The 58920-nt window shown below is 49.0% G+C and overlaps 2 protein-coding genes and 1 non-coding gene across 3 annotated transcripts; 1 reads left to right on the top strand and 2 right to left on the bottom strand.

Moving 5' to 3' along the window:
- Positions 1–4090: 4090 nt before the first annotated feature.
- Positions 4091–19635, bottom strand: LOC115184932 (FERM, ARHGEF and pleckstrin domain-containing protein 1-like). The gene is made up of 5 exons (XM_029745511.1): positions 18658–19635; positions 9337–9552; positions 8414–8518; positions 5816–5855; positions 4091–4301 (listed from the first exon to the last, which is right to left on the bottom strand). Exons 2-5 carry the CDS (start codon positions 9505–9507, stop codon positions 4222–4224), a joined length of 396 nt encoding a protein of 131 aa, XP_029601371.1. The 5' UTR covers positions 9508–9552; positions 18658–19635; the 3' UTR covers positions 4091–4221.
- On the bottom strand, positions 19478–19551 carry trnai-aau (transfer RNA isoleucine (anticodon AAU)). The gene has a single exon. It is a non-coding gene; the product is annotated as a tRNA-Ile (tRNA).
- A 182-nt stretch (positions 19636–19817) lies between the features above and the next one.
- On the top strand, positions 19818–49865 carry LOC115184931 (serine/threonine-protein kinase 24-like). The gene is made up of 10 exons (XM_029745510.1): positions 19818–20859; positions 28362–28592; positions 29717–29773; positions 32094–32202; positions 36633–36790; positions 37378–37563; positions 37901–38052; positions 39381–39567; positions 42351–42487; positions 48677–49865. Exons 1-10 carry the CDS (start codon positions 20818–20820, stop codon positions 48714–48716), a joined length of 1299 nt encoding a protein of 432 aa, XP_029601370.1. The 5' UTR covers positions 19818–20817; the 3' UTR covers positions 48717–49865.
- The last annotated feature ends 9055 nt before the right edge of the window (positions 49866–58920 follow it).

Raw genomic sequence — 58920 nt, forward strand, 5'->3', positions numbered from 1 at the left:
GGAGCGAGAGAGGAGAGAGAGAGGGGAGAGGAGAGAGAGAGGGAGGAAAAGAGAGAGAGGGAGGAGAAGAGGGAGAGGGAGGAGGAGCGAGAGGGAGGAGAAGCGAGAGGGAGGAGAAGCGAGAGGGAGGAGAAGCGAGAGGGAGGAGAGACGAGAGGGAAGAGAGAGGGAGAAGAGAGACGAGAGGGAGGAGAAGAGAGAGGGAGGAGGAGAGAGAGGGGAGAAGAGAGAGGGAGGAGAAGAGAGAGGGAGGAGAAGAGAGAGGGAGGAGGAGAGAGAGGGAGGAGAAGAGACGAGAGGGAGGAGAGAGGGAGAGGAGTGTTACTGAATAACCAAGAGAAGAGTTTAATTCACACAGGGCGTTCCCCACTAGAGCCTGAACTTGGCCAGTTATTCCCTCTGTATCAGGTATTCAGCAACAGTCCTCTCCAGATTACCCAAAGGGGGTGATTTTTTCTGACAGGTATTTTTATGTATCCAGAGAAATGGTTCAGCCTGAATGACAATGCTCCTCTACGCATATTAACCGCCTCATCAACTCAGTTGGAAGGAGCCGGTACCCACTGGAGCCGGCCGGTACCCACTGGAGCCGGCCGGTACCCACTGGAGCCGGTACGTACCCACTGGAGCCGGTACGTACCCACTGGAGCCGGTACGTACCCACTGGAGCCGGTACGTTACCCACTGGAGCCGGCCGGTACCCACTGGAGCCGGCCGGTACCCACTGGAGCCGGTACCCTCTGAGCCGGTACCCTCTGGAGCCGGTACGTACCCACTGGAGCCGGTACGTACCCACTGGAGCCGGTACGTACCCACTGGAGCCGGTACGTACCCACTGGAGCCGGTACGTACCCACTGGAGCCGGTACGTACCCACTGGAGCCGGTACGTACCCACTGGAGCCGGTACGTACCCACTGGAGCCGGTACGTACCCACTGGAGCCGGCCGGTACCCACTGGAGCCGGCCGGTACCCACTGGAGCCGGCCGGTACCCACTGGTGCCGGCCGGTACCCACTGGAGCCGGCCGGTACCCATGGAGCCGGCCGGTACCCACTGGAGCCGGCCGGTACCACACTGGAGCCGGCCGGTACCCACTGGAGCCGGCCGTTACCCACTGGGAGCCGGCCGTACCCACACTGGAGCCGGCCGGTACCCTCTGGAGCCGGCCGGTACGCCATCTGGAGCCGGCCGGTTACCCCCCCAACTGGACCGGCCGGTACCCTCTGGGAGCCGTCCGGTACCCTCTGGAGCCGGTACCTCTGAGCCGTACCTCTGGAGCCGTGTAAAACCCTCTGGAGCCGGTACCCTTCGGAGCCGGTACCCTCTGGAGCCGGTACCCCTCTGGAGCCGGTACCCTCGGAGCCGGTACCCTCGTAGAGAGCCGGTACCTCCTCTGGAGCCGGTACCCTCTGGAGCCGGTACCCCTGGACCGGACCCTCTTGAGGCCGGTACCACCCTCTGGAGCCGGTAACTAAAAATAAATCAGGAAGCTCTAACCTATATTATAGATATAAGTATGCTCACACCTGGACGACTATGTGAGACTCGCAGAGCACACTTGGTGTCGTTACAGGTCAAGACGTCACATCACGCCAAATCATGCTTTATCTGGAGAGTCAAACAGGTACCTGAGAGAGAGAGAGGAGGAGAGAGAGAGAGAGAGAGAGGAAGAGAGAGAGAGGAGAGGAGAGAGAGAGAGAGAAGGAGAGAGAGAGAGAGAGAGAAGAGGAGAGAGAGAGAGAGAGAGAGGAGAAGGAGAGAGAGAGAGGGAGAGAGAGGAGAAGGAGAGAGAGAGAGAGGAGAAGGAGAGAGAGAGAGAGAGGAGAAGGAGAGAGAGAGAGGAGAAGGAGAGAGAGAGAGGAGACACATGGTAACTATTAGCCTGTGTTTCCAGCTTCAGCGAGTTCTGCCCAGTCAGAAACCTGCTTTGTAATGGCAGAGGCCTTGAAACCCCAACCCTCCTTACAGGGTCAGCTAACAGTCACATCAGATGCCTTGGCAGACAGTGAATCCACAATAGCATGAGAATGTTGCCAGCCATAAAACAGCTCTCCATCCATCTGATTGAATCCCCGAGCTGACAAGGTAAAAACCTGTTGTTCTGCCCTATATCTCTGATCACACATCAACACAGGCCAATATCTCTGATACCGATGACAAGCATACCCATAACATGATGCAGCCACCACCATGCTTGAATACCGATGACAAGCATACCCATAGACATGATGCAGCCACCACCATGCTTGAATACCGATGACAAGCATACCCATAACATGACGCAGCCACCACCATGCTTGAATACCGATGACAAGCATACCCATAACATGACGCAGCCACCACCATGCTTGAATACCGATGACAAGCATACCCATAACATGACGCAGCCACCACCATGCTTGAATACCGATGACAAGCATACCCATAACATGACGCAGCCACCACCATGCTTGAATACCGATGACAAGCATACCCATAACATGACGCAGCCACCACCATGCTTGAATACCGATGACAAGCATACCCATAACATGACGCAGCCACCACCATGCTTGAATACCGATGACAAGCATACCCATAACATGATATAGCCACCACCATGCTTGAACAGTTTCAAACCTCAAGTGTTATGTTGTGATTTGCCCCCCCCCCAAAAAAAAATAACACTTTGTATTCAGGATTTAAAGTTAATTTCTTTGCCACGTTTTGTTGCAGTATTACTTTAGTTGTCTTGTTGCCAACAGGATACATGTTATGGTACATTTTTAATGTATTTTTTAATGTATTTTATTCCCTCAACAGTAGGTTACACTGCGTCTGATCCCTCAACAGTAGGTTACACTGCGTCTGATCCCACAACAGTAGGTTACACTGCGTCTGATCCCTCAACAGTAGGTTACACTGCGTCTGATCCCTCAACAGTAGGTTACACTGCGTCTGATCCCTCAACAGTAGGTTACACTGCGTCTGATCCCTCAACAGTAGGTTACACTGCGTCTGATCCCTCAACAGTAGGTTACACTGCGTCTGATCCCTCAACAGTAAGGTTACACTGCGTCTGATCCCTCAACAGTAGGTTACACTGCGTCTGATCCCTCAACAGTAGGTTACACTGCGTCTGATCCCTCAACATTAGGTTACACTGCGTCTGATCCCTCAACAGTAGGTTACACTGGTCTGATCCCTCAACAGTAGGTTAAACTGTGTCTGATCTCCTCAACAGTAGGTTTACACTGTGTCTGATCCCTCAACATAGGTTACACTGCGTCTGATCCCTCAACAGTAGGTACACTGCGTCTGATCCCTCACAGTAGGTTACACTGCGTCTGATCCCTCAACAGTAGGTTACACTGCGTCTGATCCCTCAACAGTAGGGTTACCTGCGTCTGGTCCTCAACAGTAGGTTACACTGCGTCTGATCCACTCAACAGTAGGTTACACTGCGTCTGATCCCTCAACAGTAGGTTACACTGCGTCTGATCCCTCAACAGTAGGTTACACGCGTCTGATCCCTCACAGTAGGTTACACTGCGTCTGATCCTCAACAGTAGGTTACACTGCGTCTGATCCTCAACAGTAGGTTACACTGCGTCTGATCCCTCAACAGTAGGTTACACTGCGTCTGATCCCTCAACAGTAGGTTACACTGCGTCTGATCCCTACGTAGGTTACACTGCGTCTGATCCCTCAACAGTAGGGTACACTGCGGCCCCTCTTCTCTTTAGGACATTGACTCCTTAGAACTGCTGGAGATGCAAACACAGGAAGGAGGCTTCTGACCACTTCCTGTTACACTTCCTGTCCCTGTTTTGTTTTGGCCTCTGAGTTGTAGGATACGCTGGACTCATGAGACATTGACCTCTGTAAACATCAGGAAAGAAAAAGCACTGTAACTCTACAGAATGGTGAAGTTATTTTCCGTTGATGGTTCAGGGGTGTGTACAGAATGGTGATGGTTCAGGGTGTGTACAGAATGGTGATGGTTCAGGGTGTGTACAGAATGGTGATGGTTCAGGGTGTGTACAGAATGGTGATGGTTCAGGGTGTGTACAGAATGGTGATGGATCAGGGTTGTGTTCAGAAGGGTGATGGATCAGGGTGTGTTCAGAATGGTGATGGATCAGGGTGTGTTCAGAATGGTGATGGATCAGGGTGTGTTCAGAATGGTGATGGATCAGGGTGTGTTTGTTGAGAAGAAGAACAGGAAGACTCATCCACTCTCACCGTGTCAGCTCCTCCAGCAGCTGTGTGTCTGGAGGGAAGAACTTCACCACAAAACGAAGGATGGTGTTCTTAGGGCCTGTGGGGAGAGAGAGAGAGAGAGAGAGGAGAGAGAGACAGAGAGAGAGAGAGAGACAGAGAGAGAGAGAGAGACAGAGAGAGAGAGAGAGAGAGACAGAGCATAATGTAGTTAAAAAGGGTTGTCCTCTCAGTACTATATTCCATTAATACTATACAGGGTTGTCCTCTCAGTACTATATTCCATTAGTACTATACAGGGTTGTCCTCTCAGTACTATATTCCACTTGTACTATACAGGACTGTCCTTTCAGTACTATATTCCACTAGTACTATACAGGGTTGTCCTCTCAGTACTATATTCCATTAGTACTATACAGGGCTGTCCTCTCAGTACTATATTCCACTAGTACTATACAGGGCTGTCCTCTCAGTACTATATTCCATTAGTACTATACAGGGCTGTCCTCTCAGTACTATATTCCATTAGTACTATACAGGGCTGTCCTCTCAGTACTATATTCCATTAGTACTATACAGGGTTGTCCTCTCAGTACTATATTCCATTAGTATTATACAGGGTTGTCCTCTCAGTACTATATTCCATTAGTACTATACAGGGTTGCCCTCTCAGTACTATATTCCATTAGTACTATACAGGGTTGTCCTCTCAGTACTATATTCCATTAGTACTATACAGGGTTGTCCTCTCAGTACTATATTCCATTAGTACTATACAGGGTTGTCCTCTCAGTACTATATTCCATTAGTACTATACAGGGTCCTCTCAGTACTATATTCCACTAGTACTATACAGGGTTGTCCTCTCAGTACTATATTCCATTAGTACTATACAGGGTTGTCCTCTCAGTACTATATTCCATTAGTACTACACAGGGTCGTCCTCTCAGTACTATACAGGGTTGTCCTCTCAGTACTATATTCCATTAGTACTATACAGGGTTGTCCTCTCAGTACTATATTCCACTAGTACTATACAGGGTTGTCCTCTCAGTACTATATTCCACTAGTACTATACAGGGCTGTCCTCTGAGTACTATATTCCATTAGTACTATACAGGGTTGTCCTCTCAGTACTATATTCCATTAGTACTATACAGGGTTGTCCTCTCAGTGCTATATTCCACTAGTACTATACAGGGTTGTCCTCAGTACTATATTCCATTAGTACTATACAGGGCTGTCCTCTCAGTACTATATTCCATTAGTACTATACAGGGTTGTCCTCTCAGTACTATATTCCATTAGTACTATACAGGGTCCTCTCAGTACTATATACATTTTACATTTACATTTTAGTCATTTAGCAGACGCTCTTATCCAGAGCGACTTACAGTAGTAAATGCATACATTTCATTTCATGCATTTTTTTTTTTTTTTTTTTTTTTTTTTTTTGGTACTGGCACGGGGGGCCAGTACCAAAAAAAAAAAAAAAAAAAAACGAACCCACAACCTTGGCGTTGCACACACCACACGCTCTACCAACTGAGCTACAGGGTCCTCTCAGTACTATATTCCATTAGTACTATACAGGGCTGTCCTCTCAGTACTCACGTCTTATCTGTTTCAGGGGCTTCAGCAGGTCCAACCAGACCTACAGAAAAACCACAAACAACAAAACGCTTCAGAAACACTTCAGAAACCTTTATAAACGGGTTATAAGGCTGTGTGGAGTCTGGCTGCTTAACCCCTTTAACCCCAGGCTGTGTGGAGTCTGGCTGCTTTAAACCCCTTTAACCCCAGGCTGTGTGGAGTCTGGCTGCTTTAAACCCCAGGCTGTATGGAGTCTGGCTGCTTTAACCCCTTTAACCCCAGGCTGTGTGGAGTCTGGCTGCTTTAACCCCAGGCTGTGTGGAGTCTGGCTGCTTTAACCCCTTTAACCCCAGGCTGTGTGGAGTCTGGCTGCTTTAACCCCTTTAACCCCAGGCTGTATGGAGTCTGGCTGCTTTAACCCCAGGCTGTATGGAGTCTGGCTGCTTTAACCCCAGGCTGTATGGAGTCTGGCTGCTTTAACCCCTTTAACCCCAGGCTGTGTGGAGTCTGGCTGCTTTAACCCCAGGCTGTATGGAGTCTGGCTGCTTTAACCCCAGGCTGTGTGGAGTCTGGCTGCTTTAACCCCAGGCTGTATGGAGCCTGGCTGCTTTAACCCCAGGCTGTATGGAGTCTGGCTGCTTTAACCCCTTTAACCCCAGGCTGTATGGAGTCTGGCTGCTTTAACCCCTTTAACCCCAGGCTGTGTGGAGTCTGGCTGCTTTAACCCCAGGCTGTATGGAGTCTGGCTGCTTTAACCCCAGGCTGTGTGGAGTCTGGCTGCTTTAACCCCAGGCTGTATGGAGTCTGGCTGCTTTAACCCCCTTTAACCCCAGGCTGTATGGAGTCTGGCTGCTTTAACCCCAGGCTGTGTGGAGTCTGGCTGCTTTAACCCCTTTAACCCCAGGCTGTGTGGAGTCTGGCTGCTTTAACCCCTTTAACCCCAGGCTGTGTGGAGTCTGGCTGCTTTAACCCCAGGCTGTGTGGAGTCTGGCTGCTTTAACCCCTTTAACCCCAGGCTGTATGGAGTCTGGCTGCTTTAACCCCAGGCTGTGTGGAGTCTGGCTGCTTTAACCCCTTTAACCCCAGGCTGTATGGAGCCTGGCTGCTTTAACCCCAGGCTGTGTGGAGTCTGGCTGCTTTAACCCCTTTAACCCCAGGCTGTATGGAGTCTGGCTGCTTTAACCCCAGGCTGTGTGGAGTCTGGCTGCTTTAACCCCTTTAACCCCAGGCTGTATGGAGTCTGGCTGCTTTAACCCCAGGCTGTGTGGAGTCTGGCTGCTTTAACCCCTTTAACCCCAGGCTGTATGGAGTCTGGCTGCTTTTAACCCCAGGCTGTGTGGAGTCTGGCTGCTTTAACCCCTTTAACCCCAGGCTGTATGGAGCCTGGCTGCTTTAACCCCAGGCTGTGTGGAGTCTGGCTGCTTTAACCCCTTTAACCCCAGGCTGTATGGAGTCTGGCTGCTTTAACCCCAGGCTGTGTGGAGTCTGGCTGCTTTAACCCCTTTAACCCAGGCTGTATGGAGCCTGGCTGCTTTAACCCCAGGCTGTGTGGAGTCTGGCTGCTTTAACCCCTTTAACCCCAGGCTGTGTGGAGTCTGGCTGCTTTAACCCCAGGCTGTGTGGAGTCTGGCTGCTTTAACCCCAGGCTGTGTGGAGTCCGGCTGCTTTAACCCCTTTAACCCCAGGCTGTGTGGAGTCTGGCTGCTTTAACCCCTTTAACCCCAGGCTGTGTGGAGTCTGGCTGCTTTAACCCCCTTTAACCCCAGGCTGTATGGAGTCTGGCTGCTTTAACCCCAGGCTGTATGGAGTCTCGCTGCTTTAACCCTTTAACCCCAGGCTGTGTGGAGTCTGGCTGCTTTAACCCCAGGCTGTGTGGAGTCTGGCTGCTTTAACCCCTTTAACCCCAGGCTGTGTGGAGTCTGGCTGCTTTAACCCCTTTAACCCCAGGCTGAAGTCACCAGTAGCACTGTCCAGGGGCCAGTATTGAGAGTCACCAGGAACACTGTCCAGGGGCCAGTACTGAGAGTCACCAGTCAGTAACACTGTCCAGGGGCCAGTATTGAGAGTCACCAGTCAGTAACACTGTCCAGGGGCCAGTATTGAGAGTCACCAGGAACACTGTCCAGGGGCCAGTATTGAGAGTCCCCAGGAACACTGTCCAGGGGCCAGTATTGCGAGTCCCCAGGAACACTGTCCAGGGGCCAGTATTGAGAGTCACCAGGAACACTGTCCAGGGGCCAGTATTGAGAGTCACCAGTCAGTAGCACTGTCCAGGGGCCAGTATTGAGAGTCACCAGTCAGTAACACTGTCCAGGGGCCAGTATTGAGAGTCACCAGTCAGTAGCACTGTCCAGGGGCCAGTATTGAGAGTCACCAGTCAGTAACACTGTCCAGGGGCCAGTATTGAGAGTCACCAGTCAGTAACACTGTCCAGGGGCCAGTATTGAGAGTCACCAGTCAGTAACACTGTCCAGGGGCCAGTATTGAGAGAGTGCAACAGAAAAGTAGACAGACAGAAACGTAGGCATGGCATAAGGCTCTGGGCAGAGGTAGTGAGCTATATAGAATACAGGGATCCATTTGTGACACGTCATAGTGTATAAAGAACTTCAGTCTCACCATCAGCCTTCTGGAGTTCTGGTACTGTAGACCGAAGTAGTCTCTTTCAGCCAGGTTCAGATGCACACACACCAGGTCAAACAGAGCCTTGGCTGGGGCCCGTTGCTGTGGAGAGAGCAGAACACACCAGGTTACAGACAGAGCCTTGGCTGGGGCCCGTTTCTGTGGAGAGAGCAGAACACACCAGGTTACAAACAGAGCCTTGGCTGGGGCCCGTTGCTGTGGAGAGAGAGAGCAGAACACACCAGGTTACAGACAGAGCCTTGGCTGGGGCCCGTTGCTGTGGAGAGAGAGAGCAGAACACACCAGGTTACAGACAGAGCCTTGGATTCGATCTTGCAACCTTTCGGTTACAAGTCCAATGCTTTAACCACTAGGCTACCTGCCGCCCCGACAGCCAAAAGAATGTGAAGGATTGATCCTCCAGTGTTAAAGCATTGGTGCCAGAGCCTGGGAACTATGGACCTCATTGGTACCAGAGCCTGGGAACTATGGACCTCATTGGAACCAGAGCCTGGGAACTATATACCTCATTGGAACCAGAGCCTGGGAACTATGGACCTCATTGGAACCAGAGCCTGGGAACTATGGACCTCATCCAAAGCATTGGTGCCAGAGCCTGGGAACTATGGACCTCATTGGTACCAGAGCCTGGGAACTATGGACCTCATCTAAAGCATTGGTACCAGAGCCTGGGAACTATAGACCTCATCTAAAGCATTGGTACCAGAGCCTGGGAACTATGGACCTCATTGGTATCAGAGCCTGGGAACTATAGACCTCATTGGTATCAGAACCTGGGAACTATGGACCTCATCCAAAGCATTGGTACCAGAGCCTGGGAACTATGGACCTCATCCAAAGCATTGTGATTGCTCCAGCATGTCATTCCTCCCATAGAGCTAAATAGTTCCTGTACTCACTGATATGTCGAAGACCTCCGTGACGTCGTCCAGCAGCTGTACCCGGATGGAGACCTGTCGTCCTTGGGGCGTGGTTGGGAGTCTCTGGCCTGGTTCCAGGGTAGACACCCCTAAACTCTCTGGGATCCCCAGCCTCTGGCCAGCCACCGCCCTGTCCACCGGATCTACCATGGTGCCTCAGTCAGCAGAACCAGCCTCTCTACTACCCTCACACACCTGAGGACAGACAGGGAGACGTGTACAGGATACACTCTGAAAACAAGGACATGTCTGAAGACGGACGTTTTCCCCCATATAGAGCTATTAGCAGGGCTATTTAGAGTTGATTTAGTGTCTCAAACCAGGTGAGTTAATTAACATTCTATTAGCAGCACTATGTTGGTTGATTTAGTGTCTCAAACCAGGTGAGTTAATTAACATTCTATTAGCAGCACTATGTTGGTTGATTTAGTGTCTCAAACCAGGTGAGTTAATTAACATTCTATTAGCAGCACTATGTTGGTTGATTTAGTGTCTCAAACCAGGTGAGTTAATTAACATTCTATTAGCAGGGCTATGTTGGTTGATTTAGTGTCTCAAACCAGGTGAGTTAATTAACATTCTATTAGCAGGGCTATGTTGGTTGATTTAGTGTCTCAAACCAGGGAGTTAATTAACATTCTTCATCAAGAATATGGGCAAAATTCTATTATTGACAATGAAAGAAGTGGGAATGTTGTTCCCTTGTTATATAATTGCTACATTTAATATCAATATAGTATTTTTTTTTTTAAATAGTTTTCCAGATTGTATTTTGGCGACGCAAATATTGGGTCGCGACTGAGACAACCTGGTTGAATTTGGGTCCTGAGCTAAAACCAGCTGAGAACCACTGCTTTAGAGGACAGAGTGTCTGTTTTCATACTAACAGCCAGTTGTTTCAGGAAGCAAGCAGCCCTCCGAGCCTGAGAGGACAGAGACAGTGAGCAGAGACCGAGCCGGAGAGGACAGAGACAGTGAGCAGAGACCGACCCGGAGAGGACAGAGACAGTGAGCAGAGACCGACCCAGAGAGGACAGAGACAGTGAGCAGAGACCGACCCGGAGCAGCAAGGCCACGACCTATTCCCAGAACACACGCGGGTTGCCATGGGAATATAAGTATTCAGCCCAAAAAAAGGACAGACAATTACTGTGAGAACCAGGCCAGATACTGTCTGTCTGTAACAGTATGAACCAGGCCAGATACTGTCTGTCTGTAACAGTATGAACCAGGCCAGATACTGTCTGTCTGTAACAGTATGAACCAGGCAAGATACTGTCTGTCTGTCTGTAACAGTATGAACCAGGCCAGATACTGTCTGTCTGTCTGTAACAGTATGAACCAGGCCAGATACTGTCTGTCTGTCTGTAACAGTATGAACCAGGCCAGATACTCTCTGTCTGTAACAGTATGAACCAGGCCAGATGCAGCACTTCCCTGTCTAAACCATGCCAGATAGAGGACCTCCCTGTCTAAACCAGGCCAGATAGAGGACCTCCCTGTCTAAACCAGGCCAGATAGAGGACCTCCCTGTCTAAACCAGGCCAGATAGAGGACTTCCCTGTCTAAACCAGGCCAGATAGAGGACCTCCCTGTCTAAACCAGGCCAGATAGAGGACCTCCCTGTCTAAACCAGGCCAGATAGAGGACCTCCCTGTCTAAACCAGGCCAGATAGAGGACCTCCCTGTCTAAACCAGGCCAGATAGAGGACCCCATCGGTGGTCACACTTCAGCCAGCTTGCAGGTGAGTCACTAGACTCCTTCCCTCCATGACGATGACACAAGTCTAGAAAACCCAATGGTATTTTAGCTGTGGCTGACTAAACCAGACAGTAACGTCGATACAGACAGACACAGAGGAATTAAAGGAGGTTGAATGATGAGACAGAACATACCTCTGTCTCTCAGGCCCTCGGGGCTTATCCTCCTCAACGTGGAACGACAGCTCTCCTCCTCCTCTACCCCCCTACCCACTAACGGGGCCGACGTCGCCCTCTCCTCCTCCTCTACCCCCCTAGCCACTAACGGGGATCTCTCCTCCTCCTCTACCCCCCTACCCACTAACGGGGCCAACGGAGATCTCTCCTCCTCCTCCTCTACCCCCCCACCCACTAACGGGGCCAACGGAGATCTCTCCTCCTCCTCTACCCCCCTACCCACTAACGGAGCCAACGGAGATCTCTCCTCCTCCTCTACCCCCCCACCCACTAACGGAGCCGACGTCGCCCTCTCCTCCTCCTCTACCCCCCTAGCCACTAACGGAGCCAACGGAGATCTCTCCTCCTCCTCTACCCCCCTAGCCACTAACGGAGCCGACGTCGCCCTCTCCTCCTCCTCTCCCCCCCTAGCCACTAACGGAGCCGACGTCGCCCTCTCCTCCTCCTCTACCCCCCTACCCACTAACGGAGCCAACGGAGATCTCTCCTCCTCCTCTACCCCCCTAGCCCACTAACGGAGCCGACGTCGCCCTCTCCTCCTCCTCTACCCCCCCACCCACTAACGGAGCCGACGTCGCCCTCTCCTCCTCCTCTACCCCCCTAGCCACTAACGGAGCCGACGGAGATCTCTCCTCCTCCTCTACCCCCCTAGCCACTAACGGAGCCGACGTCGCCCTCTCCTCCTCCTCTACCCCCCTAGCCACTAACGAGCCGACGGAGATCTCTCCTCCTCCTCTACCCCCCTAGCCACTAACGGAGCCGACGTCGCCCTCTCCTCCTCCTCTACCCCCCTAGCCACTATACGGAGCCGACGGAGATCTCTCCTCCTCCTCTACCCCCCTAGCCACTACGGGGCCAACGGAGATCTCTCCTCCTCCTCTACCCCCCCTACCACTAACGGAGCCGACGTCGCCCTCTCCTCCTCCTCTACCCCCCTAGCCACTAACGGAGTCCGCGTCGCCCTCTCCTCCTCCTCTACCCCCCTAGCCACTAACGGAGCCGACGTCGCCCTCCGTCCTCCTCCTCTACCACCCCCTAGCCACTAACGGAGCCGACGTCGCCCTCTCCTCCTCCTCTACCCCCCTAGCCACTAACGGAGCCGACGTCGCCCTCTCCTCCTCCTCTACCCCCCTAGCCACTAACGGAGCCGACGTCGCCCTCTCCTCCTCCTCTACCCCCCTAGCCACTAACGGAGCCGACGTCGCCCTCTCCTCCTCCTCTACCCCCCCTAGCCACTAACGGAGCCGACGTCGCCCTCTCCTCCTCCTCTACCCCCCTAGCCACTAACGGAGCCGACGTCGCCCTCTCCTCCTCCTCTACCCCCCTAGCCACTAACGGAGCCGACGTCGCCCTCTCCTCCTCCTCTACCCCCCTAGCCACTAACGGAGCCAGCGGCTGAATGTCTGGAACACAAAACACAAACGGACCTCCGAAGGCTCCGGTTTCGGTAGAGCACTTTACCGTCTACAAAACGCAAACATTCCACTGCAGTGACGTCATCAATCTCAGACCAGATCAGACGTGGCCGGGCTGAATTCATCTCATCCTACACAAGTTCCTTCCAACATTCTCCTGTCGACTGATCTAAAGACTAAATAGGTGACAGCATCATAGGTTGAGGGATTTGACAGACGACAGAAAAGCACGCGACCTTCCTAGAAAAATAGAAGTATTTCAGCTACAGTAGATCCCCAGAGATAAATCAGTCTTTCAGCTACAGTAGATCCCCAGAGATAAAATCAGTCTTTCAGCTACAGTAGATCCCCAGAGATAAGTCAGTCTTTCAGCTACAGTAGATCCCCCAGAGATAAATCAGTCTTTCAGCTACAGTAGATCCCCAGAGATAAAATCAGTCTTTCAGCTACAGTAGATCCCCAGAGATAAGTCAGTCTTTCAGCTACAGTAGATCCCCAGAGATAAATCAGTCTTTCAGCTACAGTAGATCCCCAGAGATAAGTCAGTATTTCAGCTACAGTAGATCCCCAGAGATAAATCAGTCTTTCAGCTACAGTAGATCCCCAGAGATAAATCAGTCTTTCAGCTACAGTAGATCCCCAGAGATAAGTCAGTATTTCAGCTACAGTAGATCCCCAGAGATAAATCAGTCTTTCAGCTACAGTAGATCCCCAGAGATAAAATCAGTCTTTCAGCTACAGTAGATCCCCAGAGATAAGTCAGTCTTTCAGCTACAGTAGATCCCCAGAGATGAATCAGTCTTTCAGCTACAGTAGATCCCCAGAGATGAATCAGTCTTTCAGCTACAGTAGATCCCCAGAGATAAAATCAGTATTTCAGCTACAGTAGATCCCCAGAGATAAATCAGTCTTCCAGCTACAGTAGATCCCCAGAGATAAATCAATTTGCCATTAGATCAGATCACTTTAAGACTGCCAACCCTCCTGAGGCCGACAAGCTGCAATCAAAAGGTTGGAAATAATGGTTGGGACTTGTGGAACATTACCTGGCTGCCTCCAAAATGGCTCCCTATTCCCTATGGATTCTTTTGACCAGGGCCCATAGGGAATAGGGTGCCATTTTGGATGCTTTTGACCAGGGCCCATAGGAAAAAGGGTGCCATTTTGGATGCTTTTGACCAGGACCCATAGGGAATAGGGAGCCATTTTGGATGCTTTTGACCAGGGCCCATAGGGAATAGGGAGCCATTTTGGATGCTTTTGACCAGGGCCCATAGGGAATAGGGAGCCATTTTGGAGGCAGCCAGGTAATGTTCCACAAGTCCCAACCATTATTTCCAACCTTTTGATTGGCCCTGGTCAAAAGCATCCAAAATGGCTCCCTATTCCCTATGGGCCCTACCACTAAATCAGGCATTCAGAGCAGCAAACCCCCTAAATCAGCCATTCAAAGCAGCACACCCACTAAATCAGGCATTCAGAGCAGCACACCCACTAAATCAGGCATTCAGAGCAGCACACCCACTAAATCAGGCATTCAGAGCAGAATTCAGATGATACCCACTAATTACTAAAATCCAGAAAATAGACTCTTAATTCTACAACCACCTAAAAGGAAACTATTCCCAAACCTTCCATAACAAAAGCCATCACCTACAGAGAGATGAACCTGGAGAAGAGGCCCCTAAGCAAGCTGGTCCTGGGGCTCAGTTCACAAACACAAACAGACCCCACAGAGCCCCAGGACAGCAACACAATTATACTCAACCAAATCATGAGAAAACAAAGATAATTACTTGACACATTGGAAATGATTAACAAAAAAACAGAACAAACTGGACTGCTATTTGGCCCTATACAGAGAGGACACCGTGGCAGAATACCTGACCACTGTGACTGACCCAAACTTAAGGAAAGCTTTGACTATGTACAGACCCAGTGAGCATAGCCTTGCTATTGAGAAAGGCCGCCGTAGGCAGACCTGGCTCTCAAGAGAAGACAGGCTATGTGCAACACTCCCCACAAAATGAGGTGGAAACTGAGCTGCACTTCCTAACCTCCTGCCAAATGTATGACCATATTAGAGACACATATTTCCCTCAGATTACACAGATACACAAAGAATTTGAAAACAAACCCAATCTTGATAAACTCCCATATCTACTGGGTGAAATACCAGTGTCCCATCACAGCAGCAAGATGTGTGACCTGTTGCCACAAGAAAAGGTCAACCAGTGAAGAACAAACACCATTGTAAATACAACCCATATTTATGTTTATTTATTTTCCCTTCTGTACTTTATCCATTTGAACATAATATGATATTTGAAATGTCTTTAGTGTTTTGGTACTTTTGTGAGTGAAATGTTTATTTCACTTCTGTTCATTATCTATTACACTCGCTTTAGCAACATACACAATGTTTCCCCATGACAATAAAACCCTTTGAAGAGGAGAGAGAGAGAGGAGAGACAGAGAGAGAGAGCCAGAGAGAGAGAGCCAGAGAGAGAGAGAGCCAGAGAGAGAGAGCCAGAGAGAGAGAGAGCCAGAGAGAGAGAGAGAGCCAGAGAGAGAGAGAGAGCCAGAGAGAGAGAGAGAGAGAGAGAGAGCCAGAGAGAGAGAGAGAGAGAGAGAGAGAGCCAGAGGAGAGAGAGAGAGCCAGAGAGAGAGAGAGAGAGCCAGAGAGAGAGAGAGAGCCAGAGAGAGAGAGAGAGCCAGAGAGAGAGAGAGAGACAGAGAGAGAGAGAGAGCCAGAGAGAGAGAGAGAGAGAGCCAGAGAGAGAGGAGAGAGAGAGAGAGAGAGAGAGCCAGAGAGCGAGAGAGCGAGAGAGCGAGAGAGCAAGAGAGCGAGAGCGAGACACACACACAGAGAGAGAGCCAGGCACCAGGCCTAAGCCAGCACTCAGTTCAGAGGGGTTAAAGACTCTCAGCTAGAGTATAGCTTAATGAACACAGGTGTGCTGTGAAATCTGTTTCTAAAATTGTATAACTGCCTTAATTTTGTAAGACCCCAAGAAGAGTAGCTGCTGCCTTGGCAGGAACTAATGGGGATCCATAATAAACCCCAGGAAGAGTAGCTGCTGCCATGGCAGGAACTAATGGGGATCCATAATAAACCCCAGGAAGAGTAGCTGCTGCCTTGGCAGGAACTAATGGGGATCCATAATAAACCCCAGGAAGAGTAGCTGCTGCCATGGCAGGAACTAATGGGGATCCATAATAAACCCCAGGAAGAGTAGCTGCTGTCTTGGCAGGAACTAATGGGGATCCATAATAAACCCCAAGAAGAGTAGCTGCTGCCTTGGCAGGAACTAATGGGGATCCATAATAAACCCCAGGAAGAGTAGCTGCTGCCTTGGCAGGAACTAATGGGGATCCATAATAAACCCCAGGAAGAGTAGCTGCTGCCTTGGCAGGAACTAATGGGATCCATAATAAACCCCAGGAAGAGTAGCTGCTGCCTTGGCAGGAACTAATGGGGATCCATAATAAACCCCAGGAAGAGTAGCTGCTGCCTTGGCAGGAACTAATGGGGATCCATAATAAACCCCAGGAAGAGTAGCTGCTGCCTTGACAGGAACTAATGGGGATCCATAATAAACCCCAGGAAGAGTAGCTGCTGCCTTGGCAGGAACTAATGGGGATCCATAATAAACCACAGGAAGAGTAGCTGCTGCCTTGGCAGGAACTAATGGGGATCCATAATAAACCCCAGGAAGAGTAGCTGCTGCCTTGGCAGGAACTAATGGGGATCCATAATAAACCCCAGGAAGAGTAGCTGCTGTCTTGACAGGAACTAATGGGGATCCATAATAAACACCAGGAAGAGTAGCTGCTGCCTTACAGATTATCACTACAGAAACATTTAATGTAGAAGAAACTATCTCAAACTAGGTGTCATTCTGCCTTCTCCCTTCAGCTCTCAGTCATTCTGCCTTCAGTTCTCAGTCATTCTGCCTTCTCCCTTCAGCTCTCAGTCATTCTGCCTTCAGTTCTCAGTCATTCTGCCTTCTCCCTTCAGCTCTCAGTCATTCTCCCTTCAGTTCTCAGTCATTCTCCCTTCAGCTCTGTCATTCTCCCTTCAGTTCTCAGTCATTCTGCCTTCAGTTCTCAGTCATTCTGCCTTCAGTTCTCAGTCATTCTGCCTTCAGTTCTCAGTCATTCTGCCTTCAGTTCTCAGTCATTCTGCCTTCAGTCATTCTGCCTTCAGTTCTCAGTCATTCTGCCTTCAGTCATTCTCCCTTCAGTTCTCAGTCATTCTGCCTTCTCCCTTCAGTTCTCAGCTTTGCACACGACTACCACATGTGAACTACAATCTGCAGACTCAACAGCCTTATAAAATAAACAATCCAAACGCTGTGTTTTAAGCTTTAGAAATGTCAATAATCATCACTTGTGATACGGATTTCTAAACATATGGCCCTTACCTTTTATCAGCGAGAAAGAATCCTTCAAATAAATAAAATATATTTACTGTAGATCCATACAGCTATGGAGCCTCCATCCTACTAAACTACACTGTAGCAGTTACAGATCCATACAGCTATGGAGCCTCCATCCTACTAAACTACACTGTATCAGTTACAGATCCATACAGCTATGGAGCCTCCATCCTACTAAACTACACTGTATCAGTTACAGATCCATACAGCCTCCATCCTACTAAACTACACTGCAGCAGTTACAGATCCATACAGCTATGGAGCCTCCATCCTACTAAACTACACTGTAGCAGTTACAGATCCATACAGCCTCCATCCTACTAAACTACACTGTAGCAGTTACAGATCCATACAGCTATGGAGCCTCCATCCTACTAAACTACACTGTAGTAGTTACAGATCCATACAGCTATGGAGCCTCCATCCTACTAAACTACACTGTAGTAGTTACAGATCCATACAGCTATGGAGCCTCCATCCTACTAAACTACACTGTAGCAGTTACAGATCCATACAGCCTCCATCCTACTAAACTACACTGTAGTAGTTACAGATCCATACAGCTATGGAGCCTCCATCCTACTAAACTACACTGCAGCAGTTACAGATCCACACAGCCTCCATTCTACTAAACTACACTGTAGCAGTTACAGATCCATACAGCTATGGAGCCTCCATCCTACTAAACTACACTGTAGTAGTTACAGATTCATACAGCTATGGAGCCTCCATCCTACTAAACTACACTGTAGCAGTTACAGATCCATACAGCCTCCATCCTACTAAACTACACTGCAGCAGTTACAGATCCATACAGCTATGGAGCCTCCATCCTACTAAACTACACTGTAGTAGTTACAGATCCATACAGCCTCCATCCTACTGAACTACACTGTAGTTTTGGATCATTTGGCTATTCACTATAATCCTGTTGGAAGATGACCTTATATAACACACACACACACACACACACACACACACACACACACACACACACACACGTCTATTATATTCCAACTGGAGAACATCTGTAACTTCAGACAATTCAGAGAGAGAGAATTAACTGGCAAACCGCAGGAATTAGAGGTAAAGGGAAGATTACAGGACATGATTGAAATTGGTTTTCTACTTGTATTTAAAATTGTTTGTCTATCTTCTATCTAGCCTCCGCGGTTAGGGTACTCCAGTAACCTATCTAGCCTCCGCGGTTAGGGTACTCCAGTAACCTATCTAGCCTCCGCGGTTAGGGTACTCCAGTAACCTATCTAGCCTCCGCGGTTAGGGTACTCCAGTAACCTATCTAGCCTCCGCGGTTAGGGTACTCCAGTAACCTATCTAGCCTCCGCGGTTAGGGTACTCCAGGAACCTATCTAGCCTCCGCGGTTAGGGTACTCCAGTAACCTATCTAGCCTCCGCGGTTAGGGTACTCCAGTAACCTATCTAGCCTCCGCGGTTAGGGTACTCCAGTAACCTAAACGACATAAAGACGCCCGTTTCTTTCTTACCTTTTCCTTCAGATTGGGGAGAGATTGTCCACGTGTATATTTTCCAACAGTGTGTTTGACCGAAGTGAATTCCTTTACGATCCAAACTGCGCTGATTTTTTAAGCGTTTGAAAGTTTCAGGAAGGAGAAGCGGCTCTTAATTAAAACGCAGATTCTTCCTGGTCGCCATATCGGCTCGACAAGACCTTCGACTAACTCCGCGTTACGTTGTAAAAAAACAAAACAATGGGACTTCCATTGAATTTTGTTACCCGAACAATAACATGAGCACAGTAGTCCCTCCAGCACTGGTACCTGCACTATAGCTCAGCTGGTGTCCTTTGTATCAGGCCTGTAGAGAGGGAGCAATACTACCACATAGCGGCTTCACTGGAGCATGACCATGGTTGGGGCCGTTCAAAGCCAACCACTACAATAGAATAATAACTCCATATCATATGGCACCAATAGAATAACTCCATATCATATGGCACCAATAGAATAACCCCATATCATATGGGACCAATAGAATAACTCCATATCATATGGCACCAATAGAATAACTCCATATCATATGGCACCAATAGAATAACTCTATATCATATGGAACCAATAGAATAACTCCATATCATATGGCACCAATAGAATAACTCCATATCATATGGCACCAATAGAATAACTCCATATCATATGGCACCAATAGAATAACTCCATATCATATGGCACCAATAGAATAACTCCATATCATATGGCACCAATAGAATAGAATAGAAGAAGTCCAACTTTAATCCCAGAGACGAGTAACACAACAACACAGCCTATTCAACAGTCAAAATGGTCATGGCCAGTACGGGTATCGAACCCGCGACCTTCGCGTTATTAGCACGACGCTCTAACCAACTGAGCTAACCGGCCAAGTGAACACAGCAGACCAAATCTAATCTTTTATAAGGTGGAAAACAACCGGTTTGCTTTTATGAGTGTTGATAAAGTAGCATTATGCTCATCTAGATTTCAACGTATTCTCCAAACAGTTATAAAATATCATCAAATATATATATATATAATTCTATAATGTTATGATATCACATGAACTAAATTTCTCGGTGTTAATTTGGTGAACGGTGTCGTGAGCCCTCTGCCGTTCAACAGACGGACGCAGCCGCTCTCCGGACAGCCGCTCCGGACAGCCGCTCCGCGCCGACATGGATCCGCCAGTGGTGACAAGATGGAGGACAGGAGACGAGGGGAAAACACAGATAATATGTATAGTTGTCAGCGTGGTAATCTCCTTTGGATGGATTTTCAACTAGCCGATGATTACAAGATCGGATCGTAATCATATCTTATTGAACGGCTTTATGTTGTTATGTGGCTGCGTGGAAAGTCTGTCAAGGCGGTCGGATGAGAGACCAGTCGGCTACAGGAGCTAACGAAGCTAACGAAGTTGACAGCGAGTTGTTCGGTAGCTAATCGGTGATATAACATCAAAAATAAATTGGAAACCGTTCGCTAGTATGATATATATAGATCACTTATGCTTTACGGTTAAAAATAAATTGGAAATACGGTCCAGCTAACATTGTCAGCTAGCTATTTTGTATTCATGTTGATTTGTTGTCACCGTGCAGCTAGCTAGCTAGCTAGTTAGGGTACGATGCTAACGACGAAGCTAACTAGCCAGTTAGCAAGCTAGCTCATTTTTCCTCAAGTAAAAAATATTCATTGGATGATTTACTAGTTATGATGATTTTATAGTTATGTTAACATAGGACAACGGTCGATGAACTAGCTTTGTTTATACCACAAGGTTTTCGTGGCCGAGTCAACATGTTTTAACTTTGTACCGAGCTTGTTCGGGAAGGATTCACAGGACGTATCGATAAGGACGCAGGACGTATCGATAAGGACGCAGGACGTATCGATAAGGACGCAGGACGCATCGATAAGGACACAGGACGTATCGATAAGGACGCAGAAACGCATCGATAAGGACACAGGACGTATCGATAAGGACGCAGAAACGCATCGATAAGGACACAGGACGTATCGATAAGGACGCAGGACGCATTGATAAGGACGCAGGACGCATCGATAAGGACGCACGACCTGCTGCGTTGTGTATTCTGGGTTGTAACTAGTGACTAACTGTTCTAGCTGGTCAGACTGTGGACAGGCGACATGGCTCACTCTCCGGTTCAGAGTAGCCTGCCAGGGATGCAGGTACGCTGTTTTCACCTCATTTCCAGTAGCTAGCTAGTTAAAGTACACCTTACCAAAGTGCTATATGGTGAAGCTAGCTCTCACCTGCTGTCAGGTGATGTAAACAATTCTAAAGACATGCACAGCATGCTGCAGGTAGAGAGACAGTCAATTCCCTTCCTTCCTTCTGCATGTCCAATACTAGCCTGGTACAATATTTAACATTCAATTATACTAGGAGTCACATTGGGGCTTCACCAAGCCAGGCTAAAGGCTAAAGCACTGGAAAACAGAGGATTCTCTAAGCTAGGCTAAAGGCTAAAGCACTGGAAAACAGAGGATTCTCTAAGCTAGGCTAAAGACTAAAGCACTGGAAAACAGAGGATTCTCTAAGCTAGGCTAAAGCACTGGAAAACAGAGGATTCTCTAAGCTAGGCTAAAGGCTAAAGCACTGGAAAACAGAGGATTCTCTAAGCTAGGCTAAAGACTAAAGCACTGGAAAACAGGATTCTCTAAGCTAGGCTAAAGACTAAAGCACTGGAAAACAGAGGATTCTCTAAGCTAGGCTAAAGACTAAAGCACTGGAAAACAGAGGATTCTCTAAGCTAGGCTAAAGGCTAAAGCACTGGAAAACAGAGGATTCTCTAAGCTAGGCTAAAGCACTGGAAAACAGAGGATTCTCTAAGCTAGGCTAAAGGCTAAAGCACTGGAAAACAGAGGATTCTCTATGCTAGGCTAAAGGCTAAAGCACTGGAAAACAGAGGATTCTCTAAGCTAGGCTAAAGACTAAAGCACTGGAAACAGAGGATTCTCTAAGCTAGGCTAAAGACTAAAGCACTGGAAAACAGAGGATTCTCTAAGCTAGGCTAAAGCACTGGAAAACAGAGGATTCTCTAAGCTATGCTAAAGACTAAAGCACTGGAAAACAGAGGATTCTCTAAGCTAGGCTAAAGACTAAATCACTGGAAAACAGAGGATCATCTAAGCTAGGCTAAAGACTAAAGCACTGGAAAACAGGATTCTCTAAGCTAGGCTAAAGACTAAAGCACTGGAAAACAGAGGATTCTCTAAGCTAGGCTAAAGCACTGGAAAACAGAGGATTCTCTAAGCTAGGCTAAAGACTAAAGCACTGGAAAACAGAGGATTCTCTAAGCTAGGCTAAAGGCTAAAGCACTGGAAAACAGAGGATTCGCTAAGCTAGGCTAAAGGCTAAAGCACTGGAAAACAGAGGATTCTCTAAGCTAGGCTAAAGGCTAAAGCACTGGAAAACAGAGGATTCTCTAAGCTAGGCTAAAGGCTAAAGCACTGGAAAACAGAGGATTCGCTAAGCTAGGCTAAAGGCTAAAGCACTGGAAAACAGAGGATTCTCTAAGCTAGGCTAAAGACTAAAGATTTTAAGGTTGTAGACCAAAAACAGGATAATGAAAGTTCACAAAGTAACAAGTAAAGGTAGATCCACCAATTACTTAGTGTTTTTACTGATATCAACTTTTTCTTATGAATTAAGTGATTTAAAACTCGTAATTCTGTTACCAAAATCGGTAACAGAATTACTGAGAAAATCTGTTATTTGTCACCTGATTGCTAAACAACAGGTGTAGACTAACAGTGACATGCTTACTTACGAATCCTTTTACAACAATGGAGAGTTAGATTACAATAATAAATCATTGAAATGGGGACACAAGGAATAAATACACAGTGAATAACTAGTCAGAATAATGTTGCTATATTCAGGGCATTCAGAAAGTATTCAGACCACTTCACTTTCTCCGCATTTTGTTACGTTACAGCCTTATTCTAAAATGGATTAAATACATTGTTTTCCTCATCAATCTACACACAATACCCCATAATGACATCACAAAACCCCATAATGACATCACAATACCCCGTAATGACATCACAATACCCCATAATGACATCACAATACCCCATAATGACATCACAATACCCCATAATGACATCACAATACCCCATAATGACATCACAATACCCCATAATGACAAAGCATAATTTATGAAAAATAAAAAACAAATACCTTATTTACATAAGTGTTCAGACCCCTTTGCTATGAGACTCGAAATTGAGCTCAGGTGAATCCTGTTTCCATTGATCATCCTTGAGATGTTTCTATAACTTGATTGGAGTCCACCTGTGGTAAATTTAGTTGATTGAACATTTATTTGGAAAAGTACACACTTGTCTAAATAAGGTCCCAGAACTAAAACTAAGCCATGAGGTCGAAGGAATTGTCCGTGGAGCTCCGAGACTGGTGCCTCGACAAAATCCTATCTGGGATAGTGTACCAAAAAATGTCTGGAGCATTGAAGGTCCCCAAGAACACAGTGGCCTCCATCATTCTTAAATGGAAGAAGTTTGGAACCACCAAGGCACTTCCTAGAGCTGGCCGCCCGGCCAAACTGAGCAATCGGGGGAGAAGGGTCTTGGTCAGGGAGGTGACCAAGAACCCAATGCTCACTCTGACAGGGCCCCAGAGTTCCTCTGTGGGGACGGGAGAACCTTCCAGAAGGACAACCATCTCTGCAGCCCTCCACCAATCAGGTCTTTATGGTGAAGTGGCCAGACAGAAGCCACTCCTCAGTAAAAGGCATATGACAACCCGCTTGGAGTTTGCTCAAAGGCACCTAAAGGACTCTGACCATGAGAAACAAGATTCTCTGATCTGATGAAACCAATATTGCATTCAGAGTTCAAAGTGTCACATCTGGAGGAAACCTGGCACCATCCCTACGGTGAAGCACGGTGGTGGCAGCATCATGCTGTGGGATGTTTTCCAGCCGCAGGAACTGGGAGACTAGTCAGGATCAAGAGAAAGATGAACGGAGCAAAGTACAGAGAGATCCTTGATGACAACCTGCTCCATAGCGCTCAGGACCTCGGACTGGGGCGAAGGTTCACCTTCCAACAGGACAACGACCCTAAGCACACAGCCAAGACAATGCAGGAGTGGCTTCGGGACAAGTCTCTGAATGTACTTGGGTGGCCCAGTAAGAGCCCAGACTTGAACCGATCCAACATCTCTGGACCAACCTTAAATAGCTGTGCAGCGACGCTCCCCATCCAACCTGACAGAGCTGGAGAGGATCTGCAGAGAAGAATGGGAGAAACTCCCCAAATACAGGTGTGCCAAGCTTGTAGTATCATACCCAAGAAGACTCGAGGCTGTAATCGCTGCCAAAGGTGCTTCAACAAAGTACTTAGTAAAGGGTCTGAAAACTTATGAAAATGTGATATTTCCGGTTTTTATTTTTAACACATTTGCAAAAATGTCTACAAACCAGTTCTTGCTTTGTCGTTATGGGGTATTGTGATGTCATTATGGGGTATTGTGATGTCATTATGGTGTATTGTGATGTCATTATGGGGTATTGTGTGTAGATCGATGAGGGGAAAAACTATTTAACCCATTTTACAATGAGGCAACGTAACGCAACGGTGTGGGGAAAAAGTCAAGGGTCTGAATACTTTCCAAAGAAGAGTACTGTAGGGTTAGGGTCAAAGGTCAGGGCCAGGGGAGAGTACTGTAGGGTTAGGGTCACAGGTCAGGGCCAGGGAAGTGTACTGTAGGGTTAGGGTCAAAGGTCAGGGCCAGGGGAGAGTACTGTAGGGTTAGGGTCACAGGTCAGGGCCAGGGGAGAGTACTGTAGGGTTAGGGTCAAAGGTCAGGGCCAGGGGAGAGTACTGTAGGGTTAGGGTCACAGGTCAGGGCCAGGGGAGAGTACTGTAGGGTTAGGGTCACAGGTCAGGGCCAGGGGAGAGTACTGTAGGGTTAGGGTCAAAGGTCAGGTCGAGGGAAGTGTACTGTAGGGTTAGGGTCACAGGTCAGGGCCAGGGCAGAGTACTGTAGGGTTAGGGTCACAGCTCAGGGCCAGGGGAGAGTACTGTAGGGTTAGGGTCAAAGGTCAGGGCCAGGGGAGAGTACTGTAGGGTTAGGGTCACAGGTCAGGACCAGGGAAGTGTACTGTAGGGTTAGGGTCACAGGTCAGGGCCAGGGGAGAGTACTGTAGGGTTAGGGTCACAGGTCAGGACCAGGGTAGAGTACTGTAGGGTTAGGGTCACAGGTCAGGACCAGGGGAGAGTACTGTAGGGTTAGGGTCACAGGTCAGGACCAGGGGAGAGTACTGTAGGGTTAGGGTCACAGGTCAGGACCAGGGTAGAGTACTGTAGGGTCACAGGTCAGGGCCAGGGAAGTGTACTGTAGGGTTAGGGTCAGGACCAGGGGAGAGTACTGTAGGGTCACAGGTCAGGGCAAGGGCAGAGTACTGTAGGGTTAGGGTCACAGGTCAGGGCCAGGGAAGAGTACTGTAGGGTCACAGGTCAGGGCCAGGGGAGAGTACTGTAGGGTTAGGGTCACAGGTCAGGGCCAGGGGAGAGTACTGTAGGGTTAGGGTCACAGGTCAGGACCAGGGAAGAGTACTGTAGGGTCACAGGTCAGGACCAGGGAAGAGTACTGTAGGGTCACAGGTCAGGGCCAGGGGAGAGTACTGTAGGGTTAGGGTCACAGGTCAGGGCCAGGGGAGAGTACTGTAGGGTTAGGGTCACAGGTCAGGACCAGGGAAGAGTACTGTAGGGTCACAGGTCAGGACCAGGGAAGAGTACTGTAGGGTTGGGGTCACAGGTCAGGGCCAGGGGAGAGTACTGTAGGGTTAGGGTCACAGGTCAGGACTAGGGAAGAGTACTGTAGTGTTAGGGTCACAGGTCAGGACCAGGGGAGAGTACTGTAGGGTCACAGGTCAGGGCCAGGGTAGAGTACTGTAGGGTTAGGGTCACAGGTCAGGACCAGGGAAGAGTACTGTAGGGTTAGGGTCACAGGTCAGGACCAGGGGAGAGTACTGTAGGGTCACAGGTCAGGGCCAGGGTAGAGTACTGTAGGGTTAGGGTCACAGGTCAGGGCCAGGGGAGAGTACTGTAGGGTTAGGGTCACAGGTCAGGACCAGGGGAGAGTACGATATCCTAGTCCCAGGTTAGGGTCAGAGTGATATCCTAGTCCCAGGTTAGGGTCAGAGCGATATCCTAGTCCCAGGTTAGGGTCAGAGCGATATCCTAGTCCCAGGTTAGGGTCAGAGCAGAGTGATATCCTAGTCCCAGGTTAGGGTCAGAGCGGAGTGATATCCTAGTCCCAGGTTAGGGTCAGAGCGGAGCGATATCCTAGTCCCAGGTTAGGGTCAGAGCAGAGCGATATCCTAGTCCCAGGTTAGGGTCAGAGAAGTGCGATATCCTAGTCCCAGGTTAGGGTCAGAGCGATATCCTAGTCCCAGGTTAGGGTCAGAGCGCTATCCTAGTCCCAGGTTAGGGTCAGAGCGGAGTGATATCCTAGTCCCAGGTTAGGGTCAGAGCGGAGCGATATCCTAGTCCCAGGTTAGGGTCAGAGTGATATCCTAGTCCCAGGTTAAGGTCAGAGCAGAGCGATATCCTAGTCCCAGGTTAGGGTCAGAGCAGAGCGATATCCTAGTCCCAGGTTAGGGTCAGAACAGAGCGATATCCTAGTCCCAGGTTAGGGTCAGAGCAGAGCGATATCCTAGTCCCAGGTTAGGGTCAGAGCAGAGCAATATCCTAGTCCCAGGTTAGGGTCAGAGCGGAGCGATATCCTAGTCCCAGGTTAGGGTCAGAGCGGAGCGATATCCTAGTCCCAGGTTAGGGTCAGAGTGATATCCTAGTCCCAGGTTAGGGTCAGAGCGGAGCGATATCCTAGTCCCAGGTTAGGGTCAGAGCAGAGCGATATCCTAGTCCCAGGTTAGTGTCAGAGCAGAGTGATATCCTAGTCCCAGGTTAGGGTCAGAGCGATATCCTAGTCCCAGGTTAGGGTCAGAGTGGAGTGATATCCTAGTCCCAGGTTAGGGTCAGAGCGGAGCGATATCCTAGTCCCAGGTTAGGGTCAGAGAGGAGCGATATCCTAGTCCCAGGTTAGGGTCAGAGCAGAGCGATATCCTAGTCCCAGGTTAGGGTCAGAGCGATATCCTAGTCCCAGGTTAGGGTCAGAGCAGAGCGATATCCTAGTCCCAGGTTAGGGTCAGAGCAGAGCAATATCCTAGTCCCAGGTTAGGGTCAGAGTGATATCCTAGTCCCAGGTTAGGGTCAGAGCAGAGCGATATCCTAGTCCCAGGTTAAGGTCAGAGCAGAGCGATATCCTAGTCCCAGGTTAGGGTCAGAGCGGAGCAATATCCTAGTCCCAGGTTAGGGTCAGAGCAGAGCGATATCCTAGTCCCAGGTTAGGGTCAGAGTGATATCCTAGTCCCAAGTTAGGGTCAGAGTGATATCCTAGTCCCAGGTTAGGGTCAGAGTGATATCCTAGTCCCAGGTTAGGGTCAGAGCGGAGTGATATCCTAGTCCCAGGTTAGGGTCAGAGCGGAGTGATATCCTAGTCCCAGGTTAGGGTCAGAGCGCTATCCTAGTCCCAGGTTAGGGTCAGAGCGGAGTGATATCCTAGTCCCAGGTTAGGGTCAGAGCGGAGTGATATCCTAGTCCCAGGTTAGGGTCAGAGTGATATCCTAGTCCCAGGTTAGGGTCAGAGTGATATCCTAGTCCCAGGTTAGGGTCAGAGTGATATCCTAGTCCCAGGTTAGGGTCAGAGTGGAGTGATATCCTAGTCCCAGGTTAGGGTCAGAGCAGAGTGATATCCTAGTCCTAGGTTACGTCATGGAAACAGAAGTGAACTCCTGTATTCAATATTCTGTTAGTTATATAGAGGACGTTTGGGTTCATCATTGCTGCAGTGTTGCAACATGTTGTTGACAAAATAATGCTGATATTCTTTAACTCTTATCACATGTCATGTAATCAACTTCTAAGCACTGCTGCTCTCTCCTCCCCCTCCCTCTCTCTCTCTCCTCCCCCTCCCCTCTCTCTCTCTCTCTCTCTTCTCTCTCCCCCCTCCCCCTCCCTCTCTCTCTCTCCTCCCCCCTCCCTCTCTCTCTCTCTCTCCTCCCTTCTCTCTCTCCCTTCTCTCTCCCCCCTTCTCCTCCCCCTCCCCCCCTTTCTCTCTCTCTTTCTCTCTTCTCTCTCCCCCTTCTCCTCCCCCCTCCCTCTCTCTCTCTCTCCCCTCCCTCTCTTTCTCTCCCTCCCTTCTCTCTCCTCCCCTCTCTCTCTCCTTCCCTTCTCCTCCCTCCCCCCTCCTCCCCCTCCCTTCTCTCTCTCTCCCTCCCTTCTCTCTCTCCCTCCCTCCCTTCTCTCTCTCTCCCTCCCTTCTCTCTCTCCTCCCTCCTCCTCTCTCTCTCCCTCCCTTCTCTCTCTCTCCCTCCCCTTCTCTCTCTCTCTTCCTCCCTTCTCTCTCCCCCCTCCCTTCTCTCTCCTCCCCTCCCTCTCTCCCTCCCTTCTCTCTCTCTTCCTCCCTTCTCTCTCCCCCTCCCTTCTCTCTCCTCCCCTCCCTCTCTCCCTTCTCTCTCTCTCCCCTCCCTCCCTTCTCTCTCTCCCTCCCTCCCTCCCTTCTCTCTCTCTTCCTCCCTTCTCTCTCCTCCCCTCTCTCCCCCCTCCTCCCCTCTCTATCCCCCCCCCTCCTGTAGAACCTGAAGGCAGACCCAGAGGAGCTGTTCACTAAGTTGGAGAGGATAGGTAAAGGCTCGTTTGGTGAGGTGTTTAAAGGAATAGACAAGAGGACCCAGAAGGTGGTGGCCGTTAAGATCATTGACCTGGAGGAGGCTGAGGATGAGATGGAGGACATCCAGCAGGAGATCACTGTGTTGAGTCAGTGTGACAGCCCCTTCATCACCAAGTACTATGGATCCTACCTGAAGGTAGGTCATAGGGTTAGGGATCAGGGTTAAAGGTCATGGATCCTACCTGAAGGTAGGTCATAGGGTTAGGGATCAGGGTTAAAGGTCATGGAGCAGCTCACACCTCCTCTGTAAGATCTGGAGGAACCAGCCCCCTGTCCTAACACCTCCTCTGTAAGATCTGGAGGAACCAGCCCCCTGTCCTAACACCTCCTCTGTAAGATCTGGAGGAACCAGCCCCCTGTCCTAACACCTCCTGATCTGGAGGAACCAGCCCCCTGTCCTAACACCTCCTGATCTGGAGGAACCAGCCCCTGTCCTAACACCTCCTGATCTGGAGGAACCTGCCCCCTGTCCTAACACCTCCTGATCTGGAGGAACCAGCCCCCTGTCCAAACACCTCCTGATCTGGAGGAACCAGCCCCCTGTCCTAACACCTCCTCTGTTAGATCTGGAGGAACCAGCCCCCTGTCCTAACACCTCCTCTGTTAGATCTGGAGGAACCAGCCCCCTGTCCTAACACCTCCTCTGTAAGATCTGGAGGAACCAGCCCCCTGTCCTAACACCTCCTCTGTTAGATCTGGAGGAACCAGCCCCCTGTCCTAACACCTCCTGATCTGGAGGAACCATCCACCTGTCCTAACACCTCCTGATCTGGAGGAACCAGCTACCTCCTAACACCTCCTGATCTGGAGGAACCAGGCCCCTGTCCTAACACCTCCCGATCTGGAGGGACCAACCCCTGTCCTAACACCTCCTGATCTGGAGGAACCAGCCCCCTGTCCTAACACCTCCTCTGTTAGATCTGGAGGAACCAGCCCCCTGTCCTAACACCTCCTGATCTGGAGGAACCAGCCCCCTGTCCTAACACCTCCTGATCTGGAGGAACCAGCTCCCTGTCCTAACACCTCCTCTGTTAGATCTGGAGGAACCAGCTCCCTGTCCTAACACCTCCTCTGTTAGATCTGGAGGAACCAGTCCCCTGTCCTAACACCTCCTGATCTGGAGGAACCAGAGCCCTGTCCTAACACCTCCTCTGTTAGATCTGGAGGAACCAGTCCCCTGTCCTAACACCTCCTGATCTGGAGGAACCAGGCCCCTGTCCTAACACCTCCTCTGTAACTGGTCTCTCTTGTCGTCTTCAGGAGGCCAAGCTGTGGATCATTATGGAGTATCTCGGAGGAGGCTCAGCGTTGGATCTGGTGAGTGATGTTACCAGTAGTCAGACAATATGTGGACGTTGTGCTAGCTAACGGGGGGCGGTTGAGCTAGCTAACGGGGGGCGGTTGAGCTAGCTAACGAGGGCGGCTGCGCTAACTAACGGGGGGGGCGGCTGTGCTAGCTAACGGGGGGTTGTTTTCTGAGTTGCGCTAGCTAACGGGGGTGGTTGTGTGAGTTGTGCTAGCTAACGGGGGCGGTTGTGTGAGTTGGGCTAGCTAACGGGGGTGGTTGTGTGAGTTGCGCTAGCTAACGGGGGCGGTTGTGTGAGTTGAGCTAGCTAACGGGGGCGGTTGTGCTAGCTAACGGGGGCGGTTGTGTGAGTTGCGCTAGCTAACGGGGGCGGTTGTGTGAGTTGAGCTAGCTAACGGGGGCGGCTGTGCTAGCTAACGGGGGCGGTTGTGTGAGTTGCGCTAGCTAACGGGGGCGGTTGTGTGAGTTGAGCTAGCTAACGGGGGCGGTTGTGTGAGTTGTGCTAGCTAACGGGGGCGGTTGTGTGAGTTGTGCTAGCTAACGGGGGCGGTTGTGTGAGTTGCGCTAGCTAACGGGGGCGGTTGTGTGAGTTGCGCTAGCTAACGGGGGCGGTTGTGTGAGTTGAGCTAGCTAACGGGGGCGGTTGTGCTAGCTAACGGGGGCGGTTGTGTGAGTTGCGCTAGCTAACGGGTGGTTGTGTGAGTTGCGCTAGCTAACGGGGGCGGTTGTGCTAGCTAACGGGGGCGGTTGTGTGAGTTGCGCTAGCTAACGGGTGGTTGTGTGAGTTGCGCTAGCTAACGGGGGGCGGTTCCGCTAGCTAACGGGGGCGGTTGCGCTAGCTAACAGAGGTGGTTGTGTGAGTTGCGCTAGCTAACTGGGGCGGTTGTGTGAGTTGCGCTAGCTAACGGGGGAGGTTGTGTGAGTTGCGCTAGCTAACGGGGGCGGTTGTGTGAGTTGTGCTAGCTAACGGGCGGTTGCGCTAGCTAACAGAGGTGGTTGTGTGAGTTGCGTTAGCTAACGGGGGGCGGTTGTGCTAGCTAACGGGGGCGGTTGTGTGAGTTGCGCTAGCTAACGGAGGCGGTTGTGTGAGTTGCGCTAGCTAACGGAGGCGGTTGTGTGAGTTGCGCTAGCTAACAGGGGTGGTTGTGTGAGTTGTGCTAGCTAACGGGAGCGGTTGTGTGAGTTGTGCTAGCTAACGGGGGCGGTTGTGTGAGTTGTGCTAGCTAACGGGGGCTGTTGTGTGAGTTGCGCTAGCTAACAGGGGCGGTTGTGCTAGCTAACGGGGGGCGGTTGTGCTAGCTAACGGGGCGGTTGTGTGAGTTGCGCTAGCTAACGGGGGGGCGGTTGTGTGAGTTGCGCTAGCTAACATGCGGTTGTGCTAGCTAACGGGGGCGGTTGTGTGAATTGTGCTAGCTAACGGGCGGTTGTGCTAGCTAACGGGGGCGGTTGTGTGAGTTGCGCTAGCTAACGGGGGGGGCGGTTGTGTGAGTTGAGCTAGCTAACGGGGGCGGTTGTGTGAGTTGCGCTAGCTAACGGGGGCGGTTGTGTGAGTTGAGCTAGCTAATGGGGGGCGGTTGTGTGAGTTGTGCTAGCTAACGGGGGCTGTTGTGTGAGTTGCGCTAGCTAACAGGGGCGGTTGTGCTAGCTAACGGGGGGCGGTTGTGCTAGCTAACGGGGGCGGTTGTGTGAGTTGCGCTAGCTAACGGGGGGGGCGGTTGTGTGAGTTGCGCTAGCTAACGTGCGGTTGTGCTAGCTAACGGGGGCGGTTGTGTGAGTTGTGCTAGCTAACGGGCGGTTGTGCTAGCTAACGGGGGCGGTTGTGTGAGTTGTGCTAGCTAACGGGCGGTTGTGCTAGCTAACGGGGGCGGTTGTGTGAGTTGCGCTAGCTAACGGGGGGGCGGTTGTGTGAGTTGAGCTAGCTAACGGGGGCGGTTGTGTGAGTTGCGCTAGCTAACGGGGGCGGTTGTGTGAGTTGAGCTAGCTAACGGGGGGCGGTTGTGCTAGCTAACGGGGGCGGTTGTGTGAGTTGCGCTAGCTAACGGGGGCGGTTGTGTGAGTTGTGCTAGCTAACGGGGGCGGTTGTGTGAGTTGCGCTAGCTAACGGAGGCGGTTGTGTGAGATGAGCTAGCTAACGGAGGCGGTTGTGTGAGTTCCGCTAGCTAACGGAGGCGGTTGTGTGTGTTGCGCTAGCTAACGGTTATGGTTGTGTGAGTTGCGCTAGCTAACGGGGGGCGGTTGTGTGAGTTTGGGCGGTTGTGTGAGTTGTGCTAGCTAACGGAGGCGGTTGTGTGAGTTGTGCTAGCTAACGGAGGCGGTTGTGTGTTTTTCCAGTTGGAGCCAGGGTTGCTGGATGAGACTCAGATCGCTACCATCCTCAGAGAGATTCTGAAGGGTCTGGAATACCTCCACTCAGAGAAGAAGATACACAGAGATATCAAAGGTACTAAATAGCATGGATACTACTAGGGGCTAACCTAGCTAACGGGGATACTAGTAGGGGCTAACCTAGCTAACAGGGATACTAGTTGGGCCTAACAGGGATACTAGTAGGGGCTAACCTAACTAACAGGGATACTAGTAGGGGCTAACCTAGCTAACAGGGATACTAGTAGGGGTTAACCTAGCTAACAGGGATACTAGTTGGGCCTAACAGGGATACTAGTAGGGGCTAACCTAACTAACAGGGATACTAGTAGGGGCTAACCTAGCTAACAGGGATACTAGTAGGGGCTAACCTAGCTAACAGGGATACTAGTAGGGGCTAACCTAACTAACAGGGATACTAGTAGGGGCTAACAGGGATACTAGTAGGGGCTAACAGGGATACTAGTAGGGGCTAACCTAGCTAACAGGGAGACTAGTAGGGGCTAACCTAGCTAACAGGGATACTAGTAGGGGCTAACCTAGCTAACAGGAATGCTAGTAGGGGCTAACCTAACTAGCAGGGATACTAGTAGGGGCTAACCTAGCTAACAGGGATACTAGTAGGGGCTAACCTAACTAACAGGGATACTAGTAGGGGCTAACCTAACTAACAGGGATACTAGTAGGGGCTAACCTAGCTAACAGGGATACTAGTAGGGGCTAACCTAGCTAACAGGGATACTAGTAGGGGTTAACCTAACTATCAGGGATACTAGTAGGGGCTAACCTAGCTAACAGGGATACTAGTAGGGGCTAACCTAGCTAACGGGGATACTAGTAGGGGCTAACCTAGCTAACGGGGATACTAGTAGGGGCTAACCTAGCTAACAGGGATACTAGGAGGGGCTAACCTAGCTAACAGGGATACTAGTAGGGGCTGACCTAGCTAACAGGGATACTAGTAGGGGCTGACCTAGCTAACAGGGATACTAGTTGGGGCTAACCTAGCTAACAGGGATACTAGTAGGGGCTAACCTAACTAACAGGGATACTAGTAGGGGCTAACATGGATACTAGTAGGGGCTAACCTAGCTAACAGGGATACTAGTAGGGGCTAACCTAGCTAACAGGGATACTAGTAGGGGCTAACCTAACTAACAGGGATACTAGTAGGGGCTAACCTAACTAACAGGGATACTAGTAGGGGCTAACCTAGCTAACAGGGATACCAGTAGGGGCTAACCTAGCTAACAGGGATACTAGTAGGGGCTATCCTAACTAACAGGGATACTAGTTGGGGCTAACCTAACTAGTATGGATACTAGTAGGGGCTAACAGGGATACTAGTAGGGGCTAACCTAGCTAACAGGGATACTAGTAGGGGCTAACCTAGCTAACGGGGATACTAGTAGGGGTTAACCTAGCTAACAGGGGTACTAGTAGGGGCTAACCTAGCTAACAGGGATACTAGTAGGGGCTAACCTAGCTAACAGGGATACTAGTATGGGCTAAACTAACTAACAGGGATACTAGTAGGTGCTAACCTAGCTAACAGGGATACTAGTAGGGGCTAACCTAGCTAACAGGGATACTAGTAGGGGCTAACCTAGCTAACAGGGATACTAGTAGGGGCTAACCTAGCTAACAGGGATACTAGTAGGGGCTAACAGGGATACTAGTAGGGGCTAACCTAATTAACAGGGATACTAGTAGGGGTTAACCTAGCTAACAGGGATACTAGTAGGGGCTAACAGGGATACTAGTAGGGGCTAACCTAGCTAACAGGGATACTAGTAGGGGCTAACCTAGCTAACAGGGCTACTAGTAGGGGCTAACAGGGATACTAGTAGGGGCTAACCTAACTAACAGGGATACTAGTAGGGGCTAACAGGGATACTAGTAGGGGCTAACAGGGATACTAGTAGGGGCTAACCTAGCTAACAGGGATACTAGTAGGGGCTAACCTAGCTAACAGGGATACTAGTAGGGGCTAACCTAGCTAACAGGGATACTAGTAGGGGCTAACCTAGCTAACAGGGATACTAGTAGGGGCTAACCTAGCTAACAGGGATACTAGTAGGGGCTAACCTAGCTAACAGGGATACTAGTAGGGGCTAACCTAGCTAACATGGATACTAGTAGGGGTTAACCTAGCTAACAGGGATACTAGTAGGTGCTAACCTAGCTAACAGGGATACTAGTAGGTGCTAACCTAGCTAACAGGGATACTAGTAGGGGCTAACAGGGATACTAGTAGGGGCTAACCTAGCTAACATGGATACTAGTAGGGGTTAACCTAGCTAACAGGGATACTAGTAGGTGCTAACCTAGCTAACAGGGATACTAGTAGGTGCTAACCTAGCTAACAGGGATACTAGTTGGGGCTAACAGGGATGCTAGTAGGGGCTAACCTAGCTAACAGGGATACTAGTAGGGGCTAACAGGGATACTAGTAGGGGCTAACAGGGATACTAGTAGGGGCTAACCTAACTAGCAGGGATACTAGTAGGGGCTAACCTAACTAACAGGGATACTAGTAGGGGCTAACCTAGCTAACAGGCATACTAGTAGGGGCTAACAGGGATTCTAGTAGGGGCTAACCTAACTAACAGGGATACTAGTAGGGGCTGACCTAGCTAACAGGGATACTAGTAGGGGCTAACAGGGATACTAGTAGGGGCTAACCTAGCTAACAGGGATACTAGTAGGGGCTAACAGGGATACTAGTAGGGGCTAACCTAACTAGCAGGGATACTAGTAGGGGCTAACCTAGCTAACATGGATACTAGTAGGGGTTAACCTAGCTAACAGGGATACTAGTAGGGGCTAACCTAGCTAACAGGGATACTAGTAGTGGCTAACCTAGCTAACAGGGATACTAGTAGGGGCTAACCTAGCTAATAGGGATACTAGTAGGTGCTAACCTAGCTAACAGGGATACTAGTAGGAGCTAACAGGGATACTAGTAGTTGAAGGTACAGAGAGACATCAGCAGTACTGACAGGGTTAATGTAGAAGGTACAGAGAGACATCAGCAGTACTGACAGGGTTAATGTAGAAGGTACAGAGAGACATCAGCAGTACTGACGGGGTTAATGTTTCATTCTGGGTTTGAGTCCTGGTCGGGGCCTACCCTCTGGTTCCATTCTGGGTTTGAGTCCTGGTCGGGGCCTACCCCTTGGTTCCATTCTGGGTTTGAGTCCTGGTCGGGGCTACCCCCTGGTTCCATTCTGGGTTTGAGTCCTGGTCGGGGCTACCCCCTGGTTCCATTCTGGGTTTGAGTCCTGGTCGGGGCCTACCCCCTGGATCCATTCTGGGTTTGAGTCCTGGTCGGGGCCTAACCCCTGGTCGGGGCCTACCCCCTGGTTCCATTCTGGGTTTGAGTCCTGGTCGGGGCCTACCCTCTGGTTCCATTCTGGGTTTGAGTCCTGGTCGGGGCCTACCCCCTGTTTCCATTCTGGGTTTGTGTCCTGGTCGGGGCCTACCCCCTGGTTCCATTCTGGGTTTGAGTCCTGGTCGGGGCCTACCCCCTGGTTCCATTCTGGGTTTTGAGTCCTGGTCGGGCCTACCCCCTGGTTCCATTCTGGGTTTGAGTCCTGGTCGGGGCCTACCCTCTGGTTCCATTCTGGGTTTGAGTCCTGGTCGGGGCCTAACCCCTGGTCGGGGCTTACCCCCTTGGTTCCATTCTGGGTTTGAGTCCTGGTCGGGGCCTACCCTCTGGTTCCATTCTGGGTTTGAGTCCTGGTCGGGGCCTACCCCCTGTTTCCATTCTGGGTTTGTGTCCTGGTCGGGGCCTACCCCCTGGTTCCATTCTGGGTTTGAGTCCTGGTCGGGGCCTACCCCCTGGTTCCATTCTGGGTTTGAGTCCTGGTCGGGCCTACCCCCTGGTTCCATTCTGGGTTTGAGTCCTGGTCGGGGCCTACCCTCTGGTTCCATTCTGGGTTTGAGTCCTGGTCGGGGCCTAACCCCTGGTCGGGGCTTACCCCCTTGGTTCCATTCTGGGTTTGAGTCCTGGTCGGGCCTACCCCCTGGTTCCATTCTGGGTTTGAGTCCTGGTCGGGCCTACCCTCTGGTTCCATTCTGGGTTTGAGTCCTGGTTGGGGCCTACCCCCTGGTTCCATTCTGGGTTTGAGTCCTGGTTGGGGCCTACCCCCTGGTTCCATTCTGGGTTTGAGTCCTGGTTGGGGCCTACCCCCTGGTTCCATTCTGGGTTTGGGTCCTGGTCGGGGCCTAACCCCTGGTCGGGCCTAACCCCTGGTTCCATTCTGGGTTTGAGTCCTGGTCGGGGCCTAACCCCTGGTTCCATTCTGGGTTTGAGTCCTGGTCGGGGCCTACCCCCTGGTTCCATTCTGGGTTTGAGTCCTGGTTGGGGCCTACCCTCTGGTTCCATTCTGGGTTTGAGTCCTGGTCGGGCCTACCCCCTGGTTCCATTCTGGGTTTGAGTCCTGGTCGGGGCCTAACCCCTTTGCTTCGTTGTGATCCAAACTGCTTTCTTCTCTCCCTCAGCTGCCAACGTTCTGCTGTCGGACCGTGGGGAGGTGAAGCTGGCAGACTTCGGGGTGGCGGGACAGCTAACGGACACCCAGCTCAAACGCAGCACCTTCGTTGGCACGCCCTTCTGGATGGCTCCTGAGGTCATCAAGCAGTCAGCCTACGACTGTAAGGTGAGAGGTCAGAGGTTACAGTCAGCATACGACTGTAAGGTGAGAGGTCAGAGGTTACAGTAAGCCTACGACTGTAAGGTGAAAGGTCAGAGGTTACAGTCAGCCTACAACTGTAAGGTGAGAGGTCAGATGTTACAGTCAGCCTGCGACTCTAAGGTGAGAGGTCAGAGGTTACAGTCAGACTACGACTGTAAGGTGAGAGGTCAGAGGTTACAGTAAGCCTACGACTGTAAGGTGAAAGGTCAGAGGTTACAGTCAGCCTATGACTGTAAGGTGAGAGGTCAGATGTTACAGTCAGCCTACGACTCTTAAGGTGAGAGGTCAGAGGTTACAGTCAGCCTACGACTGTAAGGTGAAAGGTCAGGGGTCATACAGGAAGTTCTGTTTATAATGACAACAAAGAAGTTATCCCAAATGCCGCACAAGGGCTACATCTGAATTGGCACCCTATTCCCTATATAGTACTCTATCCCATAGGACTCTGGTCAATAGTAATTCCTATTATATAAAACAGTAGGGTGTGATTTTTGGATGGTCCTAAGGTGAAAACATCTCTCTCTCTCTCTGTCCCCATGTGTGTGTTGCAGGCAGACATCTGGTCCCTGGGTATAACGTGTATAGAGCTGGCTAAAGGAGAACCCCCACACTCTGAGCTGCACCCTATGAAAGTGCTGTTCCTTATCCCAAAGAACACCCCTCCTACCCTGGAGGGGAACTACAGCAAGCCCCTGAAGGAGTTCGTGGAGGCCTGCCTGAACAAGGAGCCAAGCTTCGTAAGTGTTCCTTTTTTTAGAGTTAAGGTTCAGAAGTGTTCACTTTTCAAACCCCAGACCGAACTGGTTTCAACTGGTTTCAACTGGTTTCAACTGGTTTTACTTCCTTTTGAAGTGTCCTGTTAGGAAACACTTTTCAAACCCCAAACCTAACTGGTTTCAACTGGTTTCAACTGGTTTCAATTCCATTTGCTGGCCTGGCAATATCAGAGAGCATTTGGAAGTTATTTGTGCATCTGTCCTATCTCTCCGCTCCTCACCTTGCTTACAATTTATTTTTCTTCTCATCCCTACCGCTTTCCTCCTTCCCTTTCCCCCCCTCTCTCTCTCTGTGCAGAGGCCCACTGCCAAAGAGCTGTTGAAACACAAGCTGATTGTGCGTCACGCCAAGAAGACGTCGTACCTGACGGAGCTGGTGGATAAATACAGGAGGTGGAAGGCTGAGCAGACCAGACAGCAGGCAGAGTCCAGCTCAGATGAGTCTGACTCGTAAGTCAGGATCAGACCAGACAGCAGGCAGAGTCCAGCTCAGACGAGTCTGACTCGTAAGTCAGGATCAGACCTAGACAGCAGGCAGAGTCCAGCTCAGACGAGTCTGACTCGTAAGTCAGGATCAGATCTAGACAGCAGGCAGAGTCCAGCTCAGACGAGTCTGACTCGTAAGTCAGGATCAGACCAGACAGCAGGCAGAGTCCAGCTCAGACGAGTCTGACTCGTAAGTCAGGATCAGATCTAGACAGCAGGCAGAGTCCAGCTCAGATGAGTCTGACTCGTAAGTCAGGATCAGACCAGACAGGAGGCAGAGTCCAGCTCAGACGAGTCTGACTCGTAAGTCAGGATCAGACCAGACAGCAGGCAGAGTCCAGCTCAGCCGAGTCTGACTCGTAAGTCAGGATCAGATCTAGACAGCAGGCAGAGTCCAGCTCAGACGAGTCTGACTCGTAAGTCAGGATCAGACCAGACAGGAGGCAGAGTCCAGCTCAGACGACAGACAAGTCTGACTCGTAAGTCAGGATCAGACCAGACAGCAGGCAGAGTCCAGCTCAGACGAGTCTGACTCGTAAGTCAGGATCAGACCAGACAGCAGGCAGAGTCCAGCTCAGACGAGTCTGACTCGTAAGTCAGGATCAGACCAGACAGCAGGCCGTGTCCAGCTCAGACGAGTCTGACTCGTAAGTCAGGATCAGACCAGACAGCAGGCAGAGTCCAGCTCAGACGAGTCTGACTCGTAAGTCAGGATCAGACCAGACAGCAGGCAGAGTCCAGCTCAGACGAGTCTGACTCGTAAGTCAGGATCAGACCAGACAGCAGGCAGAGTCCAGCTCAGACGAGTCTGACTCGTAAGTCAGGATCAGACCAGACAGCAGGCAGAGTCCAGCTCAGACGAGTCTGACTCGTAAGTCAGGATCAGACCAGACAGCAGGCAGAGTCCAGCTCAGACGAGTCTGACTCGTAAGTCAGGATCAGACCAGACAGCAGGCAGAGTCCAGCTCAGACGAGTCTGACTCGTAAGTCAGGATCAGACCAGACAGCAGGCAGAGTCCAGCTCAGACGAGTCTGACTCGTAAGTCAGGATCAGACCAGACAGCAGGCAGAGTCCAGCTCAGACGAGTCTGACTCGTAAGTCAGGATCAGACCAGACAGCAGGCAGAGTCCAGCTCAGACGAGTCTGACTCGTAAGTCAGGATCAGACCTAGGCTGCATACTAAATGGAACCCTCTTCCCTTTGCAGTGCACTACTTTAACCAGGACTATTGAGTCATACTGTCACGCTGAGCCAATTGGACTCCTGACTCTGGTCTCTCTTGTCCAATCAGGGAGCAGGATGGGCAAGCGTCGGGCGGGAACAACTTTGGTAGTGATGACTGGATCTTCACCATCAGAGAGAAGGATCCTAAGAAAGTCCAGAACGGAGGAGAGGGACAGGAAGTGGAGAGCGGAGTCATTTCAAGGAGGCTGTATTCCACCAGCCTGTCCACCATCATCTCTCCTTCTCTGGCCGAAGTAAGAAGCTCTCTGCTGTCGTGGCGCCGACCGACCAAACCGACCAACCAGACCAACCCAGATACATTAACATCCCAACCAACCTGGCCGTGGGGCTGGCCATCACCCGCTGGGTGTTGATGGACAGATACATTAACATCTCCTGAACACATAAATCTGACCCTAAACCCTGAACTAAATCATTACATTTATTGACCCACTTCTAGAATCAAATTCAAACTTCTGGGTTCACCGATCTGTTTAGACAACATACTGTCTGTCTGCTGCCAGTCACCACACTACCCTGCTACAGCATACTGTCTGTCTGCTGCCAGTCACCACACTACCCTGCTACAGCATACTGTCTGTCTGCTGTCTGCCAGTCACCACACTACCCTGCTACAGCATACTGTCTGTCTGCTGTCTGCCAGTCACCACACTACCCTTCTACAACATACTGTCTGTCTGCTGTCTGCCAGTCACCACACTACCCTGCTACAGCATACTGTCTGTCTGCTGTCTGCCAGTCACCACACTACCCTGCTACAGCATACTGTCTGTCTGCTGTCAGTCACCACACTACCCTGCTACAACATACTGTCTGTCTGCTGCCAGTCACCACACTACCCTGCTACAGCATACTGTCTGTCTGCTGCCAGTCACCACACTACCCCTGCTACAGCATACTGTCTGTCTGCTGCCAGTCACCACACTACCCTGCTACAGCATACTGTCTGTCTGCTGTCTGCCAGTCACCACACTACCCTGCTACAGCATACTGTCTGTCTGCTGTCAGTCACCACACTACCCTGCTACAACATACTGTCTGTCTGCTGTCTGCCAGTCACCACACTACCCTGCTACAGCATACTGTCTGTCTGCTGTCTGTCTGTCACCACACTACCCTGCTACAGCATACTCTCTGTCTGCTGTCTGTCACCACACTACCCTGCTACAGCATACTGTCTGTCTGCTGTCTGTCACCACACTACCCTGCTACAACATACTGTAAGTCTGCTGTCTGTCAGTCACCACACTACCCTGCTACAACATACTGTCTGTCTGCTGTCTGCCAGTCACCACACTACCCTGCTACAGCATACTGTCTGTCTGCTGTCTGCCAGTCACCACACTACCCTGCTACAGCATACTGTCTGTCTGCTGTCTGTCTGTCACCACACTACCCTGCTACAGCATACTGTCTGTCTGCTGTCAGTCACCACACTACCCTGCTACAACATACTGTCTGTCTGCTGCCAGTCACCACACTACCCTGCTACAACATACTGTCTGTCTGCTGCCAGTCACCACACTACCCTGCTACAACATACTGTCTGTCTGTCTGCTGTCAGTCACTACACTACCCTGCTTCAGCATACTGTCTGTCTGCTGTCAGTCACCACACTACCCTGCTACAGCATACTGTCTGTCTGCCAGTCACCACACTACCCTGCTACAGCATACTGTCTGTCTGCTGTCAGTCACCACACTACCCTGCTACAACATACTGTCTGTCTGCTGTCTGTCACCACACTACCCTGCTACAGCATACTGTCTGCTGTCTGCCAGTCACCACACTACCCTGCTACAACATACTGTCTGTCTGCTGTCTGCCAGTCACCACACTACCCTGCTACAACATACTGTCTGTCTGCTGCCAGTCACCACACTACCCTGCTACAACATACTGTCTGTCTGCTTGTCAGTCACCACACTACCCTGCTACAACATACTGTCTGTCTGCTGTCTGTCAGTCACCACACTACCCTGCTACAACATACAGTCTGTCTGCTGTCTGTCACCACACTACCCTGCTACAACATACTGTCTGTCTGCTGTCTGCCAGTCACCACACTACCCTGCTACAGCATACTGTCTGTCTGCTGTCGCCAGTCACCACACTACCCTGCTACAGCATACTGTCTGTCTGCTGTCTGCCAGTCACCACACTACCCTGCTTCAGCATACTGTCTGTCTGCTGTCAGTCACCACACTACCCTGCTACAGCATACTGTCTGTCTGCTGCCAGTCACCACACTACCCTGCTACAGCATACTGTCTGTCTGCTGCCAGTCACCACACTACCCTGCTACAACATACTGTCTGTCTGCTGCCAGTCACCACACTACCCTGCTACAGCATACTGTCTGTCTGCTGTCTGTCAGTCACCACACTACCCTGCTACAACATACTGTCTGTCTGCTGTCTGTCACCTCTATAACCCTAGTACCCTGTCTCTGTCCTTCCACCTACCCGTCTCTCTGTCCTCCCTCATACCCGTCTCTCTGTCCTCCCTCCTACCTGTCTCTCTGTCCTCCCTCCTACCCGTCTCTCTGTCCTCCCTCCTAACCCTGTTTCGTCCCCGTCTCTCTGTCCTCCCTCCTACCCTGTTTCGTCCCCGTCTCTCTGTCCTCCCTCCTACCCGTCTCTCTGTCCTTCTCCTACCCGTCTCTCTGTCCTCCCTCCTACCCGTCTCTCTGTCCTCCCTCCTACCCGTCTCTCTGTCCTCCCTTCTACCCGTCTCTCTGTCCTTCTCCTACCCGTCTCTCTGTCCTCCCTCCTACCCTTCTCTCTGTCCTCCCTCCTAACCCTGTTTTCGTTCCCGTCTCTCTGTCCTCCCTCCTACCCGTCTCTCTGTCCTCCCTCCTACCCTTCTCTCTGTCCTCCCTCCTAACCCTGTTTCGTTCCCGTCTCTCTGTCCTCCCTCCTAACCCTGTTTTGTTCCCGTCTCTCTGTCCTCCCTCCTACCCGTCTCTCTGTCCTCCCTCCTAACCCTGTTTCGTCCCCGTCTCTCTGTCCTCCAGTTGAAGCAGCGTCAGGAGGCAGTGAATGGGAACCCGATGGCTCTGGATGAATTGAGAGAAGCGATTCTCCTGTCAGAGGAGGCCTACCCTGGGATCTCTGACTCCCTGGTCACCCAGCTGGTTAACAGACTGCAGAGGTGTGACTGCTAACCCCTATAACCCTAGTACCCTACCACTAACCCCTATACCCTACCACTAACCCCTAGTACCCTACCACTAACCCCTAGTACCCTACCACTAACCCTAGTACCCTACACTAACCCCTAGTACCCTACCACTAGCCCCTATAACCCTAGTACCCTACCACTAGCCCCTATAACCCTAGTACCCTACCACTAACCCCTATAACCCTAGTACCCTACCACTAACCCCTATAACCCTAGTACCCTACCACTAACCCCTATAACCCTAGTACCCTACCACTAGCCCCTATAACCCTACCACTAACCCCTATAACCCTAGTACCCTACCACTAGCCCCTATAACCCTAGTACCCTACCACTAACCCCTATAACCCTAGTACCCTACCACTAGCCCCTATAACCCTAGTACCCTACCACTAACCCCTATAACCCTAGTACCCTACCACTAGCCCCTATAACCCTAGTACCCTACCACTAACCCCTATAACCCTAGTACCCTACCACTAGCCCCTATAACCCTAGTACCCTACCACTAACCCCTATAACCCTAGTACCCTACCACTAACCCCTAGTACCTACCACTAACCCATAGTTACCCTACCACTATCCCCTTATAACCCTAGTACCCTACACTAACCCCCTAAACCCTAGTACCCTACCACTAACCCCCTAGTACCGTACCACTAACCCCTAGTACCCTACCACTAACCCCTAGTACCCTACCACTAACCCCTAGTACCCTAGTACCCTACCACTAACCCCTATAACCCTAGTACCCTACCACTAGCCCCTATAACCCTAGTACCCTACCACTAGCCCCTATAACCCTAGTACCCTACCACTAGCCCCTATAACCCTAGTACCCTACCACTAACCCCTATAACCCCTAGTACCCTACCACTAACCCCTATAACCCCTAGTACCCTACACTAACCCCCTATAACCCTAGTACCCTACCACTAACCCCTAGTACCCTAACCACTATCCCTATAACCCTAGTACCCTCCACTATCCCTATAACCCTAGTACCCTACCACTAACACTATAACCCTAGTACCTACCACTACCCCCTAGTACCCTACCACTAACCCTGTAACCCTAGTACCCTACCACTAACCCCTATAACCCTAGTACCCTACCACTAACCCCTAGCCCTAGTACCCTACCACTATCCCCTAGTAACTAGTACCCTACCACTAACCCCTATAACCCTAGTACCCTACCACTAACCCACTAGTACCCTACCACTAACCCCTAGTACCCTACCACTAACCCCTAGTACCCTACCACTAACCCCTAGTACCCTTCCACTAACCCCTATAACCCTTGTACCCTACCACTAACCCCTAGTACCCTAGTACCCTACCACTATCACATATAACCCTAGTACCCTACCACTAACCCCTATAACCCTAGTACCCTACCACTAACCCCTATAACCCTAGTACCCGACCACTAAGCCCTAGTACCCTACCACTAACCCTAGTACCCTACCACTATCCCCTATAACCCTAGTACCCTAACCACTAACCCCTAGTACCCTACCACTATCCCCTATAACCCTAGTACCATACCACTAACCCTAGTACCCTACCACTAACCCCTAGTACCCTACCCACTATCCCCTATAACCCTAGTACCCAACCACTAACCCCTAGTACCCTACCACTAACCCCTAGTACCCTACCACTATCCCTATAACCCTACCACTAACCCCTAGTACCCTACCACTAACCCCTAGTACCCTACCACTAGCCCCTAGTACCCCTACCACTAACCCCTATAACCATAGTACGCTACCACTAACCCCTAGTACCCTACCACTAACCCTATAACCTAGTAGCCTAGTACCCTACCACTAACCCTATAACCCTAGTACCCTACCACTAGCCCCTATAACCCTAGTACCTCCCACTAGCCCCTATAACCTAGTACCCTACCCACTATACCCTATAACCCTAGTACCCTACCACTAACCCCTATAACCCAGTACCCTACCACTAACCCCTCTAACCCAGTACCCTACACTGACACCAGTAGCCTAGTACCCTCCCATAAACCCCTATAAACCCTAGTACCCTACCACTAAACCCTAGTACCCTACCACTAACCACTAGCCCCTAGTACCCTACCACTATCCCCTAGTACCCTACCACTAACCCCTATAACCCTAGTACCCTACCACTAACCCCTAGTACCCTACCACTAAACCCTAGTACCTTACCACTAACCCCTAGTACCCTACCACTAACCCCTATAACCTAGTACCCTACCACTAACCCCTATAACCCTAGTACGCTACCACTAACCCCTATAACCCTAGTACCCTACCACTAACCCCTATAACCCTAGTACCCTACCACTAACCCCTAGTACCCTACCACTAACCCCCTAGTGCCCTACCACTAGCCCCTATAACCCTAGTACCCTACCACTAACCCCTAGTACCCTACCACTATCCCTATAACCCTAGTACCCTACCACTAAACCCTAGTACCCTACCACTAACCCCTAGTACCCTACCACTATCCCATATAACCCTAGTACCCTACCACTAACCCCTAGTACCCTACCACTAACCCCCTAGTGCCCTACCACTAGCCCCCTATAACCCTAGTACCCTACCACTAACCCCCTAGTACCCTACCACTATCCCCTATAACCCTAGTACCTACCACTAACCCCTAGTACCCTACCACTAACCCCTAGTACCCTACCACTATCCCATATAACCCTAGTACCCTACCACTAACCCCTAGTACCCCTACCACTAACCCCCTAGGACCCTACCACTATCCCCTATAACCCTAGTACCCTACCACTAAACCCCTATAACCCTAGTACCCTACCACTAACCCCTAAAACCCTAGTACCCTACCACTAACCCTAGTACCCTACACTAACCCCTAGTACCCTACCACTATCCCCTATAACCCTAGTACCCTACCACTAACCCCTATAACCCTAGTACCCTACCACTAGCCCTATAACCCTAGTACCCTACCACTAGCCCCTATAACCCTAGTACCCTACCACTAGCCCCTATAACCTAGTACCCTACCACTAACCCCTATAACCCTAGTACCCTACCACTAGCCTCTATAACCCTAGTACCCTACCACTAACCCCTATAACCCTAGTACCCTACCACTAACCCCTAGTACCCTACCACTAACCCCTATAACCCTAGTACCCTACCACTAACCCCTAGTACCCTACCACTAACCACTATAACCCTAGTACCCTACCACTAACCCCTAGTACCCTAACACTAACCCCTATAACCCTAATACCCTACCACTAACCCCTATAACCCTAGTACCCTTACCACTATCCCCTATAACCCTTATACCTACCACTAACCCCTATAACCCTAGTACCCTACCACTAACCCCTATAACCCTAGTACCCTACCACTAACCCCTAAACCCTAGTACCCTACCACTAACCCTAGTACCCTAGTACCCTACCACTAGCCCCTATAACCCTAGTACCCTACCACTAACCCCTAGTACCCTACCACTAACCCCTATAACCCTAGTACCCTACCACTATCCCCTATAACCCTAGTACCCTACCACTAACCCCTATAACCCTAGTACCCTACCACTATCCCCTATAACCCTAGTACCCTACCACTAACCCCTATAACCCTAGTACCCTACCACTAACCCTATAACCCTAGTACCCTACCACTAACCCTAGTACCCTACCACTAACCCCTAGTACCCTACGACTAGCCCCTATAACCCTAGTACCCCTACCATTAACCCCTAATAACCTAATACCCTACCACTAACCCCTATAACACTAGTACCCTACCACTAGCCCCTAGTACCCTACCACTAACCCCTAGTACCCTACCACTAACCCCTAGTACCCTACACTATCCCCTAGTACCCGAGTACCCTACCACTAACCCCTATACCCTAATACCCTACCACTAACCCTAGTACCCCTACCACTAACCACTAGTACCCTACCAATAACCCCCTATAACCCTAGTACCCTACCACTAACCCTATAGTACCTACCACTAACCCCTAGTACCCTACCGCTAACCCCTATAACCCTAGTACCCTACCACTATCCCCTATAACCCTAGTACCCTACCACTAACCCCTAGTACCCTACCACTAACCCCTAGGTTATCCTAATCTCCCTCCATCTAATCCACTAACCTGATTACTGACTGTAATTTAGTTTATCCTAATCTCTCTCCATCTAATCCCACTACCTGATTACTGACTAATTTAGTTTATCCTAATCTCTCTCCATCTAATCCTACTACCTGATTACTGAGTAATTTAGTTTATCCTAATCTCTCTCCATCTAATCCCACTACCTGATTACTGACTGTACCTTAGTTTATCCTAATCTCCCTCCATCTAATCCCACTACCTGATTACTGACTGTACCTTAGTTTATCCTAATCTCCCTCCATCTAATCCCACTACCTGATTACTGACTGTAATTTAGTTTATCCTAATCTCTCTCCATCTTATCCCACTACCTGATTACGGACTAATTTAGTTTATCCTAATCTCCCTCCATCTAATCCCACTACCTGAATTACTGAATAGTTTAGTTTATCCTAATCTCCCTCCATCTAATCCCACTACCTGATTACTGACTGTAATTTAGTTTATCCTAATCTCCCTCCATCTAATCCCACTACCTGATTACTGACTGTAATTTAGTTTATCCTAATCTCTCTCCATCTAATCCCACTACCTGATTACTGACTGTAATTTAGTTTATCCTAATCTCCCTCCATCTAATCCCACTACCTGATTACTGACTGTAATTTAGTTTATCCTAATCTCTCTCCATCTAATCCCACTACCTGATTACTGACTGTAATTTAGTTTATCCTAATCTCTCTCCATCTAATCCCACTACCTGATTACTGACTGTTCCTTAGTTTATCCTAATCTCTCTCCATCTAATCCCACTACCTGATTACTGACTGTACCTTAGTTTATCCTAATCTCTCTCCATCTAATCCTACTACCTGATTACTGACTAATTTAGTTTATCCTAATCTCCCTCCATCTAATCCCACTACCTGATTACTGACTGTAACTTAGTTTATCCTAATCTCTCTCCATCTAATCCCACTACCTGATTACTGACTGTACCTTAGTTATCTAATCTCCCTCCATCTAATCCCACTACCTGATTACTGACTAATTTAGTTTATCCTAATCTCTCTCCATCTAATCCCACTACCTGATTACTGACTGTAATTTAGTTATCCTAATCTCTCTCCATCTAATCCCACTACCTGATTACTGACTAATTTAGTTTATCCTAATCTCCCTCCATCTAATCCCACTACCTGATTACTGACTGTACCTTAGTTTATCCTAATCTCTCTCCATCTAATCCCACTACCTGATTACTGACTGTAATTTAGTTTATCCTAATCTCTCTCCATCTAATCCCACTACCTGATTACTGACTGTTCCTTAGTTTATCCTAATCTCTCTCCATCTAATCCCACTACCTGATTACTGACTGTACCTTAGTTTATCCTAATCTCTCTCCATCTAATCCTACTACCTGATTACTGACTAATTTAGTTTATCCTAATCTCCCTCCATCTAATCCCACTACCTGATTACTGACTGTAACTTAGTTTATCCTAATCTCTCTCCATCTAATCCCACTACCTGATTACTGACTGTACCTTAGTTTATCCTAATCTCCCTCCATCTAATCCCACTACCTGATTACTGACTAATTTAGTTTATCCTAATCTCTCTCCATCTAATCCCACTACCTGATTACTGACTAATTTAGTTTATCCTAATCTCCCTCCATCTAATCCCACTACCTGATTACTGACTAATTTAGTTTATCCTAATCTCTCTCCATCTAATCCCACTACCTGCTTACTGACTGGTCCTTAGTTTATCCTAATCTCCCTCCATCTAATCCCACTACCTGATTACTGACTGTAATTTAGTTTATCCTAATCTCCCTCCATCTAATCCCACTACCTGATTACTGACTGTAATTTAGTTTATCCTAATCTCTCTCCATCTAATCCCACTACCTGATTACTGACTGTACCTTAGTTTATCCTAATCTCCCTCCATCTAATCCCACTACCTGATTACTGACTGTAATTGAGTTTATCCTAAATTCTCTCCATCTTCTCTCTCCTCTCTCTCTTAGATTTTCTTCATGCAGGAAGTCTTCGTGCTCTTCTCCCTAGTGATTGGCTCTCTGCCCCAGCCCGCCTCTCCCAGGCTCCGCCCCCTGTCTGTGGTCCAGTCAGAGGTTAGAGGTCAGCCTGGATAACACCACATATTCCCGCTGGAGAACACTGAACACACCAGACGCTTGGTGATCAACTCCAAGGCCTCTTTGAGTAGCTTGATAAACCTGTGGTGAACAAAGGGGGCAGTAGAGCCCAGTCGCTCTGTTAACACTGCTGGAGAATTAACCCAAGAGCAAGGAGCAGAACCATCAGTATGGACCCATCAGTATGGACCCAGTCTGACTGGTACCAGAGGAGGACCCATCAGTATGGACCCAGTCTGACTGGTACCAGAGGAGGACCCATCAGTATGGACCCAGTCTGACTGGTACCAGAGGACCATCAGTATGGACCCAGTCTGACTGGAACCAGAGGACCCATCAGTATGGACCCAGTCTGACTGGTACCAGAGGAGGACCCATCAGTATGGACCCATCAGTATGGACCCAGTCTGACTGGTACCAGATGACCCATCAGTATGGACCCAGTCTGACTGGTACCAGAGGATCCATCAGTATGGACCCAGTCTGACTGGTACCAGAGGAGGACCCATCAGTATGGACCCAGTCTGACTGGTACCAGAGGGCCCATCAGTATGGACCCAGTCTGACTGGAACCAGAGGACCCATCAGTATGGACCCAGTCTGACTGGAACCAGAGGACCCATCAGTATGGACCCAGTCTGACTGGAACCAGAGAACCCATCAGTATGGACCCAGTCTGACTGGAACCAGAGGACCCATCAGTATGGACCCAGTCTGACTGGAACCAGAGGACCCATCAGTATGGACCCAGTCTGACTGGTACCAGAGGACCCATCAGTATGGACCCAGTCTGACTGGTACCAGAGGAGGACCCTCTGTGGGCTGTCTGCTCCTCTCTTTATGAACCTCAGGTGTAGTGCTTTAGATGCATGGCTCCTCCGAGCCACTGGGGGGCGCTGTGCTCTGTGGGATTTATTTGTATACAAAGCAACCTGTATATATGTTCAGCTGTCTCTGATGTTGCAGACATCAGTCACTGTGTACAAACGGTCATGATGTGCTTTTGTAGATAATGTATGAAGGTAAATATTTAAGATTGAAGTCACTCTAATGAACAAAATGCCTCCACTGTTTGTTTTTTTGAGCTGCGTCGTGAACGTTTGTTCAGCGGGTTTTACTGAGCGGTGAAACTCAAACAGCACTTTGTGAGTTTGACCCCTGTTGGCCTAGGTCGGTAACCGTGGTAACCAACCACGGGCAGGAAGTTCACTACAGAGGGACTGAGTTTTACGTGTGTTCTCACCCTCTGATCTATACTCCCTACAAGTGGGCACTTGTCCTTATAACAGTCCACTGCTTTTAAACCCATGTTCTGATGATGGGTAGTGAGTTCACCCAGCTCAGTGTATATATAGACTCTGTTCTGTTGATGGGTAGTGAGTTCACCCAGCTCAGTGTATATATAGACACTGTTTCTGTTGACGGGTAGTGAGTTCACCCAGCTCAGTGTATATATAGACACTGTTCTGTTGACGGGTAGTGAGTTCACCCAGCTCAGTGTATATATAGACACTGTTCTGTTGACGGGTAGTGAGTTCACCCAGCTCAGTGTATATATAGACACTGTTCTGTTGACGGATAGTGAGTTCACCCAGCTCAGTGTATATATAGACTCTGTTCTGTTGATGGGTAGTGAGTTCACCCAGCTCAGTGTATATATAGACTCTGTGCTGTTGACGGGTAGTGAGTTCACCCAGCTCAGTGTATATATAGACACTGTTCTGTTGATGGGTAGTGAGTTCACCCAGCTCAGTGTATATATATATAGACTCTGTTCTGTTGATGGGTAGTGAGTTCACTCAGCTCAGTGTATATATAGACACTGTTCTGTTGACGGGTAGTGAGTTCACCCAGCTCAGTGTATATATAGACACTGTTTCTGTTGATGGGTAGTGAGTTCACCCAGCTCAGTGTATCTATAGACACTGTTCTGTTGATGGGTAGTGAGTTCACCCAGCTCAGTGTATATATAGACCACTGTTCTGTTGATGGTAGTGAGTTCACCCAGCCTCAGTGTATATATAAGACTCTGTTCTGTTGATGGGTAGTGAGTTCACCCAGCTCAGTGTATATATAGACACTGTTCTGTTGATGGGTAGTGAGTTCACCCAGCTCAGTGTATATATAGACACTGTTCTGTTGATGGGTAGTGAGTTCACCCAGCTCAGTGTATATATAGACACTGTTCTGTTGACGGGTAGTGAGTTCACCCAGCTCAGTGTATATATAGACTCTGTTCTGTTGATGGGTAGTGAGTTCACCCAGCTCAGTGTATATATAGACACTGTTCTGTTGATGGTAGTGAGTTCACCCAGCTCAGTGTATATATAGACTCTGTTCTGTTGACGGGTAGTGAGTTCACCCAGCTCAGTGTATATATAGACTCTGTTCTGTTGACGGGTAGTGAGTTCACCCAGCTCAGTGTATATATAGACACTGTTCTGTTGATGGGTAGTGAGTTCACCCAGCTCAGTGTATATATAGACACTGTTCTGTTGATGGGTAGTGAGTTCACCCAGCTCAGTGTATATATAGACACTGTTCTGTTGATGGGTAGTGAGTTCACCCAGCTCAGTGTATATATAGACACTGTTCTGTTGACGGGTAGTGAGTTCACTCAGCTCCTCTCAGCTCAGTGTATATATAGACTAGAGGTCGACCGATTAATCGGAATGGCCGATTAATTAGGGCCGATTTCAAGTTTTCATAACAATCGGAAATCGGTATTTTTGGCCACCGATTTGCCGTTTAAAAAAAAATATATTTTATTTATTTTCACACCTTTATTTAATTAGGCAAGTCAGTTAAGAACACATTCTTATTTACAATGACGGCCGACCGGCAGTTAGCCTCGTTCAGGGGAACGGTGGGTTAACAGCCTCGTTCAGGGGAACGGTGGGTTAACAGCCTCGTTCAGGGGAACGGTGGGTAACAGCCTCGTTCAGGGGGAACGGTGGGTTAACAGCCTCGTTCAGGGGAACGGTGGGTTAACTGCCTCGTTCAGGGGAACGGTGGGTTAACTGCCTCGTTCAGGGGAACGGTGGGTTAACTGCCTCGTTCAGGGGAACGGTGGGTTAACTGCCTCGTTCAGGGGAACGGTGGGTTAACTGCCTCGTTCAGGGGAACGGTGGGTTAACTGCCCTCGTTCAGGGGAACGGTGGGTTAACTGCCTCGTTCAGGGGAACGGTGGGTTAACTGCCTTGTTCAGGGGAACGGTGGGGTTAACTGCCTCGTTCAGGGGAACGGTGGGTTAACTGCCTTATTCAGGGGCAGAAAGACCGATCTTTACCTCGTCAGCTCGGGGATTCGATCTTGCAACCTTACGGTTAACTAGTGCAACGCTCTAACCACCTGCTTTACATTGCACTCCACGAGGAGCCTGCCTGTTACGCGAATGCAGTAAGAAGCCAAGGTAAGTTGCTAGCTAGCATTAAACTTATTTTATAAAAAAACAATCAATCAATCATAATCACTAGTTAACTACACATGGTTGATGATATTACTAGTTTATCTAGCCTGTCCTGCGTTGCATATAATCGATGCGGTGCACATTCGCGAGAAAGGACTGTCTTTGCTCCATAAACATCAATGTCTTTCTTAAAATCAATACACAAGTATATATTTTTAAACCTGCATATTTAGTTAATATTGCCTGCTAACATGAATTTCTTTTAACTAGGGAAAATGTGTCACTTCTCTTGCAAACAGAGTCAGGGTATATGCAGCAGTTTGGGCCGCCTGGCTCGTTGCGAACTGTGAAGACTATTTCTTCCTAGCAAAGACAGCCGACTTCGCCAAACGGGGGATGATTTAACAAAAGCGCATTTGCGAAAAAAAGCACAATCGTTGCATGACTGTACCTAACCATAAACATCAATGCCTTTCTTAAAATTAATACACAGAAGTATATATTTTTAAACCTGCTTATTTAGCTAAAAGAAATCCAGGTTAGCAGGCCATATTAAACTTGGGAAATGGTGTCATTTTACGTTCATTGCACGCAGAGTCAGGGTATATGCAGCAGTTTGGGCCGCCTGGCTCGTTGAGAACTGATTTGCCAGACTTTTACGTAATTATGACATAACATTGAAGGTTGTGCAATGTAACAGGAATATTTAGACTTAGGGATGCCACCCGTTAGATAAAATACGGACCGGTTCCGTATTTCACTGAAAGAATAAACGTTTTGTTTTCGAAATCATAGTTTCCGTATTCGACCATATTAATGACCAAAGGCTCGTATTTCTGTGTGTTTATTATATTATAATTAAGTCTATGATTTGATAGAGCAGTCTGACTGAGCGATGGTAGGCACTAGCAGGCTCGTAAGCATTCATTCAAACAGCACTTTCGTGTGTTTTGCCAGCAGCCCTTCGCAATGCATTGCACTGTTTATGACTTCAAGCCTATCAACTCCCAAGATGAGGCTGGTGTAACCGATGTGAAATGGCTAGCTAGTTAGCAGGGTGCGCGCTAATAGCGTTTCAAACGTCACTCGCTCTGAGACTTGGAGTAGTTGTTCCCCTTTATTACGTTCTCCCCTCGGGTGTAGCTCGTCTGAGGAGGAGACGTAAATGCCTGGGCCTAAACACACCAGGTAACACGGATGAAATGGGAAGAAATGTGGGGTGCAATGGGCGATGAATAAATCAGACCACAACCAGAACTCAATGTTAACCCTCAGGGGATGTTTAGTAAATTATTTAAAATAAACAATATAACACACCCATAAATAATCAGTAAGACACAAACAACAACAAGGGAAGGTAAGAGAAGGGAATGTTTGGGATCGGGGTCCAAGTAATGAAAATAAACAAAAGATCCCTCCTCTTCTACACACCTAAACCTTCCTAACACACTCTAAACCCTAACCCACTGTCCTACCTGGTTCCAAGAAAATACAAGGGTGACACCCGCCCGGCTAACCTAGTGTATAAAACAAAGGGTTATCTACGTGAGAATGTACACCCATGGGCAGATCTACCTTTTCCCTTCTCCAGGACCTAGGTAGGGTGGAGCGCCTCAGGAGGACAGGCTGAAACACAAAGAAATTAACACAAATAATCAAACAAAAAAACAAGTGTCCTCTCTCCCCCTCCTCTCTCTTCTCTTCTCACACGGCAAACAGATATCCTCTCTGTAATCAGCTACAGCCACGCCCACCATCGTTAGCCGCAACTCGGTACACCTGTAATGCTCAGGACACAACACACTAACGGGAAAATGGGGAACAAGAAAAACGTAACACGTAACACCCTTGCTCTACATGGGTAACGCTGCTTCGAGGGTGGCTGTTGTCGATGTGTTCCTGGTTCGAGCCCAGGTAGGAGCGAGGAGAGGGACGGAAGCTATACTGTTACACTGACAATACTAAAGTGCCTATAAGAACATCCAATAGTCAAAGGTATATGAAATACAAATCGTATAGAGAGAAATAGTCCTATAATTCCTATAATAACTACAACCTAAAACTTCTTACCTGGGAATATTGAAGACTCATGTTAAAAGGAACCACCAGCTTTCATATGTTCTCATGTTCTGAGCAAGGCACTTAAACGTTAGCTTTCTTACATGGCACATAGTGCACTTTCACTTTCTTCTCCAACACTTTGTTTTTGCATTATTTAAACCAAATTGAACATGTTTCATTATTTATTTGAGACTAAATTGATTTTATTGATGTATTATATGAAGTTAAAATAAGTGGTCATTCAGGATTGTTGTAATTGTCATTATTATAAATACATTTGCAAAAAATCGGCCGATTAATCGGCATCGGCTTTTTTGGTCCTCCAATCCGTATCGGCGTTGAAAAATCATAATCGGTCGACCTCTAGTGTCTACAGATACACTGTATTAATGGAGGCGTGTCTACAGATACACTGTATTAATGGAGGCGTGTCTACAGATACACTGTATTAATGGAGGCGTGTCTACAGATACACTGTATTAATGGAGGTGTGTCTACAGATACACTGTATTAATGGAGGCGTGTCTACAGATACACTGTATTAATGGAGGCTTGGAGGAGGCGTGTCTACAGATACACTGTATTAATGGAGGCGTGTCTTCAGATACACTGTATTAATGGAGGTGTGTCTACAGATACACTGTATTAATGGAGGCGTGTCTACAGATACACTGTATTAATGGAGGCTTGGAGGAGGCGTGTCTACAGATACACTGTATTCATGGAGGCGTGTCTACAGATACACTGTATTAATGGAGGCGTGTCTACAGATACACTGTATTAATGGAGTGGTGGAGGAGGCGTGTCTACAGATACACTGTATTAATGGAGGCGTGGAGGATGTGTGGCTACAGATGCACTGTATTAATGGAGGCGTGTCTACAGATACACTGTATTAATGGAGGTGTGGAGGAGGCGTGTCTACAGATACACTATTTTAATGGAGGCGTGGCTACAGATACACTGTATTAATGGGGGCGTGGCTACAGATACACTGTATTAATGGAGGCGTGGAGGAGGCGTGTCTACAGATACACTGTATTAATGGAGGTGTGGCTACAGATGCACTGTATTAATGGAGGCGTGTCTACAGATGCACTGTATTAATGGAGGCGTGTCTACAGATACACTGTATTAATGGAGGCGTGTCTACAGATACACTGTATTAATGGAGGAGGCGTGTCTACAGATACACTGTATTAATGGAGGAGGCGTGTCTACAGATACACTGTATTAATGGAGGAGGCGTGTCTACAGATACACTGTATTAATGGACTGTATTAATGGAGGAGGCGTGTCTACAGATACACTGTATTAATGGAGGAGGCGTGTCTACAGATACACTGTATTAATGGAGGAGGCGTGTCTACAGATACACTGTATTAATGGAGGTGTGGTGGAGGCGTGTCTACAGATACACTGTATTAATGGAGGCGTGTCTACAGATACACTGTATTAATGGAGGTGTGGAGGAGGCGTGTCTACAGATACACTGTATTAATGGAGGCGTGTCTACAGATACACTGTATTAATGGAGGCGTGTCTACAGGTACACTGTATTAATGGAGGCGTGGTTAAAGAGGGGTTGGGGGGGGGCACACAGTGCAAATTGTCTGGGTAGCCATCTGATTACCTGTTCAGGAGTCTTATGGCTTGGGGATAAAAACTGAGAATCCTTTTTGTCCTAGACTTGGCACTCTGGTACCGCTTGCCATGCAGTAGTAGAGAGAACAGTCTATGACTGGGGTGGCTGGGGTCTTTGACAATTTTTAGGGCCTTCCTCTGACACCGCCTGGTGTAGAAGGCAGGCAGCTTAGCCCCAGTGATGTTCTACCCTCTGTAGTGCCTTGCGGTCAGAGGCTGAGCAATTGCCGTACCAGGCAGTGATGCAACCAGTCAGGATGCTCTCGGTGGTGCAGGTGTAGAACCTTTTGAGGATCTGAGGACCCATGCCAAATCTTTTTAGTTTCCTGAGGGGGATCCTCTGGATCGATGTGTATGACGGCGTGTTTTTAGTTGTATTTATTTACAGAAAACAAGTGATGGACAACAATACAGAGAAAAAATTATTATAATAAAAAACAGTGTGGTTGGAAGCCCAAGGGCTTGTATCAGTGTGGCTGGAAGCCCAAGGGCTTGTATCAGTGTGGTGAAGCCCAAGGGCTTGTATATAAAAACAGTGTGGTTGGAAGCCCAAGGGCTTGTATATAAAAACAGTGTGGTTGGAAGCCCAAGGGCTTGTATATAAAAACAGTGTGGTGAAGCCCAAGGGCTTGTATATAAAAACAGTGTGGTTGGAAGCCCAAGGGCTTGTGTATAAAAAAAACAATGTACCATACATAAGTACAAAAAGGTAGAAGACCCAGCAGGTTATTGATATAGATTAGTATGGTAGTAGACCCAGCAGGTTATTGATATAGAGTAGTATGGTGGTAGACCCAGCAGGTTATTGATATAGATTAGTATGGTAGTAGACCCAGCAGGTTATTGATATAGGTTAGTATGGTAGTAGACCCAGCAGGTTATTGATATAGATTAGTATGGTAGTAGACCCAGCAGGTTATTGATATAGGTTAGTATGGTGGTAGACCCAGCAGGTTATTGATATAGATTAGTATGGTAGTAGACCCAGCAGGTTATTGATATAGAGTAGTATGGTGGTAGACCCAGCAGGTTATTGATATAGATTAGTATGGTAGTAGACCCAGCAGGTTATTGATATAGGTTAGTATGGTAGTAGACCCAGCAGGTTATTGATATAGATTAGTATGGTAGTAGACCCAGCAGGTTATTGATATAGGTTAGTATGGTGGTAGACCCAGCAGGTTATTGATATAGATTAGTATGGTAGTAGACCCAGCAGGTTATTGATATAGATTAGTATGGTGGTAGACCCAGCAGGTTATTGATATAGGTTAGTATGGTAGTAGACCCAGCAGGTTATTGATATAGGTTAGTATGGTAGTAGACCCAGCAGGTTATTGATATAGATTAGTATGGTAGAAGACCCAGCAGGTTATTGATATAGATTAGTATGGTAGGAGACCCAGCAGGTTATTGATATAGGTTAGTATGGTAGTAGACCCAGCAGGTTATTGATATAGATTAGTATGGTAGTAGACCCAGCAGGTTATTGATATAGGTTAGTATGGTGGTAGACCCAGCAGGTTATTGATATAGGTTAGTATGGTAGTAGACCCAGCAGGTTATTGATATAGATTAGTATGGTAGTAGACCCAGCAGGTTATTGATATAGATTAGTATGGTGGTAGACCCAGCAGGTTATTGATATAGATTAGTATGGTGGTAGACCCAGCAGGTTATTGATATAGATTAGTATGGTGGTAGACCCAGCAGGTTATTGATATAGATTAGTATGGTAGTAGACCCAGCAGGTTATTGATATAGATTAGTATGGTGGTAGACCCAGCAGGTTATTGATATAGATTAGTATGGTAGTAGACCCAGCAGGTTATTGATATAGATTAGTATGGTAGTAGACCCAGCAGGTTATTGATATAGATTAGTATGGTAGTAGACCCAGCAGGTTATTGATATAGATTAGTATGGTGATAGACCCAGCAGGTTATTGATATAGGTTAGTATGGTGGTAGACCCAGCAGGTTATTGATATAGATTAGTATGGTAGTAGACCCAGCAGGTTATTGATATAGATTAGTATGTTAGTAGACCCAGCAGTAAGGTTATTGATATAGATTAGTATGGTAGTAGACCCAGCAGGTTATTGATATAGATTAGTATGGTAGTAGACCCAGCAGTCAGGTTATTGATATAGATGAGGAATAACAAGGTCTAATTGTCCAACCCTGTGGTACGCCAGGATATCTCGGCCCTGGTGGATCCACAGCCGTTTGTGTTCCATTTCCTGCCAATAGCAAACTACTTCAGACAGCCGTTGAAGAGGAGTGGGACAACATTCCACTGGCCACGATCAACAGCCTGATCAACTCTATGCGTCACGCTGCACGAGGTAAATGGTGGTCGCTCCAGAGACTGACTGGCTTTCTGATCCGTGCCCCCTACCTTTTCTGAAGCAATCTGTATTCCCAGGCATGTGAAATCCATAGATTAGGGCCTAATGAATTTATTTCTATCTGTATTCCCAGGCATGTGAAATCCATAGATTAGGGCCTAATGAATTTATTTCTATCTGTATTCCCAGGCATGTGAAATCCATAGATTAGGGCCTAATGAATTTATTTCTATTGACTGATTGATTTCCTAATGTGAACTGTATCTCAGTAAAGTCTTTGAAACTGTTGCATGTTGCGTTTATATTTTTGTTTGTTTTGTATATAATTTACGATCCCCTTATACAAACGGCTTACTCATTTACCGAGCTCTTATCAATAGCTAAGAACGCTGTTATCAGGCTTAAGTTCAAGGTCAGAATACACGTAGAGAGAAACCTGCTAATGACGTTCCCTTTACGGGCCCTTACCTCGGGTTGGGAATCCGCCCCAGGAACCAAACTAACCTGCTAATGACGTTCCCTTTACGGGCCCTTACCTCGGGTTGGGAATCCGCCCCAGGAACCAAACTAACCTGCTAATCACGTTCCCTTTACGGGCCCTTACCTCGGGTTGGAAATCCGCCCCAGGAACCAAACTAACCTGCTAATGAC

This window comes from Salmo trutta, unplaced genomic scaffold (assembly GCF_901001165.1).
Source record: "Salmo trutta unplaced genomic scaffold, fSalTru1.1, whole genome shotgun sequence".
NCBI classification, from domain to species: Eukaryota; Metazoa; Chordata; class Actinopteri; order Salmoniformes; family Salmonidae; genus Salmo; species Salmo trutta.

Bases quoted from the DNA above. Each gene is read 5' to 3' on its own strand.
- LOC115184932 (XM_029745511.1), bottom strand. From the start codon at position 9,507: ATGGTAGATCCGGTGGACAGGGCGGTGGCTGGCCAGAGGCTGGGGATC. The intron at 5,856-8,413 runs GTGAGACTGAAG...GTTTTTCTGTAG, and splicing joins AGAACTCCAGAAGGCTGATG to GTCTGGTTGGACCTGCTGAA. The intron at 4,302-5,815 runs GTGAGTACTGAG...CTCTCCCCACAG, and splicing joins GCCCCTGAAACAGATAAGAC to GCCCTAAGAACACCATCCTT.
- LOC115184931 (XM_029745510.1), top strand. From the start codon at position 20,818: ATGGCTCACTCTCCGGTTCAGAGTAGCCTGCCAGGGATGCAG. The intron at 28,593-29,716 runs GTAGGTCATAGG...TGTCGTCTTCAG, and splicing joins ACTATGGATCCTACCTGAAG to GAGGCCAAGCTGTGGATCAT. The intron at 42,488-48,676 runs GTGTGACTGCTA...TCTCTCTCTTAG, and splicing joins CTGGTTAACAGACTGCAGAG to ATTTTCTTCATGCAGGAAGT.